The 72,089-nt window shown below is 43.3% G+C and overlaps 1 protein-coding gene across 1 annotated transcript; it reads left to right on the plus strand.

Annotated features, from left to right (window-relative positions):
- The first annotated feature begins 1,454 nt into the window (after positions 1-1,454).
- On the plus strand, positions 1,455-39,272 carry arsa (arylsulfatase A). Its single transcript, XM_059986990.1, has 7 exons — positions 1,455-1,827; positions 2,415-2,874; positions 7,903-8,072; positions 12,599-12,723; positions 13,868-13,995; positions 34,546-34,648; positions 35,892-39,272. The coding sequence occupies exons 1-7, from the start codon at positions 1,580-1,582 to the stop codon at positions 36,188-36,190; spliced, it is 1,533 nt and encodes a 510-aa protein (XP_059842973.1). The 5' UTR covers positions 1,455-1,579; the 3' UTR covers positions 36,191-39,272.
- The last annotated feature ends 32,817 nt before the right edge of the window (positions 39,273-72,089 follow it).

Consider the following 72,089-nt stretch of genomic DNA (forward strand, 5'->3'; position numbering starts at 1 on the left):
AATGGTGAACCAAGCTCAACAGGCCAGATGACAAACGCCTGCACCTATTTCCTATGTTCTTAAACCTGTACATTACAATAAGAATACATATTCATATGAAATTAAACTGGTAGTGCAAAAAGAGAGCAAAAATAGTGAGGTAGTGTACATGGGTTCTTTGTCCATTCAGAAATCTGATGGCAGAGGGGAAGAAACTGTTCCTAAAATATTGGATGTGTATCTTCAGGCTCCTGTAGCTCCCCCTTGATGGTAACAACGAGAAGAGGGCATGTCCGCGGTAATGGGGGTTTCTAATGATTGATTCCATCTTTTTGAGGCTCTCCACAGTATATCTGTCATCATCTGAGATTCTACCAACAGCAGCAAGGTCATCGACAACTTTACAGATGACGTTTGAGCTATGAGTAGCCACGATCATGTGTGTAAAGAACAGAGCAGTGGGCTAAATGCACATCCTTGAGGTATGTAATAAGAAACGTTCAGGATATAGGCCAAAATCCTGGCAAATGGTACTAGTTTAGATTGACTAGAATGACTGAGATAGGCCGAAAGGCCCACTTCTGTGCTGTACAACTCAATGAATCGTCCCTCACACTCTTGCAATTTAAAACTACCCTATTTTCTCATGTTCCCTGTTCTGACAAAGGTTCTGGTCACCATACTTGAGGAAGGATATACTGGCTTTGGAGGCAGTGCAGAGGAAGTTCACCAGGTTGATTCCAGGGATGAAGGGGTTAACCTGTGAGGAGAGATTGAGTCGCCTGGGACTATACTCTCTGGAGTTCAGAAGAATGAGAGGGGATCTTATAGAAACATGCAAAATTTTGAAAGGGATAGATAAGATAGAAGTAGGAAAGTTGTTTACATTGGCAGGTGAGACTAGAACTAGGGGACATTGCCTCAAGAGTCAGGGGAGAAGATTTAGGACAGAGATGAGGAGAAACTTTTTTTTCCCAGAGAGTGGTGAATCTGTAGAATTCTCTGTCCAGGGAAGCAGTTGAGGCTTCTTCACTAAATACATTTAAGAAACAGTTAGATAGGTTTTTACATAGTAAGGAAACTATGGGTTATGGGGAAAAAGGCAGGTAGATAGAGCTGAGTTTTCGAACAGATCAACCATGATCTTATTGAATGGTGGGGTAGGTTCGATGGGCCGGATGGCCTACTCCTGCGTCCTATTTCTTACGTGCTTTTTTCCCATTTATGTTTCCTGGTCAATTGTTGTTTCCAGCATTTTCAGTTTTTATTCTATTTATTCTCCATCAACTCCAGGATTACACTGAGAATCTGGACGCCACTCATTAGGACCACAATCCCTGCCAGCAAAATTTAAAATGCCTTATTTGTAATTTTCCAGTTCGGATGAAAGATCACTGATCTGCAATATTACCTATATTTTTCTCTCCACAAATGAAGTATGATCTGAACTTTTCCAGCATACTCTGTTCAACGGGCAGTAAAACTGCCTCTTTATTGTTTCTGCCTGCTCCCAAGTCTGCGGGTTGCTCTGCCTCGCGTTTATCACGCGCGTTATTGCGGAGACCTGGACTATCCGCCCCCTTGCCCGTGTGACCGAGCCATGGCGCCCGCGGAGCTGCTCCGGCTCCGGCTCCTGCTCCTGCTCCTGCTCCTGCTCCCGCTCCGGCTCAGCCTGGCCGCCGCCTCCCGCCCCGGGCTGGTGTTGATCCTGGCCGATGACCTGGGATACGGAGACCTGGGCTGCTTCGGACATCCGAGCTCCCTCACCCCAAATCTGGACCGACTGGCAGCCTCGGGCCGAAGGTTCAGCGATTTCTACAGCGCGGCCAGCGTCTGCAGCCCGTCTCGGTGAGCGGGGAGCCCGAGGCTCGACCGGCCGATGGGCCGGGCCGGGGGCTCAGTGTCTCTCCTTCAGTGTGATACTTCTACACCACCCGCGATTCAATTCTTCCTCTGCTGTTTCGGAAGAGATGAATCAGCAAAAATCGCCAGTTGTTTTTAATCTGCGCGGCGCCTCTGCAACGCAAGGTGGTGATTCCTCCGGTGAGAGGGCAGAGTTACATGGTACCGACCAAATGCAGGCAGAGTAGACTTAATTTTGCATTGTGTTTGGCACAGCCATCGTGAGTTAAAATCCCTTTCATGTTGTATGTGCAGGTTCTCGGGACATCGCTGTAGAGCGGCTGAGATTGTAAAGTTCCCAGCTGGCCAAAAACTTAGTTCAAGATAAGTGAAAGTAGAATTAGACTCCACAACTTGTTCAGAAATGCAGCTTAGTTTTACTTAAACGAATGATGTTTGACTCACATGCTTTCACCTTAGTGATGACTTCACTAGGGATCTTCACAAAGGTTTCTCAGTAATTTAAAGAAAAATGTAGTGCCGCTTTTTATTTTTACAGTGATTGATAATGATCATGTGCTTCTTTCCCTCAGGGCAGCCTTGCTCACAGGCCGTTACCCTACGCGATCAGGAATTTTCCCAGGCGTCTTCTACCCTGGGTCAAAGGGGGGACTGCCACTAAATGAAACTACAATTGCTGAGTTGTTGAAGCAGCAAGGATATGTCACTGCCATGGTGGGGAAATGGCATTTGGGCTATGGATTAAATGGGACTTACTTACCCATCCACCATGGTTTTGAAGAATTCCTGGGTGTTCCATACTCCCACGATCAGGGTCCCTGCCAGAATTTGACCTGTTTCCCACCGGACACCAAGTGTTTTGGAAAGTGTGATCAAGGAGTGGTCCTCTTGCCCCTAATCAGGAATAACACAGTGATTGAGCAGCCGATCAGCTTTCCTGAGCTCACTCCACAGTATGATCACTTTGCAAGAGACTTCATTCTAAGAGCAGCACAACAACAAAAACCATTCTTCCTTTATTACGCATCACATGTGAGTAACTTAACATTATGCAAATTTTCAGTCTGGGCTGACTTGGTCCAGCAAGTTGTGTTCCGTTCTGGGTTGCCGCATTATAAGAAGGATGGGAAACTTTGGAGAGTCTGCAGATGAGATTTGGCAGCCTGGATTATAAGCATATCTCTGAGGAAAGGTTGTGTGAACTAGGGCTTTTCTCTTTAGTGCAAACGAGGATGAGAGGTTATTTGATAGACATGTATAGGCAGCCAGTGTCTTTCTTTGGCTAACACGAGGGGGCAAAATTTTGAGGCACTTAGAGGAAAGTAGAGGTGGCATGTCAGAGACAGGTGGTTTTTTACTTGCACAGAGTAGTAAGTACATGGAATGCACTGCCAGGGGTGGTAGCACAGGTAGCTACATTGGGGAAATGTAAAAGAGACTTAGATAGGCATATGGATGAAAGAAAAATGAAGGGCTATGTGGGAGGCAGCATCACATTGATCTTAGAATTGGTTATAAGGTTGTCACAACAAAAGGGCTGAAAGACCATAAGACATGGGAGCAGAGTTAGGTTATTTGGTCCATCAAGTCTGTTCCACCATTCAATCATGGTTGATTCTTTTTTATCCTCTTCTCAGCCCCACTCCCCGACCTTCTCCCTGTAACCTTGTCCAATTGAGAACCTTTTAAGCTCTGTCTTAAATACTCCCAATGACCTGGCCTCCACAGCTGCCTGTGGTAACAAATTTCACAAATTCACCACTCTCGGGATAATGAAAGACCTGTACTGTTCTATGTTCTAATACTTAAGCCTTTCCATCCTTGTCCTCTCAACCCTTTGAGATTTCTTGAATGGGCCAGTTCTGACCCCTTGTGCTTACCTGATTTTCTCTGATCCACTAGCTCCTCTGCATTCATCTACTGAGGCCTTAATCTGTTACTATAGTTGGATCTTGGGACACAAGAAATCAGAGTTTGATTCTGGAGAGGGAGCATGAGAAACAGCTACCTCATCCAAAGAAGATAGCAGATGTGGAATTTACCCACTCTGAAGTAGTGATGACAGATAAAAACACAGGACTCTTTTGAGCCCCTGTAATTGGAATGATTGTACTTTAAAGCCTTTAGCGAGGACGCACTGGAGTGCAAGCCCAGTGCCCGCAGCCAGGGTAATTCCAGCTCCAATAGCGTTTATTAAGCTCTGGTATTCTTTCGTACAACTCTGCCGTGGACAGTCCCAAGCCTGGCTGTTGAAAGGAGAAGGGTTGAGCATGGGGCTAGCTGAAATCCAGTGCTACTGCAACACCAACAGAAGTTCCAAAAACCATCCCTGGGAGGGGGAGGATACACCAAGATTGGAAAGCTTGAAAGACTGGTGCAGGACAGAGGACTCTGGCAAGCTGCTGTCCACAGCCTATGCCCCATTGGCGAACCAGCACGTTCTTCTTACTTCCTGTAAGAGACTGTTAGTCCTACTTTGACCACGCGTTTCGTTCCTCTCCCAGTAGCTTCTGATGTAACCTGGTGTCAACTTACATCTGATTATATAGATTTTGGAAGTTTGGATTGAAGAGACAATAATGTTTTGATTTAGATGCCAGTGTGTGCTTATGATACACTACTGTACTAAGTGTGTGCTGGTGCTAAACTACTATACTATGTGTGCTCTTGATACACTACTACATGTGCTTGTGATACTACTGTACTATGCTCGTGATACACTACTGTACTAAGTTTGTGCTCGTGATACACTACTGTACTATGTGTGCTCGTGATACACTACTGTATTATGTGTGCTCATGATACACTACTGTAGTAAGTGTGCTCGTGATACACTACTGTCTAAGTGTGTGCTTGTGATACACTACTGTCTAAGTTTATGATCATGATACACAACTGTACTTCATGTGTACTCTTGATGCACTACTGTACTAATATGGCACAAACATATTCATTATTCTGGGCACTGGAACAACCATATTTGTGTTGTTTTTGTGATCAGTTTTTCATCAATTTTTACAACATTCTGACAAACCTATCTGTCTCCCTGTGACCTACTGCAAACCTGTCTTTGTCTTCCTGATGTTCAAAGTAAAATTTATTATCAGAGCACATGTCACCAGATACATCCCTGAGATTCTTTTTCTGTGGGCAAATCTTAATAGCTGTGAACTGGGCAAGGGACAGCAAACTGTGCAAATGTAAATATAGGTAAAAAGCAATAAATAACCAGCTTGAAATAGCAGGATAAAGGGTCCTTAAAGTGAAACCATCAGTTGTGGGAACACCAGCAGTAGAATGAATGTGGTTATTCCCTTTTGTTCAAGAGCCTGATGGTTGAGGGGTAGTAACTGTTCTTGAACCTGGTGGTGTGAGTCCTGAAGCACTTGTACCTTCTACCTGATGGCAGCAGTGAGAAAAGAGCATAGTCTGGGTGGTGAGGATCTTTGATGGTGGGTGTTGCTTTTCTCCAGCAACATTTCATGTAGATGTGCTCAATGATTTGGGAGGGTTTTACCCGTGATGTACTGGGCTGAATCCACTACCTTTTACAGGACTTTCCACTCAAAGGCATTGGTGTTCCCGTACCAGGCCATAATGCAGCCAGTCAGCACACTTTCCACCACACATCTATAGAAGTTCGACTAGGTTTTTGATCACATGTTGAATCTCCATGGACTCCTGAGGAAGTAGAGGTGCTGTTGTGCTTTCTTTGCAATTATATTTATATTTTGGATATTTGGACTATATAACAGTTTCTTCCCCCAAGCTATCAGACTCCTCAATATCCAAAGCCTAGACTGACACCTTGCCCTACTGTCCTGTTTATTATTTACTGTAATGCCTGCACTGTTTTAATAGACAATACACAATAGGTGCAGAAGTAGACCATTCGGCCCCTCGAGTCTGCACCGCCATTCTGAGATCATGGCTGATCATTCACTATCAATGCCCAGTCCCTGCCTTGTCCCCATATCCCTTGATTCCCCTATCCATCAGATATCTATCCAGCTCCTTCTTGAAAGCATCCAGAGAATTGGCCTCCACCGTCTTCCAAGGCAGTGCATTCCACACCTCCACAACTCTCTGGGAGAAGAAGTTCTTCCTCAACTCTGTTTTAAATAACTGACCTCTTATTCTCAATCCATGCCCTCTGGTACTGGACTCTCCCAACATCTGGAACATATTACCTGCCTCAATCCTATCAAATCCTTTAATTATCTTAAACGTTTCAATCAGATCCCCTCTCAATCTCCTCAATTCCAGCGTGTACAAGCCCAATCTCTCCAATCTCTCTGCGTAAGACAGCCCTGCCATCCCAGGAATCAACCTAGTGAATCTACGCTGCACTTCCTCAATTGCCAGAATGTCCTTCCTTAAACCTGGAGACCAAAACTGTACACAATATTTCCAGGTGTGGTCTCACCAGGGCCCTGTACAAATGCAAAAGAACATCCTTGCTCTTGTATTCAATTCCCCTTGTAACAAAGGCCAACATTCCATTTGCCCTCTTCACTGCCTGTTGCACTTGCTCATTCACCTTCATTGACTGGTGAACTAGGACTCCTAGGTCTCTTTGCATTTCTCCCTTACCTAACTCTACACCGTTCAGACAATACTCTGCCCTCATGTTCCAGCTTCCAAAGTGGATAACTTCACATTTATTCACATTGAATGACGTCTGCCAAGTATCTGCCCACTCACCCAGCCTATCCAAGTCTCCCTGTATTCTCCTAACGTCCTCTTCGCATGTCACACTGCCACCCAGTTTAGTATCGTCAGCAAACTTGCTGATATAGTTTTCAATGCCCTCATCTAAATCATTGACACTTTTGTTTTTGTGCACTTTATGCAGTCCAGTGTAGGCCTATAGTCTAGTATAGCTTTCTCTGTGTTTTTTTTTATTACGTAGTTCAGTCTAGTTTTTTGTAATGTGTCATGTAATACCATGGTCCTGAAAAAATGTCGTCTCATTTTTACTATGTACTGTACCAGCAGTTATGATCGAAATGACAATAAAAGTTGACTTGACTTGACTTGGCGACTTGAGAAAAGGTCCTCTGAGATAGTGGTACCCAGGAATTTAAAGTGACTGACCTTCTCCACCTCTGACCCTCATGGACCTTTAGTTTCCCTCTCCTGAAGTCCACAATCAGTTCCTTGGTCTTACTGACATTGAGTGAGAGATTGTTGTTATTACACTACTCAGCCAAAGTTTCATCCTCCCTCCTGTACCCTGATCCATCACCACCTTTGATACAGCCCACAACAGTGGTGTTATCAGCAAGTTTGCATATGGTGTTGGAGCTGTACTTGGTCATAAGTGTAAGACGAGTAGAGCTACACGAGGAGGATGTTTTCCTAAGAGGTTGTCTATGGTGGGTCCGCTGGTGGCTGTAGAGGCTGATCTGGGATCCACTTATCTTGGTGCAGGATGGGCAAGAGTAAATGGTGGCTGTAGTTAGTGGTTGGGTCTTCCATTTGTTCAGTCTTTCCTTTCACAGCTGCTGTTTGTTCTCTTGTGGCACAATGCCCTCCTGAACAGATTTCCTCCAGGTGTGCAATGCCTTCCCATTTTTTGGGTGTGATGTTGAATTTCTTTGGGCTGATTTTGATGTTACTTTTGAAACATTTTATTTTTGCCCACCAGGGCTTGCTGACCTTCCTTCAACTGGGAGTAACGGATCTGAGTGAGGCATCCCGATGACGTCACCTATCCATCGGAGTTGGTGTCATTTTCTGGAGGTGGAGATACTGTTCATGTTTGCCTCCTCCAGTACACTGGTGTTAGTGCACCTGTCCTCCCAGCTGATCCTCGTAATCTGTCAGAGGGATCTTTGGTGGTGTTGTTCCTGGGCTCTCTGGTGCCTACTGTAGTGTTTTGTGCAGTTCTAATGGAAACCTGGTACATTCTGCCAAGTGCATTGAATAGGTGGAGCGTTCCACCCTGTACTCAGCAACTCTGGTGAACACACGGGTGCTGAGGGAATACATGCAGGTGGAGGCTGGATATCAACTGCAATGGCAATCCTAATCCTAATCTTCTACTCCTGTTTGCAGCATACCCATTATCCACAGTTTGCAAGTGCAGATTTTACAAGAAGGTCGATGAGGGGCCCTCTGGGAGACGCACTGATGGAATTTGATGGTTCAGTGGGGCAGATACTGAAGGCTTTACGTGATGCTGGAGTGGAGAATAACACGTTAATCTTCTTCACCAGTGATAATGGGTATGTTGAATTGGAAGTACACAGGCTTGTTGTCTAAGTCCAAAATGTGTTAGACTATACAGATAATTTCTAACCTTTCTTATTTATTTTTGGGATCTGGTGTTGCTGACAAGACTAGGACTTATTTCCGTTGCTTTTTGCCCAAGGAAATGGTGCACCACTGTTGCAGGATTTTCCTGTATTTTGCTGCATTCTTTTTACCCTCTACCTTCAAAGCCTTCCAGGCCTGCTGCAGTGAGACATTCCCAAAGCAACTGCTATGCTTCATGGTGTGTTTCTGATGATGTACGCTGTTTGGCATACACCAAACACAGCGTTTACATTGATATCCAAAAAGCTCAACTTTGGTTTCATCAGATCATAGAACTTTCTTCCAGCTGACTTCAGAACCTCCCACTTGCCTTCTGGCAAACTTTAGCCGAGATTTCATGTTAGTTTTTTTCAACGGTGGCTTTTTCTTTGCCACTCTCCCAGAAAGCTGAGACTGGTGAAGCACCCGGCAACAGGAGACTTGTTGTATGCACAGTCTCTCCCATCTCAGCCACTGAAGCTTGTAACTCTTCCAGAGTTGTCATAGGTCTCTTGGTGGCCTCCCTCACTAGTCCCCTTCTTGCATGGTCACTCAGTTTTTGAGGACGGCCTAATCTAGGCAGATTTATAGTTGAGCCATATTATTTCCATTTCTTGATGATTTACTTAAACTGTACTCCTAGAGGTAGTCAATGACTAGGAAATTTTCTTGTATCCATCTCCTGACGTGGGCTTTTCAATAACCTTTTCACAGAGTTGCTTGGAGTATTCTTTTGTTTTCAAGGTGTAGTTTTTGCCAGGATACTAACTGACCAAGCAGTTGGACTTTCCAGATACAGGTGTATTTTACTACTATCAATTGAAACACCTTGACTGCAGATGGTGATCTCCATTTAACTAATTATGTGACTTCTAAGACCAGCTGGCTGCAACCAGTGATAACCTGGTGACTATATATACATACACACACATATATAGTCTTCACACCTTGACCTCATAGTAATGTTGTCTTGTTTGGCTGTATTCATGTATGGTTAAATGACAATGAAGTAAATTGAATTGAAATTCTGGTTTTTGCCCACTGCATGATTGATTACCCCATTTGTCAACTCCATGAGCAAGGTAAATCTACCTGTCAAGACCAGTGTTCGTATGGAGTAGACAGAGAGTCAGAAGGTACATTCATTCAAACAGTGTAAATTTTGAGATTCGGGATTGCAGGTTGCTTGATCTGGAATCTCTTTGTGAAAGTTTCTTTGTGATCAAGATACAATGATCAAGAAATCAAAATAAATTGGCATTAAATTAGTATGGGAGTTGGTGGGAGGTAAATTTTATAATTTCATTAAGGAGAATTTAATGTGAAAAGCAGTAAATAGATGAGATGCTGGCTAGATCAATAATCCAGATTCTTTGTGTCTGAGTTAGGACTTGATATTTCAAGCAAATAATGGTATCAAATACTCAAAAAAAACTTCAATCTACTTCAGTGGTTATTGTGGAAGCAGCCATTGTGTGAGTAGAATTAAAATCAGGTTTTATATTACAAGCATATGTCATGAACTTTGTTGTCTTTGCAGCAGTAGTTCAATGCAATACATGATGAATATATTAAAAAATGAATTATAGAAAGTAAATGTATGTGTATTAAATAGTTAAATTAAGATAAATAGTGCAGAAACAGAATTTAAAACAAAAATAGTTGTCATGGGTTTAATGTCCATTTAGGAATTGATTGGGAGAGGGGAACTAGCTGTTCCTGAATTGCTGAATGTGTGCCATCAGGCTTCCGTACTTCCTTCCTGATAATAATAATGAAAAGGGGGCATGTCCTTGGTGGTGGGGACAGTGGTAGAGGGGCCAGGCTTAGGCTGAACGGGCTTTGACGACAACAGGCTTGGGCAGGGACAGGCAGAGGTTTCAAGTAAGTTTCGACTAAGTATGTTTCATTTCTGTTAGTACATGTGCTGAGAATAGGTCCGGAGTTAGTGGCATGTTCCTTGTGTGAGATATGGGAACTTTGGGAGACCTCCAGTCTCCCTGATTACTACATCTGCATAAAATGCATTGAGTTTCAGCTCCTCACAGACTGTGTTAAGGATCTGGAGCTGCTGCTTGATGAGCTTTGGCTCATATGGGAAAATGAGGAGGTGACAGATAGGAACTATAGGGAGGCAGTCACACCCTCTAGGAGGCAGTCTAGGTGACAGTATATATGTCATGTGGAAGACACTAGCAGAGTGCCAGTAATGTGAGAGTGTCGGGGGAGAAATAAGTGTTAATGCTATTACTAAGTAGAAGATCCTTGGCAAGCTGAAACGTCTGAAAGTATAGTAGTTTAGTCACTTGGACCAGATGGTGTACACCCCAGAGTTCTGAAAGAGGTGGCTGAAGAGATTATTACCATTAATAATGGTAATGATCTTCCAAGAATCACTAGATTCTGTTATGGTTCGAGAGGACTGGAAAATTGCAAAGGTCACTCCACTCTTCAAGAAGGGAGGGAGGCAGAAGAAAGGAAACATTAGGCCAGTTAGCCTGACCTCAGTTGGGAAGCAGTTGGAGTCGATAGCAAAGGATGAGGTTTCAAGGTACGTGGAGACACATGATGATTTAGGCCAAAGTCAGCCTGACAAATCTGTTGGAATTCTTTGATGAAATATCGTGCAGGATAGACAAAGCAGTGTCATTGGATATTGTGTACTTAGATTTTCAGAAGGCCTTTGACAAGGTGTCATGCATGAGGCTGCTTAACAACATAAGAGCCCGTGGTGCTACAGGAAAGATTCGAGCATGAATAGAGCATTGACTGATTGGCAGGAGGAAAAGATTTGGGAATAAGGGGAACTGTTCCACAGGGGTTGCTGTTAGGATCGCTTCTGTTTACATTATACGTCAGTGATTTGGATAACAAATCTGATAGCTTTGTGGCCAACTTTGTGGACAGGATGAAGATGGGTGGAGGGGCAGGTAGTATTGAGGAAGCAGGGAGTTTGGAGAAGATTTTAGACTGATTTGGAGAATGGCTAAATAAGTGGCAAATGGAATACAGCATTGGGAAATGTTTGTCGTGCATTTTGGTAGAAGAAATGAAAGACATGGCTGTTTTAAAAAAGGGGGCGAAAATTCAAAAATCTGTGGTGCAAAAGGACTTGGCGGTCCTCATGCAAGACTCTCTAAAGGTTAACTTGCAAATTGAGTTGATGGTGAGGATGGCAAAATGTAATGTTAACATTCATTTCAAGAGGACTAGAATATAAAAGCAAGGTTATTTAAACTGAAGCTTTATAAGGCACTGGTGAGGCTTTATATAGAGTATTGTGAACTGTTTTGGGCCCTCATCTAAGAAAATATGTGCTGACGTCTGACATTACAGAGGGCCCAGAGGAGATTCACAAGGATGATCCCAGGAGTAAAATATGATGTGCATTTGAAGGCTCTGGGCCAGTATTCGCTGGAGTTTAGAAGAATGAGGAGGGATCTTATTGAAACCTACTGAATTTTGAAAGGCCTAGATAGAGTGGATATGGAAAGGCTGTTTTCTATGGTGTGTGAGTCTAGGACGAGAGGGCACAGCCTCAGAATAGAGGGACATCCATTTAGAACAGAGATGAGGAGGAATTTCTTTCCCCAGAGTGTGATGATACTGTAAAAATCATTGCCACAGACAGTTGCGCAAGCCAGGTTATTGAATATATTTAAAGTGGAATTTAATAGTTTCTTGATTAATCAGGGCATCAAAGGTTACGGGGAGAAGGAAGAGGATAAGGTTGAGAGGGGTAGTAAATCAGCGAAGCAGATTTGATGGGCCAAATGCCTAATTCTGCTCTAATGTCTTACGGTCTTATGGCCTTATTGTTTGATATCTGAGCAGAATTTAAGCTATTGGTAAGTTCTACTGTTTCTTCCTTAATGTACATAACTTGAAAAATATCAGTGTGTGGTCTTGCTTGGTTAAACTAAAATGTTTTTTTTATGAGAATGATCTTCAGAAGTGACTTGGTTATTATTCTGCTATGTATTGTCCAGACCTCTCAGTCTAATTGAAATCTTCAGTTGACCACAACTTCACTGCACCACCCCCAGTAGAACATGATGCTTGAATGCTCCTCCCAGCAGCTGTGGGTTTGTTATTTTATTTATTTAGAGGTACAACATGGAGCTGGCTTTTCAGGGCCATATATTTATTTACATCTATTTACAGGACAATTTACAATGACCAATTAACCTTCTAACCGGTATGTCTTTGGAATGCGGGAGGAAACTGGAGCACCTGGAGGAAAACCACAGAGTCACAGGGAGATGAAACAAGCTCCTTACAGACAGTGCGGGAATTGAACTCTGAAGTCTGGTGTGGCCCGAGCTGTGATAGTGTCATGCTAACCAATCACTGTGGAGCCTTATTAGGAGTTGTGGTTACATCAGGTCAGATACCCCATCTGTGTTGTTATTGTGGTAGTAGAGTTCTGCCTGTAGCTGACCTTTTCTATTTCCAGACCAGAACTGAAGCGACGATCGCGTGGTGGAAATGCTGGGCTGCTGAAGTGTGGCAAAGCCACCACATATGAAGGAGGGATGAGGGAACCGGCAATTGCCTACTGGCCTGGCCGCATCGCTCCAGGTATGCATGCGTCACCATCTGGCTGCATAAATATTGATTGTGCTCCAAGCTGGGATGTGCAGCATTGCTGTATAGGATCACCTCAGTCTGGAGTCCATTCCCTTGGGGAAATTAATGGTCCAACCACAGTTATTGGTTGATCTGTACCTGGACTTATTCTCTTTGTCCTATGTATCTAGAAAATATGTTAATATTTATTTCAACTTCAGTTGATTTCTAGCACATTATTGTTTTGGTGGGAACATAGGACAGTACAGCACAGAACAGGCCCTTCAGCTCACAATATTGTGACCCTTTACTCTATTCTAAGATCAAACTAAACCTTCCCTGCTCCATAAATCCACATTTTTCTTTCATCCATGTACCCAACTCTCTCAAATGAGCCCAATGTCCCTGCTTCTACTACCACGTCTGACAGTGTGTTCCACGCACCTACCAATGTCTGTACAAAATCTTGCCTCTGTCATCCCCCTATACTTGCTTCCAACCATCTTAAAATTATGTCCCCTTATACCATTTCCATCCTGGTAAAAAGTCTTTGGCTGTCCACTTTATCTATGCCTATCATTTTGAACACCTCTATCAGGTTACCTCTCGTTCTCCCTCACTCCAAAGAGAAAAGCCCCAGCTCGCTGAACCTATCCTCATAAAACATGCTTTCTAATTCAGGCAGCAACCTGGCCAACCCCCTCTGCACCTCTCTAAAGCTTCCACATCCCTCCTTTAATGAGGTGTTGGAACTGAAAGGGGAGAGTTCCAATTTTCATTAACTCTTATTTTCTTGATTTCACTCCTAAATGACCTGGCTCTGATTTTAAAATTATACTTCCTTGGATTCTCCACCTAAATAGACAATTTCATTTTTCTGAACTGTATTAATTCCATTATTTTTCTTTTTGAAGATCCATTTTTCCAAAAGATTTTCCTTTGTTATTTTATGGAAACATCCATTTTATTGTTGTGTTCCATAATATATACATTCATTCTAAATGCTTCTCTACAGTTATGAAGAGACATGTTCTCATGATTGATTTCTAGGGAGGGTAAGATTGTGTTAAGTATTCTGCAAAATTGACTCTTGGCTTTAATGATGTGTAGCAGGGATGATATCCTTCGGAAAGTAAAGCTTTTCTTTGCTCGGCAGGTGTGACCCACGAACTGGCCAGCACCCTTGATATCCTGCCAACAATTGCCAGCCTCACGGGTGCAAAGCTTCCACGTGTCAAACTTGATGGATATGATATGGGGGATATCCTCTTCAATAATGGGAAGGTAAATGTTGTTATATCCGACTGTAAGCATACCTCAGGTATCAGTATTCAAAGCATGACAACGTCATCTTTGTAACTAATTGGGTTTATTTTTCTATGTTCCCATTTCAGAAATTTACATGGGAATTTAATCAGTTTTTAAATTGAAACTCTATCTGCTCTCTTAAGTCAATGTAAAGGAACCCACTGCATTCTGTTAAAAACAATATCAAGTCATAGGTTCATAGAAGACTACAGTACAGAAACAGGCCCTTGGCACATCTGCTCCACACCAAACTGTTATTCTGCTAGTCCCATAGACCAGCACCTGGACCATTGTCCTCCATACCCCTCCCATCCAAACTTCTCTTAAATGTGCAATTGATCCTATATCTACAACATCTGCTGGCAACTCATTCCACACTCACACCACCCTCTAAGTGAAGAAGTTTCCCTTAAATATTTCATCTTTCACCCTTAACCTATGACCTCTAATTCAATCTCACCCAACTTCAGTGGAAAAAGCCTGCTTGTATTTACCCTATCTGTACCCCTTATAATTTTATATACCTCTATCAAATCACCCCTCATTCTCCTAATCTTCAGGGAATAAAGTCCTATCCTATTCAACCTTTATAGCTCAGGTCCTCATGTCCCAACAACATTCTTGTAAATTTTTTCTGTACTCTTTCAATCTTTCCTGTAGATAGCTGACCAAAACCTCACATGATATTTCAAATTAGAAACAGAAGCTGGAATCTGCAATTGGTTTGTTCATCTTACGTTCAACAAGATCATATCTGACCTTTTACCTCAGACACCATTATATCCTTCTATATTTTGAGGACTGAACGATGCAGAAATCTGTTGGTCTCCATTTTGAATGTAACCACTGATTAAATCTCCTCAGCTCCAAGAGTAGGGAATTACAAAGATTCTTCCTTATCTGGGTGAAGAAATTTCTTACTCCCATCCTACATGGCCATGGCTTTATTTTGAAATTGTAGCCCCTAGTTGTTGATATTTTAGCAGGCAAAGTGTACCACTTTTACTGAGCTATCTGAGAAATATGTATGTTCCAATGAGGTCATTTCTCATTCTTTTGAACTCCAGAGAATAGAGGCTTAGCCAGCTTCATTTTTTCTTATAAGGCAAACCCACCTGGCCAAGTAACTACACAGGTTAATCTTCATGGCGCTCCTTCAAAAGGCAATCAAAACATTACACAATACACTAGGTATAATCTGAGCAAGCACCCATATAAGTTCTAATCATTAGAGGCCAACATACCAACTAATTTTATAATTGACTGTTGTAGTAGTGAAATGATTTGGGTCGAGTATGAGGTTCTCCTAGGGGTTGTCTATTGGTGGATCCACTGGTGGCTGTAGAAGCTGATTTGGGATCCACATATTCTGGTTCAGTGTGGACACGAGTAAGTGGTTGTGGTTAGTGGAACACAAGCATGAGATAACCTGCAGATGCTGGAAATCCATCAACACACATAAAATGCTGGAGGAACTCAGCAGGCTAGGCAGCATCTATGAAAAAGAGTAAACAGTTGACGTTTCGGGCCAATAAGGGTCTCGGCCTAAAACGTCAACTGTTTACTCTTTTCCGTAGATGCTGTCTGGCCTGCTGAGTTCCTCCAGCATTTTATGTGTGTTGTTAGTGTTGGGTCTTTTGGTTGGCTGTTCAGTCTCTCCTTTATTGCTGCCACTTATTTTTCTGTGGCACAGGAGTGTTGCTGCCTCTTGAACAGATTCCCTCCACGGGTATCCATTGAGTGCAACTGCTTCCCAATTTTTAGATGTAATGTTGAATTTGTGTTGGGGTTGATTTTGATATTTGAAATGTTTCCTTTGCCCACCAGAGGCTCACTGACCTTCAACTGGGGGTAAAGGATCTGTTTGGGGAGATGTAAGTTAGGCATCTGGCTGACATTTTTAAATATATATTTTTATTGAAGGCATGATAAATACAGAATACATAGCGGATTACATTTTTCTCCATTTTGCTTTTATATCTTACCCCTAAACAAACCTCCTCTCATCCTCCCTCCCTGAACATACCATGGCAGCTCATGTATTTACAATACAAGTACGGACATTTCACAGCCATAACCCCACACTACCGCAAGACGAAGGCCCACACACATCCACAACGTGTCAGATGATATAAAATACATTCAGATTATAATTCATCAGCTACCCTGTGAGGTAAACCATATGCATGTTAAAAGAGAGGCAACTTCCCAAGTACAATCAGATGCCCTCAACTAGGTAATTCCTTAAGACTCCCAAAATATGACAAGAAAGGTCCCCATTTCGAATAGAACTTTTTCACAGACCCCCTCAAAGTGAATTTAATGTTTTCTAATTTTGGAAAAAAACATTTAATCCTCTAACCAAGCAGCAGCAGATGGGGGAGTGGCAGATTTCCAGACCAGCAAGATTCTCCTACGGGCCAAAAGCGATGTAAATGAAACAATACCCGACTGGTTTGCATTTAAACCCAAAGCATCATCCGCCACAGCTATAAGCGGGCAAGGTCTCAGTGTCACCCCCAAAACCTCACTGATAATTTTAAAAACCAGTGCCCAATAGCCATCGAGCTGAGGGCAAGACCACTAAACCAGCCAGAGAGAAGCAACACCTGTCACAGCCAGTGTCTGCCTTGGGGATATATGTCACCAAGCCTGGCTTTTCTTAAATGTACCCTGTGTAAAACTTTAAATTGTTTGAGGCCCAGTCTAGCAGATGATGACGAGGAATGAACCCTATTCAATGCTTTTGCCCAATATTCCTCAGCCAGATCCATACCAAGGTCATCCTCCCACCTGGACTTAGTTTGGATCTTGAACTCCCAAAGACATCAGCTGAGAGTATAGAACAGACATCAGTCCTTTATTGTTAAAGCTAAGTTTTTCCCACAACATAGCAGGTGGTAGATCAGGAAAAGAGGGAAATTTTTCCTTGACAAAGTGGCGAATCTGCAAATATTTTAAAAAATTATGCAGAAGGCCATATGTACTGCGCAGGTTATCAAAACTATCAAATATACTAGAAACATAGAAAATAGGTGCAGGAGTAGGCCATTCGGCCCTTTGAGCCTGCACCTCCATTCAGTATGATCATGGCTGATCATCCAACTCAGAACCCTGTACCTGCTTTCTCTCCATACCCCCTGATCCCTTTAGCCACAAGGGCCATATCTAACTTCCTTTCAAATATAACCAATGAACCGGCCTCAACTGTTTCTTGTGGCAGAGAATTCCACAGATTCACCGCTCTCTGTGAGAAGAAGTTTTTCCTCATCTCGGTCCTAAAACTACTGAATTTACACACCTATTTCCGATTATTACCGGAGATATGAACTCCCATCACACGATTCAAAGTCCTCGGTGCTAACCGTGATACCTCCTCAACTAACACAATTCAAAATTATCAACGATTCAAGAAAAAAACCTTTTAAGAGAAAAAAACCTTCAAAATTCAAAAACTTATTTAATGCATTGAGACAAATACAAATGAATGACTTCAGCTGCTTTTTATCAAAATGCAGCTTTTAAAAATATTATAATTGAATAATTTACCTATTGTCTGCGGGTTTGTTTTTAACACAAAGTCGTTACTCGATGGTTGATTTGGGATGTATAAAGATTTTGGCATATGAGATGATTTTTAACTCTAAGATATAACCTTTTAGCTAACACTGATGAGAATCCTCAACGCTGACTCGGGTAGCGGGAGACTGGAGTGTGCTTGGGATAAACGTTACTACCACTTCTCAAGGCACACTGGCAGCTGGCTGAGTGATGACTCGTGACTCATCACTCAAGGACACAAGCCACTCTTTGTCGCACCCCCTGAAATTCCATTTTACACCCCAGGTTGGGAACCCCTGCTTTACGGAGTCTATTATGGTCTTCCACTCTTAAATGTGTCTCTTGTAGAAATAGTATATCCGCTTTTAATTGTTACAGATGAATCAAAACTTTAGCTCTTTTAACAGGACCATTGAGCCCCTTTACATTCCAAGAAATAAACCTCACAGGGTGGCCTCCATCAGCACTCATGTTAACCACATCAAAAGACACACCGGGCCCACAATCCAAAACAGTGCGAGGGCACAAGCTGCACACAATAACGTACAATGAACAGAAAGTCTGGCCAATCCGTAACCCACAAAAGAATAAGCTGCCATAGCCATGGTAATCCCCCAAAACACTCCCCCCACCCCTTTACACAAACAAGAAAAAACAATTAACCCCTGAAACCTAGATCTACCTCCCCAACTGAGGACGATTGCAGGCATTACCAAACAAAGAACTTCCAAAGTGTTCCCCACACAACCAAACCTTCAATCTAATCTAGGGTGGCTTCCCTCCTGACAATTTATGCCAACACTTATTTTACCTTTAATATATATATATATATATATAGGCTAAAGATAACACAGGTCAAGCAAAGCATTAAAAACACAAAAAAAAAATAGGAAACTAAACGCCAGAGACACAAATCCCAAATATTTACATTTTGCTGGTTGAAAGTTTTTGTTCATCACATTCCGCAGCATAGCAATTTGACCCAATCACGTTCCACAAATTAAACTGGAAAAAATGAACAAAGAAGTGAAGTGAATTAACAGTTTGCCTCTGCAGGAGGACCCTTCAATGCTGCAGGAGTAACCTAAAAAAGTCATTGCTCTTCTCGTTCTTCTTCTCCCCAGCGTGAATGGTAAAACTCCTTGGCCACCTCTGGTATATCGAAATGTTTTTTACCTTCATGATGTCCCGGAGCCGGGCAGGATACAAGAGGCTGAACCTGACCCCTTTCCTGTAAAGCAGGCATTTCACCTCCTTGAAAGTGGCTCTTTTTTTCCCAGCTCCGCACTAAAATCTTCATGAGAAAACACGCGATGCCCGCGGAAATACTCCTGCTTCCGTCTACTGATGATGCGTTGCTTATCTTGAAAGAAGTGAAAGAGAACCAGGAACGTGCTTGGTCTCGTTTGCTTGGCTTCAGAGACACCGGATGGTTTAGGCCCGACTCAGTGAGCGCACGAAAGTACGAGAGGCCTTGGGAAGAAATTTGTCCCCAGCATTTCACCAAAAAACTCGGTCATAAATTTAACAGGGTCCAAACCTTCCAAATTTTCAGGAATGCCGACCCTCTCGAATTGGATCTCTGCGACTGATTTTCGAGGTAATCTGGTTTCCCTTTAGAAATGCGTTTTCGCTCTGCAGCGCTGCAGTGGCGGCTCCGGCACTCACCAGTCAGTCACTGTAATCATTCAGGCCATCTTCAACATCACGAATGCGTTTGTCGTGTGGCTCGTAATAAGACATAATTTGTTTCATGGTAGCATTCACTGGCGACAAAGCATCTTCAAATTCTCTTTTTAGGGCAGAATGCACTGCTTGCATCATGTCAGTAAGAAGTACTAAGTGAAGCCTCTCCAAGTCATGGGGTAGTGCAGGTGCAGCCATTACCATAACATCAGCTTTCTTGCTTGACACTTCGCTATCTTTTTCCCCAGTTTTACTTGGAAGGTGCATTTTGTTTGCCACGTCAGTGTCCAGCAACGTCCCGGGTTGTTCACAATGTTAAATATTCAGTTATCTCAAGCATACGACAAAGATAAACAGGTAGATTTTCAATAAAAATCGGGAGCCACACTTAAACGCATCTACTTACTCCATGCTCAAGCTGGAAGTCCCATCTGGCTGACATGACCTATCCTTTGGAGTTGATGTTGCTTTATAGTGATGGAGGTTCTGCCCATGTTGGTCTCCTCCAGTACGCTGGTGTTAGTGTGACTCCTTCCAGCTGAGCCTCAAAATCTTTTATAAGGTTCTTTGGTGTTATTGTTCCAGGCCTTTCAGGTACCTTCTGTAGGTGGTCCATGACCCAGCTCCAAACAGTAATCTAGGATGGACAACTACTCGATAGACCAAACATCTTACTTGGACCTGTAGGTCAAAGACTCTTTTCCTTAATCTTGCATAGACTCCACTAGCACTACTCAGATGGTGGTTGATACCTGGACATTTTCATTGACTCCTGTACAAGGATGCAAGAAGGTGAGAATTCACTTGGAGTGCAGGATATTCCTTCAGAACAAACTTTCTCTTTATTACAAGCTGACGTCAACAAGGGAGTCACGTGTCCTAGAACAAATTTGAAGTTTCCATTATTCTTCTACTTCTTATCCACCTTACCTCCTTTATCTGTACCCAGCATGTGCTGTGTATACAGTGAGCGGCCAGCCTCTTGCAATGCAACTTTCGGCGCCCATGTGTGATATGAGTCACCGGGCTTGAGTGCCTTGTCAGCTTCTTGATCTGTCTGCAATTGCGTCATTTCTGTAGTTGGAAAGAATTTGTACAAAGTCTGGGATTTATCTAAAGAACTAACTCTATTACAAGCTAACATCAATGGGAGTCTCTCGTCCCAGAGCTACTCTTAACACCACTATCTAGCCCACATGCACCGTGTACACATAAAGTGGGGTAAGCATTTTGCAGTTTCATCCTTCTGTACCTGTGTGCTATGTGAGCTGTGTGCAGTTCTGCTTTTGCCTTCTTCCCTGGCAAGCTTCCATACAGCAGTTAATTGCCGTGGTTACCACTCCTGTAGAGACCCCTTTATCTTTCAACTAGATGCTCATTCCCCTAACTCTCTCTGTCATACTACAGAGCCAAGCATTCACTCTTCCCTATTATGAGTGTATTACCCATTACTACGTTGCACAATGGTAAACTGTAATCCTGGAGTTATGGGATTGTTGGTGGATTGGTAACCAGTTATGAGTTAACTATACTCAGTGGCCATTTTATTAGCTACACCTGTACACCTGCTTGTTAATGCAAATATCTAATCAGCCAATCATGTGGCAGCAACTCCATGCATAGAGAATGGTGCAAAAGAACAGAAAATGTCAGTGAGTGGCAGTTCTGTGGGCAAAAACACCTTGTTAATGAGAGAGGTCAAACTGGTTCAAGCTGACGGGTAAGTGACGGTAACACAGATGACCATGTATTGCATTCAGAGGTAATCTTCTGCACGCCAGTGTGCAATACGTGCCACCGAGTATGTGTTCTGCTGCTGTAGCCCATCCACTTCAAGCTTCAACATGATGTGCATTCAGAGGAAATCTTCTGCACACCCTCTGTTCAAGAGGGAGCAACACGACTGTGCCACAGAAAAATAAGCGGCAGCTATAAAGGAGAGACTGAACAGCCAACCTCATTCCATTCCTACTCTCACTGTTGCGTGGCACAGGCAGTAATCCCAAGATTACTACCTTTGTGGTCTTACTTCTCAACTCCCTATATTCTCCCTATATGCCATGACCTCTGGCTCCTCACCCTCCCACTTCGGGCTGATAAGGGTCTTGGCCCAAAACGTCAACTGTTTGCTCTTTTCCATAGATGCTGTCTGGCCTGCTGAGTTCCTCCAGCAATTTGGGTGTGCTGTGGTTAGTGTTGGGTCTTTTGGTTGGCTGTTCAGTCTCTCCTTTATAGCTGCCGCTTATTTTTCTATGGCACAGTAGTGTTGCTCCATCTTGAACAGAGGGTGTGCAGAAGATTTCCTCTGAATGCACATCATGTTCAAGCTTGAAGTGGATGGGCTACAGCAGCAGAAGACCAGAACATCTACTCAGTGGCACTGTATTAGGTACAGGAGGTATAGTTCACTTTAGCCCGCAGTTCGTGGTTCAGGTCAGTTTGAATCAGTTCTAGACTTGCTCTGCCTGAGATTATCATCCCAGCAGAGGTCCCTTATGTGTCTCTCTGCTACAGGGATCATCCCCCACTCCCTGCCCCATTCTCCTGTACAGTGTCACGGAGCCATTTCACTCTTCTCTGCTGCAGCAGTACAGTCAGGGTGCTGTCAGGCAGCTCTGGCAATCCAGGTTCAGACCTTACCTCAGATTCTGTCTGTCTGGTGTTTGCTTGTTCTCCCATTATGCAAGTTTGTCTTGTGCTCCAGTTTCCTCCAGATCCCAAAGATGTGATCCCTTGAGACTTGTGAACAGTCTTGGGCTTCTTAATGAAGAAAAGATGTGCTGGCATTGGAAAGGGTTCAGAGGAGGTTCACAAGGATGATTCCAGGAATGAAAGGGTTATCACACAAGGATTTAATGACTCTGAGTCTGTACTCACTAGAATCTAGAAGGATGAGAGAGGATCTCATTGAAACCTTTTGAACATTGAAAGACCTAGACAGAGTAGATTTGGAAAGGATATTTCCCATGGTAGGGGAATCTAGGACAAAGAGGGTACAGCATCAGGGTGTAAGGGCATCTATTTAAAACAGAGATGAGGTGAAAATTCTTTAGCCATAGGGTGATGAATTTGTGGAATTTGTTACCACAGGCAGCTGTGGAGGCCAGGTCGTTGGGTGATTGGCCATGGCATCAAAGGTTACAGGGAGTGGGGCTGGGGAGGGGGGGGAAGGATCAGCCATGATTGGATGGCAGAACAGACTCGATGGGCCAAATGGTCTAATTCTGCACCCATGTCTTATGGTCTTATGTGCTGATAGGCTAATATTGACGAATGTCAGCTGAATGGATGGAGAATCATTCCCAGTTGTAAGTTACTGGGAAAATAAGGTTGGGGGGCGGGGGGGGTGGAAGGAAGGGAATAACAGGTAGCATAGCTTCTTTCTGTTTTCTGAAGAAATATAAGAAATTAAAATATCATCTTGGTCTTATTAAATATCAACATCTCCCAAAAATACGGCATTTTCCTCTGTCTCACATTTTCTTTGTCTCTTGTCTTATCATTGTCAATATCTGTATATCCTTATCTGCCCTCCAATCTGTCTTGTCCCACCTGGAAAATGGGGTCTCATATGCCAGACTGCTGTTTGTAGACTTCAGAGTGGCATTTAACACCATCTGCAACTGCATACCGGACTTAACAGAAAGGCCACAGTCATTTCCTGTGGGCATTGTGTCTCTAGTTCCATTACGCTGAGCAATGGCGCTTCACAAGGCTGTGTGCTCAGCTCACTGCTGATGCACGATACCGTCACAGGATTCAGCTCAAACCGTGTCATCAAGTTTTGTAGATGACATAAGAGTAGCTGGCCTCATCAACAATGGTGATTAGATGGAGTACAGAGAGGAAATGGAGTTGCTGGTGTGAGGAGCAACCTAAGCCTGTGCTTTCTACAATCAGTCAGGAGACAACAATGTTTTAAAACCAGAACGGTCAGGATGGGAAACAGTTTCTTCCCTCAGGTCATTAGCCTTCTGAACTCCCTGCTACATCGCATTCGAAGTGTCACTGGTTAATCAGCTCCATACCTTACACTATTTAATTAATGCACTTAAGTTTGTTATTTCTGCATGATTATCTGGAGATTTTATCCATACCTTCATAAGTTACTGTGTGTCCTGTGCTTTATGTCCTGCTTCGGAGAAACATTGTCTCGTTTCTATATGCATTACATGTCAGAATCAGATTTAATACCACCAGCATATGTCGTGAAATTTGTTAATATTGCGGCAGCAGCGTAATGAAATACAAGATAGATGAATAGAGAGAAAAAAACTGAGCTAAATTAAGAATATATGTATGTTGATTAAATAGTTAAATTAAGTAGTGGGGAAACAAAATGTCCATTCAGAAATCAGATGGCAAAGGGGAAGAAGCTGTGGTGGAGATCCTTAATAGATGCTGCCTTCCTAAGGCATTGCTCCTTGAAGATGTCTTGGATACTACGGATGCTGGTACCCATGATGGAGCTTACTAATTCTAAAAGTTTTTGCAAATTATTTCCATTTTGTACTGTAGTTCTCCCCTCCCCCCCATACCTGATGGTGATGCAGCCAGTCAGAATGCTCTCCACGGTACTTTTGTAGAAGTTTTTGACCGTTGACAAACCAAATTTCTTCAAACCCCTAATGAAATATAGCCACTGTTTTGCCTTCTTTATAGCTGTATCAATATGTTGGGACCATTTTAGATCCTTAGAGATCTTGACACCCAGGAACTTGAAATTGCTTACTCTCTCCACTTCTGATCCCTCTACAAGGGTTGGTTTCTATTCCCTCATCTTCCCCTTTCCGAAGTCCACAATCGGTTCTTTGGTCTTGCTGACAGTGAGTGCGAGGTTGTTGCTGTGACACCACTCAACCAACTGCAATATCTCGCTCCTGTATACACTTTCGTCACCGTCTGAAACTCTGCCAACAATAGTTGTATTATCAACAAATTTATAGGTGGCATCTGAGCTGTGTCTGGCAGCACAGTAATGGGTATAGAGAGAGTAGAACAGTGGGCTAAGCAGAGGTTCACCGTGCCAGTGCTGATTGTAAGTGAGGTGCAGATGTTACTTCCAATCTACACAGGTTACATAGGAAACCCACAGTGGAATACAGGCCCTTCGGCCCACAAAGCTGTGCCAAGCATGAGAAGTTACCTGGGTTACCCATAGCCCTCTGTTTTTCTGAGCTCCACATACCTGTCCAGGAGTCTCTTAAAAAACCCTATCATATCCGCCTTCACTACTGTCGCCGGCAGCCCATTCCACACACTCATCACTCTCTGCATAAAAAAATTTAACCCTGATATCTCCTCTGTACCTACTTCCACCTTAAAACTGTGCCCTCTTATGCTTGACATTTCAGCCCATGGGAAAAAGCCTCTGACTATCCACACGATCAATGCCTCTCATCATCTTATACACCTCTATCAGGTCACCTCTCATCCGCTATCGCTCCAAGGAGAAAAGGCCGAGTTCACTCAACCTGTCTTCATAAGGCATGCTCCCCAATCCAGGCAACATCCTTGTAAATCTCCTCTGCACCCTTTTGATGGTTTCCACGTCCTTCCTGTAGTGAGGTGACCAGAACTGAGCACAATACTCCGTGGGGTTTAACCAGTGTCCTATATAGCTGCAACATTACCTCTCAGCTCCTAAACTCAATCCTATGGTTGATGAAGGCCAATGCACCATATGCCTTCTTAACCACAGAGTCAACCTGCGCAGCAGCTTTGAGTGTCCTATGGACTCAAACCCCAAGGTCCCTCTGATCCTCCACACTGCCCAGAGTCTTACCATTAATACTAATGGTTGTGGTCTTCCGGTTAGGAAGTCGAGGATCCAGTTGCAGAGGAAGCTAAAGAAGCCCAGATTCTGTAGCTTTCTGATTAGGACAGAAGGAATTATGGTGATATACGCAGAGCTGTAGATAATAAACAGGATTCTGACATTGTGTAGGTGATCCAAGGCTGTGTGGAAAGCCTTTGAGATTGTGGTTGCTGTCGACTTTTTGTTGCGATAGGCAAATTGCAGTGGGTTGTGGTTCTTCCTGAGGCAGGTGTTGATTCTAGCCATGGCCAACCTCTCAAAGCATTTCATCACCATCGATGTGAGTGCCACTGGATAATATTTGTTGAGGCAGGCTCTTGCTGCTCTTCTTAGGGACTGGTATAATTGTTGTCCTTTTGAAGCAGGTGGGAACTTCCAACTATAGCAGTGAGAGGCTGAAAATGTCCTTGAATACTGCTGCCAGTTGGTTGGCACAGATTTTCCGAGGCTTACCAGGGACATCATCACCCTGCTGCCTTGCAAGGGTTTACCCTCCTTAAAGACAGCTTAACATCAGCCTCTGAGACAGCGATCACAAGGTCACCAGTTGTTGCATGGTTCCTCAAAACTGGTTTTACTCTCCATTTCAAAGTGAGCATAATAAGCTCGCCTGGTCATGAAGCATGACTACCATTCATGATGTTGGTTTTTGTGTTGTAGCAAACCCTACCAGAGCTGACGTGAACCTGATGTCACCTCTGACCTCTCCCAGAATTGTTTCTTGGCCTGCAGGCTCACAGACATCCACACAGGTTCTAATGAAGTCAGTAACAACTGCAGCATACTCATCCAGGTTCGAAGATGTCTCCCTGAACACAGTCCAGTCCACTGATTCAAAACAGTCCTGTAGGCGCTCCTGTGCTTCTCTTGTCCAGACCTTCTCGGTCCTCATTACTGGTGCTGCAGTCTTCAGTCTCTGCCTGTACTCAGGGAGTAGAAGTACAGACAGGTGATCAGATGTGAGCATGGGATAGCACTCCTGACCTTGGTGTGACAGTGTTTTCTCTGCTGCTACAGGTGATTTGTTGATAGTTATTATTTTGTGACTTTATCAAGCTGGCCTGATTAAGTTCCCCTAAAAGGCATCAGGGTGTTCTGTTTCATGCCTGTTGATCACATCACTCAGTTTGTCTAGAGCCTGCTTGACCTTGAGCTGAGGTGGAATGTACACCGCTACCAAAATAGTCACAGAAATCTCCCATGGCAGGTAACAAGGCTGGCACTTAATTGTGAATGTCTTAAAACTTCGTCACTGACTGTACAGCTCACAGATGCAATTTTAGTTTTTAGCCGTAGCAGGCGAAAATGAGAATATGTGATGATTTCCATTGTTTTCAATGAGGGCTGCTGTTTTCAGGTAATTTGTGTTGGCACCCCGGAATGCTAACATGTATATAGTTAAATGACAATAAACTTGACATTCACTTAAAGTTGTGTTGTCAGCAAACTCAGAAATGTTACTTTTGGTCTGTTGTTGATTCAGATTTTGAATAGTTGGAGCCCAAGAATCACTCCAGTACCTCAGTAGTCAGCTGAGAGGAAGACATTTATTCTTTTTCAGCATTTTCTATCTATTAATCCAACGTTTAACCCACACTAACATATCGCCAGTTCTGTGGATTCTAATCTTGTTTATCAACTTCCTTTGTGAATCTTCGTCAAAACTGTTTTGAAACTCTAAATGTACTACATCCGCTGTTTTTCTCCCCAACTAGTCCAGTTGACACGTCCGCAAAGAACTCCTAAAGATTAGTAGAACGTTATTCCGCTTTTCATCAATACAGTTTGATTCTGCTTTTTGACTGCCTTGATACTCCCATACTTCATTAGAGATGCCAACATCTAATCTCCCTGTTCAGTCTCTCCCTCCTTTTCTAAATGGCAGGGTCATACTTGCTGCCCTCCAAACTGCAGCATCTATTCCAAAATCTAGAATTCTTTGAAGTATTGGTCATCATGTTCTTTGGATTTGTGAGTTTTCAGACTTATTAACTTCTCTAGTAGTTTGTTTTACTTCCGTTTGTTTCATTAATGCTAGTGAACCCTTGGTTCTCCAATATTTCTAGAAGCTTTCTTTTGTGTCTGTGCAGACAGACACAGCGTTTAATTCCTCTGCCATTTCCTTATTCCCCATTACAAATTATGCCAAGTCTGCCGTATGATACACACATTTGTCATTGCGGCTAGCTTTCCTTTTACATACTAATAGTAGCTTTTGCAGACTGATTTTATTTCTTGCTAGTTCACTGTCATTCCATCTCCTCTCCCTTCAACAATTTCTTGGTTGTCCTTGCTGAATTCTAAAATGTTTCCAGTCCATATACTTGCTGCTTCAACTGGCAGGTAAGCCGTCCTATCGATTTAGAATCATTTCCATTGTGTTTCACCTTTCCTGTTGTATTTTTGTGCCTTAAAGGAATGTACATTTCTGTATTTCTTTAAAGGTTTGCCATTTTCTATTCACTATCATACAGTTTAATGCTTTCATGCTGTTTCCCATACTAGCAGAGCCAATGGATTTTTTTCATAAAATGCATCACCTTCTCTCAACTCTTCCATCTCCACCGCATCTGCTCTCAGGATGAGTCTTTTCTACCACCCCATTAGCCTCCACGTCCAGCACATAATTCTCTGGAACTTCCATCATCTCCAACGAGATCCCACTACCAAGCACAGCTTTCCCTCTTTCTACCCTGCACCCCACATTCAATATTTCGTAGGGATTGCTCCCTACATGACTCTATTGGCCCTTCATCGCTTGCCATTGATCTCCCTCCTGGCACTTATGCTTGCAAGAAGAACAAGCGCTACACCTGCCTCCACACCTCCTCCCTCACCACCATTCAGGGCCCCAAACGGTCCTTCCAGGTGAGATGACACTTCACCTGGGAGCCTGTTGAGGTCATACATTGTATGCGGTGCCCCTGGTGTAGCCTCTTGTGTATCGGTGAGACCTGACATAGACTGAGAGACTGCTTCGCTGAGCACCTGCACTCTGTCCACCAGGAAAAGCAGGATCCCCCAGTGGTGCTCATTTTAATTTCTCTTTCCACTCCCATTCTGATATGCCAATCCATGGCCTGTAGTGTCGTCATGAGGCCACACTCAGGTTGGTGGAACAACACCTTATATTCCGAGCAACACACACAAAATGCTGGAGGAACTCTGCGGTTTTTGCCAGGCAGTATCTATGGGAAAATGTTTCGGGTTGAAACCCTTTGGCAGGACTGGGGGAGAGAAAGCTAAGGAGTGGATTTGAAAGGTGGGTGGAGGGGAGAATGGGTTGCTCAGATTTCCAGCATCTGCAGATTTTCTGTTGTTTGTGGCCTTATATTCCAACTGGGTAACGTCCAAACTGATGGCATGAATGTCGACTCAAACTTACAGTAATGCCTCCCCCCTTCACAATTCCCCATCCCCTTTCCCTCTCTCACCTTGTCTGCCCATCACCTCGCTCTGGTGGAGCCTTTTCTTTCTTCCATGGCCTTCTGTTCCCTCCTATCAGACTGTCCCTTCTCCAGCCCTGTATCCCTTTCACCAATCAGCTTCCCAGCTTTTTACTTCACTTCTCCCAGTTTTACCTATCACCTTCTGCTGGCTCTCTCCCTCTCCCACCTTTTATATCTACTCCTCATCTTTTTTTCTTCAGTCCTGCCAAAGGGTCTCAGCTGAAAATGTTGACTGTACTCTGTTCCATAGATGTTGCCTGGCCTGCTGAGTTCCTCTAGCATTTTGTGTGTTGTTGCTTCTTCAAACCTTCTGGTTTCCTTTACTTAAATTGTAAACCTTGGGCTCTTCCAAGCCCAATGTTAAATTCCTGAATATTATGCTCACACTTTCCTGATGGCCCTTGTCATTGTACTTGACCTAATATTGTCTGTTCCTTAGTATCCTCATCCCAAAGTACAACCTGTATCGATTTCAGGGATTCACCCTCTGCCGCTACTGCCTGTACAGTGTGTAGATTGTTAGTCCATATTACAAGCATGTCTTATTTCCTTATTTATGCTGTGCCCTCTAAACAATTCCCAACAGTATTTTCTGCCGCTTGATAGCCCTTTGCTCCACTCAAACCAATTTGAAATCTATATTATTAGTCGGTGAGCCTGTAGGTTTGGTCGGTACCATGTGATAGGAATAATGCTCATAGGATTTTTGGCAAGGTATACATCTCTAGAGTTAGTAAATATGTGATGGCATTGCACCAATGGTAGCTTTATGTGTGCTATCATACATTTTATAACACTACCCTAAAATAAGCATTTCTGAAAAGTGGCCAATATAAAGTACAACATATATAGTCAACCTAGTGGTATTTTGTCATCAGTGATCCCTCAACATTGAAATTTGTCACAATGATAGCTGAGTTCAAGCACTTTTCATCAAACGTTGTTATAAAATTTACATTGAAAACTATGCCATTGCTCGCAGTACAGTGCCCAATTTCAGTAGAGTGAATCATTTCATTTTAGAAAAATATTTGTCTATTGTTCATTTTGGAAAAGTCAATAAAACCCTAGGACACATATAATCATATGGATTGTAGAGAATTTATTCAGGAATTCAAATAAGTAATCACTTTTTGTATATATTCCCTATTAACTTCAGTACAACAGAAAATGTTACCCCACCCCACCCCAAAAGGTAAAAAGCCTCATTTGGAGGGATTTCTGGAGTTTTACCAATGTCATGATATTTTCCATATTGTTGTATCAAATCAAAACAATCTTAAGCTTTTGTCATAGCATGTAGAATTACATTACAATAATTCAAATGTGGGGTTCCACATGGCCATAACCTAGGCCCCATTTGGATGTAAGATGAATATATTTAATCAAAGATTGCTTTCCATACTTTCATAACCTATTAATAATCATAGTTTTCTAAGTCTTCAACATCTTCATCTGAACTTTCCACACTCTCTGAGGTAGTTGCCTGGTTCTCACAGTCTGCCAGTCTCCACATGTCAGTCTCTCATCATTGAAGGTTGCATAGCATTGCTCACCAAAGGCAATGTCCTTGGGGGCTGCATTTGCTGGAAAGATGCTAATGAGGTCCCGCTTCTCTGCAAATGGGTTGACCCATTCATGTATGAGGCTAACCACTGCTGAAACTGCTTCTTCATCTTTCTGGATTCTTGGCCGCTGTAGCTCCACATGACAAAGCTCTGATTTGTTGCCTTGGACCATCTCCCTTAACTGTCCTAGGAATGCACTGCAGTGCTCAGCTGTTATGTAGTAACGCTTGGTCGCTCCAGCATTCAGGCTGAACCATGATGTGCCTCCAGGAGTCTGTGGTTTGTTCACTGTGGCTTCAGTAGCCTGGTCCACAGGGATCTGCCCAAAGGGGTTGTCACTTGACAGCTGCACTGAGAGTTGGCCTGTCTGGAAGGCCTCACACACAGAAGGATTCTTCTCTGGGAGGTTCATCATCTGAGCAAAGTGAGGGGAGAGGGTCCCCTGGCATAATTCATCTTATCATAGGCAAAGCACCATGGGACCATGGTTCTTGTAGCATGGAGGTGCAATTCCCAGTCCCCCTCACGAGAGGCATGCAGAAGCCCAGGAACTACGTTCTCTACCATGTCAATGTATGATATACAGAATGCAGATAGCTCTCCATCGTTGTGACGGAGGTGTTCCAGAAAGTCTATCCGCAGGGTTATCAGCTCAGCTAAGAGTGGACTTCTGTCGGTTCAAGTCACTGGCCATGTCGTTCACACGGTCTAAGAGTGATTTGAGGAAGCTACCACCGCTGCAATGCTATCTCATATTTTGTAGCACCTTGCCAAAAATCACTATAAGAATTATTCCCCCCAAATGGTACCGGTGGCTCAAATCTGGGGTCCTGGTTCACGGACTATATGTTCTGCTGAGCTATGATCCCTTGAAACTAAGGTAATAATGTCATGTTTGTTACCTCAGCTCAGTTTCCTTCCTAAATACTGAACAGCAAGGAATATTTTTTCAGCTTTGATCATCTCGTTCCTGTACCGAAGACGCTGTGCCCCAGTGGCTCCAATGACTACAGACTGGTGGCATTGACCTCCCATATCATGAAGACCCTGGAGAGACTTCTAGAGCAGCTTCGGCCTATGGTTAGGCGCACTTAGACCCCCTCCAGTTCACCTACTAGCCCCGACTAGGAGTTGAGGATGCCATCGTCTACCCGTTGAACCGTGTCTACGCCCACCTGGACAAGCCGGCGAGCGCTGTGAGGGTCATGTTTTTTGACTTCTCCAGTGCGTTCAACACCATCCGCCCTGCTCTGCTGGGTGAGAAGTTGACAGTGATGCAGGTGGATGCTTCCCTTGTGTCATGGATTATTGATTACCTGACTGGTAGACCACAGTACGTGCGCTTGCAACACTGTGTGTCAGACAGAGTGGTCAGCAGCACTGGTGCTCCACAGGGGACTGTCCTGTCTCCCTTTCTCTTCACCATCTACACCTCGGACTTCAACTACTGCACTAAGTCTTGCTTTCTTCAGAAGCTTTCTGATGACTCTGCCATAGTTGGATGCATCAGCAAGGGAGATGAGGCTGAGTACAGGGCTACGGTGGAGGAGCTGGTGGTGGACCTGAGGAAGGTTAAGGCACCAGTGACCCCTGTTTCCATCCAAGGGGTCAGTGCGGACATGGTGGAGGATTACGAATACCTGGGTATAAGAACTGACAATAAACTGGACTGGTCAAAGAACACTGAGGCTGTCTACAAGAAGGGTCAGAACCATCTCTATTTCCTGAGGAGAATGAGGTCCTTTAACATCTGCTGGATGATGCTGAGGATGTTCTACGAGTCTGTGGTGGTCAGTGCTATCGTGTTTGCTGTTGTGTGCTGGGGCAGCAGGCTGAGGGTAGCAGACACCAACAGAATCAACAAACTCATTCATAAGGCAAGTGATGTTGTGGGGGTGGAAATGGACTCTCTGACGGTGGATTTTGAAAAGAGGATGCTGTCCAAGTTGCATGCCATCTTGGACAATGTCTCTCATCCACTCCATAATGTACTGGTTAGGCACAGGAGTACATTCAGCCAGAGACTCATTCCACCGAGATGTAACACTGAGCATCATAGGAAGTCATTCCTACCTGTGGCCATCAAACTTTACAACTCCTCCCTCGGAGTGTCAGACACCCTGAGCCAATAGGCTGGTCCTGGACTTATTTCCACTTGGCATGATTAACTCGTTATTATTTAATTATTTATTGTTTTAATATTGCTATATTTCTTCACTATTCTTGGTTGGTGCGTCTGTAACGAAACCCAATTTCCCTCAGGATCAATAAAGTATGTCTGTCTGTCTGAAACAGCATTGTGATACTTGTTTTGGACTTATTTGTACCCTTAATTCAGCCACCTTGTTGCAGATATAGTGTGCATTTAAAAATAGTATTTTTAAATCAGGGAAGTACTCCTTGATATCCCAGCCAATATTTAATCACACAACCAACAGCAGTTCTCCTCAATTTAAATTGCTTTATTGGCTCCAACTCTTTACATAATTGAGGTGGTTACTCAGGAGATGGACACAGAGTATATAGAAGTGAGGCAAAGCAGCAGTGTGGTCATGGACCCTATAGGAACTACAGACCAGGAGATGTTTTCAGACTTGAGGCAAATTAAGGTGGTTAAGTTCCTGGAGTCCGACTGGATTGTTCCCCTGGATTCTGTAGGAGGCAAGTACAGAAACTGCAGGGACCCTAGTGAGGTATTTAAAACATCTTTAATGATAGGCAAGGTACAGGAGGATTGGAGGGTAGCTAATGTTCTGCTGTTTAAGAAAGGTTCTAAAACTAAACCAGGAAATTATAGGCCGGTGAGCCTGATATCAGTAGTGGGAAAGTTATTGGAAGGTATTGTAAGGAACTGGATATATGAGTATTTGGATAGATGTGGATTTGTTAGGGCTAGTCAGCATGGGTTCATGCATGGCTGGTCGTGTCCAACCAACCTTACAGAGTTTTTCAACAAAGTTACCAGGAAAATTGATGAAGGCAAGGTGTGGATGTTGTCTACATAGACTTTAGGTAGGCAATTGACACGGTCTCTCTTGGGAGGTTGATGAAGAACGTTTATTCACTCGGCATTCAGGGTGAAGTAGTAAATTGGATTAGACATTGGTTTTGTGGGAGAAGCCAGAGAGTGGTAGCAGAGGGTTGCCTCTGACTAATGGGGTGCCACAGAGTTCAGTGCTGCACCTGTTGTTGTTTGTCATCTATATCAATGATCTGGATGATAATGTGGTGAACCCAATTGGCAGATTTGCGTATGACATCAAGATTGTGCTGTACTGATTAGTGAGAAAGACTACCAGAGCTTGCAACAGGATCTGGACCAGCTGGAAAAATGGGAGACAGAATATAACGCAGACAAGTGCAAGATTTTGCCCTTCAATAGGACCAATCAGGGTGCGCCAACCAGTGAACAGTAGGACACTGAGGGGTTTGGCAGAGCACAGGGATCTGGGAATACAGGTCCATAATTCATTGAAAGTGGCACCACCAGTAGTTAAGGTTGAAAAGAAAGCATTTGGCACATTGGCCTTCATAAATCAATGTTTTGAATACAGGAAATGGAATATTATGTTGAAGTTGTGTAAGACATTGCTGAGGCCTAATTTGGAGTACCGTATTGTATACAGTTTTGGTCACCTACCTACAGGAAAAATATAAATAAAGTTGAAAGAGTACAGGGGAAATTTATAATGATGATGCTGGGTCTGGAGGACCAGAGTTAAAGGGAAAGATTGAAAAGGTTGACTTTATTCCTTAGAATGTAGAAGATTGAGAGGAGATTTGATAGAGGTATCCAAAATTATGGGCGGTATAGATAAAGTAAATGCAAGCAGGCTTTTTCCACTGAGGTTGAGTGGATCTACAACTAGAGGTCATGGGTTAAGGATGAAAGGTGAGAAGTTTAAGGGGAACATGAGGGGAAACTACTTAACTCAGGGTCGTGAGAGTGTGGAATGAGCTGCCAGTACAAACAGTGCACGCAAGCTCGATTTCAATGTTTCAGAGAAGTTTGGATGTTTGGTACGTGGATGGTAGGGGTATGGGTCTCTGTACAGGTCAGTGTGAATGTAGTTTGAATGGTTTGGCAAGGACTAGATGGGCTGAAGGGTCTGTTTCTGTGCTGGTCGGTCTATGACTTTGCTCCTTAATATCCCAGCCAATACTTATTCAGACAGACAACAGCACTGTCTTTTCTAAAACATTGTTTTAGGATTCTGCTATGCACTGGATAAATCTAAATTGCCTTATTGGCTCCAACAGCTTAGGTAATTGAGGTGATGCAAGGTTGCTCAGGGCAGTGGCTGTCATTTACCACTGACCAGCTGCCTCTGCCTTTGGTCAATGCTGTACCTCGCTGAACAGAAACCAACAATACACAATCAGTACTGGTGATGGCAGTGGAAAGGACACAACCCTCAATGTTTTTCATTGTTATGTTTTGCAGAGCAAGCGGGGCACCATGTTTTACTATCCAGTTTCTGCCAACAAGAAGCTGGGTGTGTTCGCAGTACGTAAAGGGCGGTACAAAGCCCACTACTACACTCAAGGTAAGGCAGCTCAGAGAGGATGAACACAAGTCTTCCAAATTTACGCAGTTGAATGTTTCAACTTAACAGCTTACCATGTGTCAGCAAGGCAGCGTAGTGGTTAGCACAGCACTTTACAGCTCCAGTGACCATAAGTTACAGGAGCAGAAGTAAGCCATTCAGCCCATCGAGTCTGTTCTGCCATTCAATCATGGCTGATCCAATTCTTCCAGTCGTCCCCACTCTCTTGCCTTCTCCCCATACCCTTTGATTCCCTGGCTAATCCAGAACCTATCTATCTCTGCCTTAAATACACCCAATGACTTGGCCTCCACAGCCACTCATGGCAACAAATTCCACAGATTTACCATCCTCTAACTAAAGTAATTTCTCCACACCTCAGTTCTAAGTGGATGTCCTTCAATCCTGAAGTCGTGCCCTCTTGTCCTCGACTCCCCTACCGTAGGAAATAACTTTGCCATATCTAATCTGTTCAGGCCTTTTAACATTCGGAATGTTTCTATGAGATCCCCCTTCATTCTGAACTCCAGGGAATACAGCTCAAGAGCTGCCACATACAGTAACCCTTTCATTCCCGGAATCATTCTCGTGAATCTTCTCTGAACCCTCTCCAATGTCAGTATGTCCTTTCTAAAATAAGGAGCCCAAAACTGCACACAATACTGCGACTCAGCGTCAATTCCCACCGCTGCCTGTGAGGGGTTTGTATGTTCTCACTATGACTACATGGGTTTCCTCCGAGTACTCTGGTTTCCTCCCACAGTCCAAAGACGTACTGGTTGGTAAGTTAATTGATCATGGTAAACTGTCCCATCATTAGGCTCGGGTTAAGTCAGGAGATTGCTGTGTGGCACTGTATCTCAATAAATAAATGTTGCCTTGTAAGGTGTATATGTGTGGCCTGTGAGAAAGAAAGGAGAATGATGTGTAAAGATGCATTGTATTGAGGAGAGAATAATGCTATGATTGAGAGCCAGTATGAGGGAGAGAAGTGCATTGTGGGAATTGTACTGTGGGAGAGCAACAGTAATGCTAAGGGCATGAGCGAATGTGTAGAAGTAGATTGAGCGAGCTTGAACTACTGGGAGTAACTACAAGTAATAAGGAATGTGATGGTGGCACTTCGTCACACCATGTCTACTGTGCATGTAAAGCTCCAAGTGCCAGGCATTTGGGATGTGACCCATTTGGACTGACTATAACTTAAAGCATTGAAAGCTACTTTAATTGTTCTTTGCACCAGGTTCTACCCTCAGTGACAGTACCCCTGACCATGACTGTCACTGGGACTCGCTTCTCGCCTCCCATGACCCTCCACTGCTCTTTGATCTGGAAGCTGATCCTTCTGAGAACTATCCCCTGAGCAGCTCTGACATTCCCAATTACAGCTGGATAATCAACCAGATACACAAGGAAAAGCTGATGTTTGAACTGGAAATGGAGTTTGGAGAAAGCCAGACTGAGAAGGGAGTTGACCCAAATCTTGAACCTTGCATCAATGTTGGGTGTAGACCCCGGCCTAGCTGCTGTGTTAAGACTTAGAATGGAAGAAGGAAAAGAGGGAAGGCACACCTTAATACCACTAAATGGAAAATTGATGACTAATCTCAACATGGGCCTCTTGGACAGGAGGCGAAAGGGTACCATTGGAATTCTCCTGACAGCTGGATTCAAAGATACAAACTTAAGTATGCTGAAAGAACTTAAAATGAAATGGAATGGTTTAAAGTGAAAGAAAGGTTCTAGAACGGGGAGGCTGGGTACTCAGGACTTCAAAAAACATCAGTCTGTTTCATTAAATTCTGATTAATCACAGTGTCTAATTTTCTGACTAGGTCTTTGATGTGCATTTTCATTCAGCCAGTCAGTATAGTGTAAATTGGTTCTTATGTCAAATGATATAATATTTTCATTTTACTGATCTAGCTCAACTTTTTTTCTTAACTCTAATTTCAGTATTTTTCTTTGAGTTTTACCCCCAACTAAATTCTGTGATCATTCTCATCTGTACAGACTATCACATCTATCTGTCGTTCCTAGTCAGTTTCTCTTCTTATCTGTCTTTTGTTCCTGGTCAGTTTCTATTCTCATCTGATCAGACTATCACATCTGTCTGCCGTTCTCTGGTCAGTGTCTATTCTCATCGGTCTGACTATCCCTGGTCAGTTTCTGTTCTCATCTGATCAGACTATCACATCTGTCTGTCATTCCCTGGTCAGTTTCCATTCTCATCGGTCTGACTATCCCTGGTCAGTTTCTATTCTCATCTGATCAGACTATCACATCTGTCTGCCGTTCTCTGGTCAGTGTCTATTCTCATCGGTCTGACTATCCCTGGTCAGTTTCTGTTCTCATCTGATCAGACTATCACATCTGTCTGTCATTCCCTGGTCAGTTTCCATTCTCATCGGTCTGACTATCCCTGGTCAGTTTCTGTTCTCATCTGATCAGACTATCACATCTGTCTGCCGTTCTCTGGTCAGTGTCTATTCTCATCGGTCTGACTATCACATCTGTCTGTCATTCCCTGGTCAGTTTCCATTTGCCCTCAAACACCATTGTTAATATTGTAGATGTCACTCACAAATGTGACAGAATGATTGAAGTAATCCCTTCTGGGTTAAAATAAGTTCATATTTGTCCATGAATCATTTATTCTGATTATTCCTGAAATATCTGGCAGAAATGTTCTTTTGTTTTTAGGCTTATGAAGACTTGAAATAGATCTTGCTTTGCAGAATTCTCTACTCTTTCACATCTCATGCATAGTAAGGTGGAAATAATCTCATTAAATAGCAGATTGCCTTGGAGCCCATCCATCACTCACTTAGTTCTGCTTAGCTACTGTATATATAAATTGATCAGAGCCTTCTCATTGCAACCTGCCTTTAAAGATTCCCTTTGTCCGTGTGATTCCTCATGACTTGCTGGAGTTGGAAATTTGAATGAATATAGGCATCCGTTAATCTGGAGAGACCATGCACGCCTGAGCAGGTTTGTATGGGAGACCGGCAGTTGCTCATGCTGCAAGTCTCCCCTCTCATTAGACCAACGCCTTAACCACTTGGCCACGCGCCAACACGTATGAATGGAACATATGAAGTGTATTTACAGTACAACTTGGTGTCCATGCTGTTGATTTACTTGAGATTAATGCTGATAAATCTTGGCCATAGTATTGCCAATATTATTATGAACCTGAGTTCCATGTGTCCTGTTTTACCCACATTCCATTTTTATTCAAAGTTCAAAGTAAATTTATTGTGTGTGTGTGTGTTATATGTCACCATACACAACCCTGAGATTCATTTTCTTGTGAGTATACTGAATAAATCCATAATAGAAATAATAACCAATATAGAATCAATGAAAGACTATACCAACCTGGATGTCAAGTGTGGAAAAGACAACAAACTACAAATATAAAAATAAATAATAATAAATAAATAAATAAATATTGAGAACATGAGTCTATAACCATGGCCTATATTTTTGTCTCATATTTGGCAGTCTTCCTCCCCTCCTCTAAATCCAAACGTTTGTGTCGGCTAAACAATACTTTATACCTCATCTTGTCTGTTTTTTTTAAACATCTGCCTGCCCTAATTGTAATTATTTTAGATGAGAGCTGTCCTGGATTTGTCTTGGTGGGGAGGAGAGTTGAAATGGAAACTTACCATTCTGCTGTCATCCTTTAACCTCAACTCCCTTTTCCTCCCATTTCTTTCACACCACCAGATTTGTTTTGAAAGCCCAATTTGACTGTCCTTCTTTAAAAGGGCTCAGGCTTCTACTCTTCTTTGTGTTTAAATGAGATTTCTAATTTCACTCCTTAAAAGAACATGACTTCTCATGCTTGTTTCCTTCACCAAAGGAAACTCTTTTTCTCCGCATCTGCATCGAACTATTCAATCACCTGACCCCACTGTTAATACCTCAGCTGCTTAAACTCAAAGGAATCCTAATTAGGAGGTGTGTTGTATTAGCATCCGGGATTTTAACACGGATTAATGTTGAAGTTTAGGTAAGTGATGTTTTCTTGGAGATCTCTAAAAGGAAGAGTTTGTAAAACTAATAAGCAGTGGTTCCATTGTGGTGATCAGCAAAGCTTTTGTTTTTCTGAGTGGAAAATTAACTTCACTAATCAATCATTGTGTGATCTTCTGAATGCTCGAGATGTATAATTTCAACATTTAAGAGAAGTTTGGATCAGTACATGGATGGGAAGGGTATGGAGATCTGTGGTCCAAGTGTTGATCAATGGGACTAGGCACAATAACAGTTGGGTACGGACTTGGACTAGATGTTGTGGTGTTCTATGATTCTGTGACGGACACTGCTAGGTTGTTGGATGTGGGCATCAAGCGACCTTGTATCTGTCATTCCCACCATCCTTTCGAAACCCTGCTGTTGACAGTTTCCAAAGAAATGTCCTCTTGTATGAAGTACCAGAGTACTCCCAAGGCCTGTGGAACAGTCAGCAGCTGTGAGAGAGGAAAGGGAGGTCTGACACCAAATACTGCCTTCAGAATGGGAGGAAGTGGGCCTTAAAGTGAAATAAAATTAAATATTTCTCTACTTTTATGCCTCAGATGTCAGTCGCTTTTTGTTTTCCACAAAAGTACCACGAGAAAATGACTGGTGATCTCTCAGCTCCATCCAACAAGTTTTGCTTCCATTAAGTCACTGAAGCTGATGTTTCATGAATTCTTAATTTGTTTTGGGCTGGAGATGAGGATTTCTTACACTCTAATTATAATGTGATAGGGGATTTTGGACTGCTGTAATCTATTTGAGATAGTACACCTCCAATGCTGTTAGGTAAGAAACTGCAAAAGACAGAAGCCTTTCCTTCCAGTGGAAATCATTTCTACCTAACCTTAAACACAAGAGTTTCTGTAGATGTTGGAAACTCAGAGTACCGTACACAGTGCTGCAGGAACTCAGCAGATCAGGCAGCAACCATGGGAAAGAATAAACAATGGACATTTTGGGCTGAGACCCTTCATTAGAACCTGATGAAGGGTCTCAGCTCGAAATGTCGACTGTTTCTACTTACCTTTTATTTATTGAAATTTATTCAGCTATGCAGAACGCTAGAGGAACACAGCAGGACAGGTAGTATCTATGGAGAGGAACAAAGAGAATTATCCTTTTTGATTAGCATCCTATTGTCCTTGTCTCATGATTTATCAGATTAAAGCGATGAAACTGTCCACTGTATTTAGTGAGGTCTGATGATTTTTCTTCAAAGTTTTATTGACATAGAAACTATCATCAAGGAAATTAAACAGCAAAAAGAAAACTCTGCGTAAATCTGTAAGCGCAGGTCAGATGTGTATCATTAGACAATGAGGGACACAAGTCCGACTGCTAGAAAAAAGCCACAAGTTTGTGAACAGGTGGCACTGTTTTTGGTGTGTGATGACATCCTGAGATCATGCTCTTCTCCTTCTTGCATTTGGCCCAGTTTTGATGTCTTCCACTGAATCCACCCAATATACTTCCGGACAGATGTGTAGATGCCCGGGTGAGCTTTCTGGCCACAGCCCAAGCCCCAGCTGGTGACACCCAATTGATAGAATTTCCCTCCACCAAGCACCTTGCAGACCAAAGGGCCTCCACTGTCTGTCTGCAATAAAAGAGGAAAGTGATTACACCTCTTCCCCAGCTTGCAAATGCCCAATTTATCTACACCCCCCATATACGAACAAGAACACACAGTTTGCGCTGTCGATCACAGATCAGGCTTTAATTCCCACTGCTGTCTGGAAGCAGTTTGTACATCCTCCCAGTGACAGAGTGACTTTTCATCACTCAGAGATGCAGGAAGCGTGTTGACACTTGTGGGCTGCTCCCACCATAACCCTTGCACTGTGATGGTTTAACAATGCATTTCGCAAAATGTTTAGAAACATGGAACACCTACAGCACAATACAGGCCCTTCACCCACAATGCTGTGCCGAAAATGTACCTATCTTAGAAATTACTAGGGTCACCCATAGACCTCTATTTTTCTAAGTTCCATGTACCTATTAAAAAGTCTCTTAAAAGACCCTATCGTATCTGCATCCACCACCGTAGCTGGCAGCCCATTCCACACACTGACCACTCTCTGCGTAAAAAAAAAACTTACCCCTGACATCTGTGAACCTACTTCCAAGCACCTTAGAACTGTGCCCTCTTGTTTTAGCCATTCCAGCCCTGGGAAAAAAACTCTGACTATCCACACGATCGATGCCTCTCGTCATCTTATACACCTCTATCAGGTCACCTCTCATTCGCCGTCGCTCCAAGGAAAAAAGGCCAAGTTCACTCAACCTATTCTCATAAGGCATGCTCCCCAATCCAGGCAACATCCTTGTAGATCTCCTCTGCACCATTTCTACGGCTTCTACATCCTTCCTGTAGTGAGGTGACTGGAACTGAGCACAGTACTCCAAGTGGGGTCTAACCAACATTACCTCTCAGCTCCTAAGCTCAGTCCCACGGTTGATGAAGGTCAATGCACCATATGTCTTCTTAACCACAGAGTCAACCTGCGTAGCAGCTTTGGGCGTCCTATGGATTCGGACCCCAAGATCCCTCTGATCCTCCACACTGCCAAGAGTCTTACCATTAATACTATATTCTGCCATCATATTTGAACTACCAAAATGACCACCTCACACTTATCTGGGTTGAACTCCATCTGACACTTCTCAGCCCAGTTTTGCATCCTATAGATATCCCACTGTAACCTCTTTCAGCCCTCCACACTATCCACAACCCCCCCAACCTTTGTGTCATCCCTCCACTTCCTCATCCAGGTCATTTATAAAAATCACGAAGAGTAAGGGTCCCAGAACAGATCTCTGAGGCTCACCACTGGTCACCAGCCTCCATGCAGAATATGACCCATCTATAACCACTCTTTGCCTTCTGTGGGCAAGCCAATTCTGGATCCATAAAGCAATGTCCCCTTGGATTCCATGCCTCCTTAGTTTCTCAATAAGCCTTGCATTGGGTACCTCATCAAATGCCTTGCTGAAATCCATATACACTACATCTACTGCTCTACCTTCATCAATGTGTTTAATCACATCCTCAAATTGAATCAGGCTCATAAGGCATGACCTGCCTTTGACAAAGCCATGCTGACTATTTCTAATCATATTATGCCTCTCCAAATGTTCATAAATCCTGCCTGTCAAGATCTTTTCCATCAACTTGCCAACCACTGAAGTAAGACTCACTGGTCTATAATTTCCTGGGCTATCTCTACTCCTTTTCTTGAACAAGGGAACAACATCTGCAATCCTTTGGAACCTCTCCCATCCCCATTGATGTTGCCAAGATCATCGCCAGAAGCTCAGCAATCTCCTCCCTCTCCTCTCTCAGTAGCCTGGGGTAGATTCCGTACGGTCCCGGCGACTTATCCAACCTGATGCTTTCCAAAAGCTCCAGCAGATCCTCTTTTTTAATAACTACATGCTTAAGCTTTTCAGTCCACTGTAAGTCATCCCTACAATCGCGAAGATCCTTTTCTGTAGTGAATACTGATGCAGAGTGTTCATTAAGTACCTGCACTATCTTCTCTAGTTCCATACACACTTTTTCACTGTCACACTTGATTGGCCCTACTCTCTCATGCCTTATCCTCTTGCTCTTCACACACTTGTAGAATGCTTTAGGGTTTTCCTTAATCCTGCCCCCAAGGCCTTCTCATTTCTAGGTACATGTGACAAATAAAATATTTTTAAAAATAAAGGGATTGGGAGAATTTACCAGCCCTTGTGGAGCTGGGAGCACCTTCTGCCACCTGGGAACTCAGTTCACAGTTGTATTTCTTGGGGAGGCCCTGTATAATGTCCGATATCCTAGTTTAACATCAATAATGAAGGAAACATGGTTTTCTTTTGGCCTGATCTGGATTTGAACTCAGCTCCACAGGTGTGATGGTGAGATAGAGGGTTTATCATCTTTACTGGGTTAGATTTGATCTCAATCCCAGTGGCCCAACTCTGTTCATTAATCATATTCCCCACTCAGTTCACCTCAGGATTGACAACTTTCAGTTCTATACAGGAAGACTATACCTGGCATCTGTCTGGACCTGCCCATTTAAATCCAGCACACAGGACTTGATCAGACAGTGAGCCATTGTACCAGTCACCTTGGTTACAAATAGCAGTTGGGATGATATTAATCTCTTGTTCCTGTAAAATTTCTGTACGTTTACCTAAATTGAAGAAAACCATTTTGTGAGATTGATTATATGTATGGCACTGAAATAAGAATCATGCAGAGTTCACACAGCCTCTCAACCCTGTTCCACCATTCAGTAAGATCACTAACATTTCTGATTGTTAATTCCCACTTTGCTTATTGAGTATCTCTCTGCCTTAGACCTCTTCAGAACTGTGCTCACACCACCCCTTGAGGAAAGGAGTTCCAAAGATTTACGACTTTCTCAAAGAAAGATACTTCCCTCCTCTTTGACTTAAGTTTGCATTCCTTAACTTAAGGGCTCACCCATTTGATAAGGTCTTACACTGGAGTCTTACCCACTGTCTTTATTCATCCTGTCGTTGTTTCCTGATGATTTACCTTTTAGTGCAATGATATCTACTCAATTAAAACAAATTGAAATTGAGTCAACTATTAATCTGCTGACATTCTGCCATTCCTTTGGATTCATCAGCTGCATGGAGAGGGGGAGCCTGCTACATGGGCAACAGCTTGCTCTCCATCCCTGACTTGTCTGCTGGCCTGTGTATCATGTAGACATCTATGGTCGACTATAATCAACAGGGGACTACAGCATGTCATAAGAGGATGCTTCTATTTTCAATCTGTTGATTGCAATGAAACTTTGGTGTGGTAACATTAATCCTTAGCCAATCAAGATGCCCTCTTAATTTTATAACATTTTTGAGAAGGTTGAACATTATCTCTCTTTTTGCCTCTTTATAAATTAATTGGGAATCTTGAGGAAAAAGAACATACTGGTAGCAGTAACCAAATACATCAGGTATTCAGACATGTTGAAGTATACAGAGTTCTGTAATCACTACCTGTCCTGGGAGTGTTTGATGGGACAGAGCAGAGAGCTTTACTTCAATGTAATAATTAGTTGTAATTGTTTGAAAATAGATACCTTACTGATCCCAAAGGAAATTACAGTGTTACAGTAATATTACAGGTGCACAGATATACAAATATTAGAAGAGAAGTAAGAAAGAATAATAAAAAATAAGTTACCTCAAACAGTCTAACAGGAGGGGGTCATAACTTCCCTGGCTATAGGTTGACTCATTATCGGGCTGAGAGGAAGAATGACCTCATATTACACTCTTTGGAGCAGCACGGTTGTCTTCGTCTATTACTATAAGTGCTTCTATGTTCAGCCAATGTGAGAAATGTTGTCCAGAATTGCTAGGATTTTCCGCAGGGTCCTTTGTTCTACCACAGCCTCCAGTGTGTCCAGTTTGACTCCTATAACAGAGCCAGCCTTTCTAATCAGTTTATTGAACCTGTTGGCATAATCCGTGTAGATGCCATTGTTCCAGCGCACCGCCACATAGAAGGGTGTACTGGTGACAACAGACTGGTAGGACATGTGAAGGAGACACCCGCATACTTCAAAGGACCTCAGTCTCCTCAGTAAGTAGAGATGATACTGGCCCTTCTTGTACACTGCCTCTGGATTGGTGCTCCCCTCAAATCTGCTATCCAGATGCACCACAGATACTTGAAGGTCCTCACCATCAGTAGTACCAGAGAGCAATGCAGGTTTAATCTTCCTAAAGTCCATCTCCATCTCCTTTGTCTTACTGATGTTGAGCTGCAGGTGATTCAGCTTGCACCATTTGACAAAGTCCTCCACCGGGGCCCTATATTCAGCCTCTCATCCTCCCTTTACTAACTACTAACTACTTACTAACTACTGCTGAGTCATCAGAGAATTTCTGCAGAAGACATGACTCTGTGTTGTACAGTATCTAAAGTCTGAGGTATACAGGAACAACATAGCTCAATAACAATATTTACCGCTGCAATCAACTGTATAATTTTTACTGATGCCCTGTCAGGATGCATAACAACTTGGTATGGCAACTGCTCTGCATGTGACTGCAAGAAACTGCAGAGAGTTGCGGATACAGTATAGCACATCACAGAAAGTTGCCACCAATCCATGGACTCTATTCACACTTTTCATTGCCTCAGTGAAGCAGCCAGCATAATCAAAGAACCTAACCCTTTTGTCCCTTCTTCTATAAAGGCAGAAGATACTGAAAGCAGTACCAACTGGCTTGAGAGCAACTTCGACCCTGTCTATATAAGATTATTAAATAGTTCTGGTATGATAGGTGAGCTCTTGACTTCACAATCTGCCTCAGTATGATCTTCCGCCTTCTTCTTGTCCCACCACCACCACTACTAGGCCATGGACCACTACAAGCAGTTCCCCAGAGTCCTCTGTCCTGGGCCAGTCTTTCAAAATGTCCCCGGTGTAGCCCATCTATGAAGATCATTCCTCTGCCAGGGATGAGGAGCGTCTGCTAGTGTTTGTATAGCACTGGGTGTTTATTTGATAAGGTTGTTAACCCCACACACGATCCTCTTTTACATCAGGGGTTAGGGCCACTCAGAGTGTTTATTATGCACCTGATGGCACTTCCTCTGTGGTATTGTTATTATTTACCTTGTTCCACCTCAGTAAGCTCTGTTATGATCTGATCTATATGAATGGTATTCAATTCAAGCTTTTCACTGTATCTCAGTACATGTAACAATAATAAACCAATTCCAATTCATATTAGGAATTGGTTTCAAATCAAAATGAAATATTACATTGAATGGAGCTTCATCCTGATGCCACAATTACATCCTAATTTCATACAATTAAATCCTAATTTCTCCTCACCAATCTTGGATTTTCAGAGTTGTTTGTACTCTGTATCAGAAATGATTTAATATGTACAAGATCCCTTGCTGCATTTGGTTTAACTGTACTGAAGGAGTCAGTTGCCCATGGATGCATGTTTTATCAAGCCTTATCCTCCAGCTATCTAACAGCAAAAGTTTCTTTTCATTGGCCCCTGATGTTTCATGGGTTCACTAGGACATCTTAGATCCCTACAATTTGTACAGGTGTCCCGTGGAGAGCACTCAAACTGATTGCATCACCATATGATATGGACGGGCCACTGCATAGGATCGGGAAAAAACTGCAGAAGCTTGTAAACTCAGCCAGTTCTATCATGGTCACAGCCTCCCCAGCATCAGGGACGCTTACAAAAGGCAATGCCTCAAAAAGATGGCATCCAACTTTAAGCACGGTATCAACCAGGGCGTGCCCACTTTTCATTGCTACTATCAAGGAGCAGATACAGGAGCCTGAAGAAACACACTCAATGTTTCAGTAACAGCTTCTTCCCCTCTGCCATCAGATTGCTGAATGGACAATGATCCCATGAACACTACTTCACGACTTTTTCTTCCTTTTCAGTTTCAGGAAAGTTGGGTTGGTGCTGGATTATATGAGCGGGGATTTCTAAAGTGCCTACGAGATGGCTTCTTAGAGCAACCCATGGTGGAGCCCACTAGAGGATCAGCTATTCTGGATTGACTGTTGTGCAATAAACCAGAATTGATGAGAGAGCTTAAGGTAAAAGATTGCTTTTACCTGGAGGGAAAGTGATCATAGTATAATCAAATTCACTCTGAATTTTGAGAAGAAGCTGAAGTTGTATGTATCAGTATTACAGTGGAGTAAATGGAATTACAGAGGTATAAGAGAGAAGTTGACCAGAATTGATTGGAAAAGAACACTGGCAGGGATGACAACAGATCAGCAATGACTGGAATTTCTGGAGGCAATTTGGAAGGTACAGGATAAATCTCAAAGAGGAAGGACCTTGGCTAAACCAGAGCTAAGAGAAAAGCCAAAGAGAGGGCATATAATAGTGCAAAAATTAAGTGGTAAGTTAGAGGATTGGGAAGCTTTTAAAGACCGAAGGTTCTTGGGAAACTGAATGGTTTGAAGGTAGATAAGTCACCCGGACCAGATGGTGATCACCCCAGGGTTCTGAAAGAGGGGGCTGAAGAGAGCATAGAGGCTTTAGAAACATGGAAAGAATACAGCGCAATGCAGGCCCTTCGGCCCACAAAGCTGTGCCACACAGGTCCATACCTTAGAATTTGCCTCGAGTTACCCATAACACTCCATTTTTCTAAGCCACATATACCTATCCAGAAGTTTCTTAAACAACCCTATTGTATCCACCTCCACCATTGTCGCCGGCAGTCCATTCCACGCACTCACCACTCTCTCCATAAAAAACTTGCCCCTGACATCTCCTCTGTGCCTACTTCTAAGCACCTTACAACTGTGCCCTCTCATGTTAGACATTTCATTTCTGGGAAAAAGCCTCTGACTATCCACACGATCAATGCCTCTCATCATCTTATACACCTCTATCAGATCACCTCTCATCCTCTGTCACTCCAAGGAGAAAAGGCTGAGTTCACTCAACCTATTCTCATAAGGCATGCTCCCCAATCCAGGCAACATCCTTGGTAAATCTCCTCTACATCCTTTCTATGGCTTTCACATCCCTTCTGTAGTGAGGAGACCAGAAATGAGCATAGTACTCCAAGTGGGGTCTGACCTGGGTCCTATATAGCTGTAACATTATCTCTTGGCTCCTATATTCAATTCCACAATTGATAAAGGCCTATACACCGTATGCCTTCTTAACCACAGAGTCAACCTGCGAAGCAGCTTTGAGTGTCCTATGGACTCGGACCCCAAGATCCCTCTGATCCTCCACACTGCCAAGAGTCTTACCATTAATACTATATTCTGCCATCCTATTTGACCTACCAAAATGAAACACCTCACACTTATCTGGGTTGAACGCCATCTGCCATTTTTCGGCTCAGTTTTGCATCCTATCAATGTCCCGCTGTAACCTCTGACAGCCCTCCACACTATCCACAGCACCCCCAACCTTTGTGTCATCAGCAAACTTACTAACCCATCCCTCCACTTCCTCATCCAGGTCATTTATAAAAATCAGGAAGAGTAAGGGTCCTAGAACAGATCCCTGAGGCACTCCATTGGTGACCAACCTCCATGCAGTATATGATCCGTCTACAACCTCTCTTTGCCCTCTGTGGGAAGGCCAGTTCTGGATCCACAAAGCAATTTCCCCTTGGATCCCATACCTCCTTACTTTCTCAATAAGCCTTGCATGGAGTACCTTATCAAATGCCTTGCTGAAATCCATATACACTACATCTACTGCCCTACTTCATCAACATGTTTAGTCACACCCTCAAATTCAATCAGTTTCATAAGGTACCACCTGCCTTTGTCAAAGCCATGCTGACTATTCCTAATCATATCATATATCTCCAAATGGTCAGAAATCCTGCTTGTCATGATCTTTTCCATCAACTTACCAACTACTGAAGTAAGACTCACTGCTCTATAATTTCCTGGGCTATTTCCACTCCATTTCTTGAATAAGGGAACAACATCTGCAACCCTCCAATCCTCCAGAACCTCTCCCATCCCCACTGATGATGCAAAGATCATCACCAGAGGCTCAGCATCTCCTCCCTCGCTTCCCACAGTAGCCTGGGGTACATCTCATCTGGTCCCGGTGACTTATCCAACTTGATGCTTTCCAAAAGCTCCAGCACATGCTCTTTCTTAATATTTATATGCTCTAGCTTGTCACATGATAGCTGTGGACCTATATTCAGTAGAATGAGGTGTGACATTGAAACCTATTGAATAGTGAAAGGTCTTGATAGAGTGGATGTGGACAGGAGAGTCTATGACTGGAGTACACTGCCTCAGAATAGAGGGGCGCCCTTTTAGAACAGAGATGAGAAGGAATGTCTTTAGCCAGAGAGTGGTGAACCTGTGGAATCTGCCACCAGCAGCTGTGGAGGCCAAGTGTTAATGAATATTTAAGGCAGAGGTTGGTAGATTCTTGATTGGTCAGACCATGAAGGGATTCAGGGTGAAGGCAGGAGACTGGGACTGAGAGGAAAATTGGATCAGCCATGATGAAATGGCAGGACAGACATAATTCTGCTCCTATATCTAATGGTCTTGAGATCTTTGGCACTAATTATTTAACATAATGTTTATATATAGTTCTTATTGTAATTAATATTACAATAAGAATAAAAATATAAATGTAATATGTAATTAATAATTTAATTAATTTAATTTCATTTGTAATAATATTACTGTTATGCTTTGCAAAACAACAAATTTCATGACATATGCTAGTGATATTAAATATGAATCTAAATTCTGATTCTGAAACATGATACATGTAAATCAAGCCAAACCAACAAAGACGGGGATGCTCCCATCCTGAGCCATATGGGAAACCAGTTGCCCTCTGAAGAGATGCTCGCCCGGTTGACGATGTAGGATTGGATGCTCATGGCCTTTAGTTACTGTTTCAAATACATAACCTGTCAACATACATCTTTTAGGATACGGGACCTTTGAGCAGTTAACAAAGAAATTATTGTAACATAAATTTACCTTTGCCTTCCATCATGCCCCACCCAGCAGTGACACATGGCTTGAGTTCAGCAACATCAAGTCTCTGATTCTGAAGACACACAGGTTGCACGTAGTCAGTGAAGACAATAGGGTCTGTAACCTTGATGAGAGCAATGTCGTTAGATTCTGTGTCTGGATTGTAATTTTCGTGCTTGATTACATCTGCCACTGGTCTGGCATACGAATCTTTACTGAACCTCGACATCTGTTCTAATCCAAACACCAGCATAATTTTCTCCACGTTGCTTCAGGAGGATGGAGATAAGGAGATTGATAAAAGTTAGAATGACGTGCTTAGCAGCTAGCCAAACTGCAAATTACTTATGTACACCTTGTCATATAATAATTTTGGAGATTTATAAAACCAATCACTTTCTTTTAACCTAAAACTTAACTAATCCCAATTTGATTGGGGAATTAAAAACAGAAAATTCTGGAAACAGCAGGTCAGACAGCACGGGGGAGAGAGAAACAGAATCAATATTCCAGGTCCAAACCCCTTCCACAGATACCGTCTGGCCTGCTGAGCGCTTCAAGCACTTCCTGTTTTTATCACGGATTTCCAGCATCTGCAGACTGTATTCGATTTTCATTTCTTGAATAGAGAATTCTTGACATTGCAGGAATAGGGAGAATTAACTAAGTTTCCTTCTTGTGACCTTGGGGGAAGTTGGGAAGCAGATTCATAAAGGGAAGGTAGATGGCCAGTGCAACTCCACCATGGACGGTCCCAAGAGGAGGAGAATTGGGCTTGGGGCTAGCAACCCCATGCCATAAAAACCCAGTGCTACAGAAACACCAACAAAAGCTCCCAAGACTTCATCCCTGAGAGAGGAAGGACCTTCACCTAGAAGACATACAGATGGACTACACTAGGACTTGAAATATTGGCCCAAGACAGAGGACTCTGGTGGGCAGCTATTGCTGTACTATGTACCCAAATGGGGGTAACAGGCTTAAGAAGAACGAATGGCCAGTCTGCACGAAAATTTAGCACCTAATGAGCCATGCAGAGCATTAAATGAGAACATTATTTGCACATGTCGTAATTTGTTGTAGTTAACTGATATGGGTGTTTGATATTGAACCTGCCCACTCATTAAATGAAGCCCATTCATGGTTGGTGTTCATCAAGAGCAAGAGGGTAACTGAAGAGAGATGGAACCACTGAATGGTAAAGTGGGGAACATTTGCTTGGATGCAGAGAATGTGAGTGAGGTATTAATTCATACCTTGCTTCAGTACTCACCAAGGAAAAGGATATGGAGAACTGGGAGATCAGTGCTGAGTGTATAAATACATTACGGCATTTAGGAGGAGGAATTGTTGGGTCTCCTTTTGAGGATAAGTCCCTAGGGCCTGACAGGATTTACCCGGTTATTGAAGATAACAAGAGATGAGATCGCTGGGCCCTTGACCTGAATCTTTGTGTCCTCTTCAGTCACAGACAAGGTCTAAGAGGGCTGGAGAGTGGCTAATATTGTACCTCTATTAAAGAAGGGAACAAGGGAAAGTACTGTGAACTATAGACTGGTGAGTCCCATATCAGTTGTAGGGAAATTGCTGAAGAAATTTCTTAGGGATAAGATATATGAGCATTTGGAACCCATGGCCTAATTAGGGAGAGCCAGCATGGCTTTGGGCCTGGCAGTTTGTGCCTTACCAACTTGACTAAGTTTGATGACAAGGTGATTAAAGGGATTGATGAGGGTAGGGCAGTGGATGTTGTCTACATGGATCTTAGTAAGGCATTTGACAAAGTTCCTCAAGGGAGGCTAATACAGAAGATTAAGATGCATGGGGTCTGCACAAAATTAACTGTTTGCATTTAGAAGACAGAGAGTAATGGCTAAAGGGACTTATTTGAGCTGGACGCCTGTAATTTGTGGTGTTGCACTGGGAGCTCTGCTGTTTGTGACCTGGATGAAAATGTAGCTGGGTGGGTTAGTAACTTTGTGGATGATACCAAGATTGGTGGAGTTGTGGACAGTGCAGAAGACTGGCAAAAAATACAGCACAATGTAGACCAGTTGCAGATATGGGCAGAGAAATGGCAGATGGAGTTTAACGCAGATAAATTTAAGATGTTGCCCCTTGGTAAGGCAAATGCAAGGAAACAGTACTCTGACCTCTCTCATTAACAAGCCGCTTTCACCCACAGAACCGATACTCACTGAATTTTTTTGTTTTTCATACCATTTTCTGTAAACATTGCAGACTGTTATGTGTGAAAATCCCAGATCAGCAGTTTCTAAGATACTCAAACCACCCTGTCTGGCACCAGCAATCATTCCATGGTCAAAGTCACTTAAAATCACATTTCTTTCCCATTCTCATATTTGATTGAACAACAACTGAACTTCTGGATCAGGTCTGCGTGCTTTTACACATTGAGTTGCTGCCATATCTGGTTGATCAGATGTTAGCATTAATGAGCAGGTGTACAGGTGTACCTAATAAAGTGGCCACTGAGTGCAGTTTCTGCCTCCTCTCCAACCAAAGAAGCAGAGACTTACCTGGAATCTAGTAGAAAATTCAGCTCCAGCACCCACTTGATTGGCTCAGGCTCATTTAAATGGGATGAATTTATTTCATATTAAATAGTTATATCTTGTCATCACAGTATCTTCAGTGCTATCTATCCCCAGTGTTCTGGCAGGATCTCAGTAAAGTCACAGAAAAAGTGTATTTCCCTTCAGCTCCTTATTTGCTGTGTTTGAGTTTGCCGATTGGCTCTGAAACCTCTCTCTGTGATAACATTTCAGAAGTATACAGGGAGAAGACAGGAGAATGAGTGGGATAATAAATCAGCCATGATGGAATGGCAGAGCAGGCCCGATGGGCCAAATGGCCTAATTCTGCTCCTATGCCTAATGGTTTTATGGTTGTAATGTGTTCTTGAGTGTCCTGGGACGTACTATATTAATGCAAGTTTTTTATAACAATTATTGAATAAAAATAAGTGAGAAAATGATGGATTGTGTTATGTCACTGCATTCAAATTATTGCAAGCTTTCCCATCTGGCTGAGAAGAATCATCACTGGTGATGAAGAACACCACAACCATGAATGCTTACACACACTGCCTCAACTACAGGACCCAGTAATCAGATCCACTACATGTGTACATCAGTCACTAGTCTGTCTCACAGTCATGGTACCGAGAGGATAGCTGGGCCTGTGGAAGCTCCATCTCCAACAAGAGACAGAATAACCAGGGAAGTGGAAAAGTAGCAAAGAAACTGGGGAGATAAATAAGCTCATAAAGAGAACTTCCGGCACATGGTCTTCATAAATGAAACTGCAGAGTACACAGGAGTTGGGATGTTATGTTAACATTGTACAAGACATTCATGAGGCCTAAATTGGAGTTTTGTCTGCCACTGTGCTCACCCACTGTACCTATAGGAAAGATCAATAAGATTGAAAGAGTGCAGAGAAAATTTACAAGGATGTTGCTGGGACTTGAGGGCCTGAATTATAGGGAAATGTTGAATAGTTCAGGACTTTATTCCCTAGAGCTGAGGAGAATGAGGGCAGATTTTGATAGAGGTATATAAAATTATGAGGGGTATAGACAGGGTAAATACAAGCAGGCTTTTTCCACTGAGGTTGGGTGAAACTAGAGATCGTGAGTGAAAGGTGAAAGATGAAATGTGTAATGGGAACTTTTTCCATCAGAGGGCAGTGGGAACATGGAACAAGCTGCTAGCAGAAGTGATGGATGTGGGTTAAATTTCAACATTTAGGAGAAGTTTTGGTGAGTACATGGATGGGAGGCATATGGGGGACAATGGTCGATGCAGAATAAGACAGAACTAGGCAGAATAATGGTTTGGCATGGACTAGATGGGCTGAAAGGCCAATTTCTATGCCGTTATACTCTATGAATTTATGGAAGTAGGCAAGGGAGATTGCTGAGCCTCTGGCGATGATCTTTGCATCATCAATGGGGATGGGAGAGTTCTGGAGGATTGGAGGGTTGTGGATGTTGTTCCCCTATTCAAGAAAGGGAGCAGAGATAGCCCAGGAAATTATAGACCAGTGAGTCATACTTCAATGGTTGGTAAGTTGATGGGTCAGCATGGCTTTGTCAAGGGCAGGTCCTGCCTTATGAGCCTGATTGAATTTTTTGAGGATGTGACTAAACACATTGATGAAGGAAGAGCAGTAGATGTAGTGTATATGAATTTTAGCAAGGCATTTGATAAGGTACCCCATGCAAGGCTTATTGAGAAAGTAAGGAGACATGGGATCCAAGGGGAAATTGCTTTGTGGATCCAGAACTGGCTTGCCCACAGAAGGCAGAGAGTGGTTGTAGACGGGTCATATTCTACATGGAGGTCAGTGACCAGTTGTTGCCTCAGGGATTTGCTCTGGGACCCCTACTCTTCGTGATTTTTATAAATGACCTGGAAGAGGAAGTGGTTGGATGGGTTAGTAAATTTGTTGATGACACAAAGGTTGGAGGTGTTGTGGATAGTGTGGAGGGCTGTCAGAGGTTACAGTGGGACATAGATAGGATGCAAAACTGAGCCGAAAAACGGCAGATGGAGTTCAACCCAGATAAGTGTGAAGTGGTTCATTCTGGTAGGTCAAATATGATGGCAGAATATAGTATTAATGGTAAGACTCTTGGCAGTGTGGAGGATCAGAGGGATCTTGGGGTCCGAGTCCATAGGATGCTCAAAGCAGCTGCACAGGTTGACTCTGTGGTTAAGAAGGCATACGGTGTATTGGCCTTCATCAATCATGGAATTGAGTTTAGGAGCCGAGAGGTAATGTTGCAGCTAGAAAGGACCCTGGTCAGACCCCACTTGGAGTACTGTGCTCAGTTCTGGTCGCCTCACTACAGGAATGATGTGGAAAGCATAGAAAGGGTGCAGAGGAGATTTACAAGGATGTTGCCTGGATTGGGGAGCAGACCTTATGAGAATAGATTGAGTGAACTTGGCCTTTTCTCCTCGGAGCGACGGAGGATGAAAGGTGACCTGATAGAGGTGTATAAGATGATGAGAGGCATTGATCATGTGGATAGTCAGAGGCTTTTTCCCAGGGCTGAAATGGTTGCCACAAGAAGACACAGATTTAGGGTGCTGGGGAGTAGGTACAAAGGAGATGTCAGGGGTAAGTTTTTTACACAGAGAGTGGTGAGTGCATGGAATGGGCTGCCGGCGACGATGGTGGAGGCGGATACGATAGGGTCTTTTAAGAGACTTTTGGATAGGTACATGGAGCTTAGAAAAATGAAGGGCTATAGGTAAGCCTAGTAGTTTCTAAGGTACGGACATATTTGGCACAACTTTGTGGGCCAGAGGGCCTGTATTGTGCTGTAGGTTTTATATGTTTCTGTTTTCTATGAAAAATATTGCTGCAGAGATTGGTCCTGTTTAGTGCATCTTCCGGTGCAGAAGTGCACTTGGTTCAATGCCCCTCCTGAGGTAGGATTTAGTTACTGCTCCTGCTCATGTGCAACACTCCGGAGAGGAACTAGTTACCGCTATCTATTGGTGCAGCTCTCAAGAATGGTTCTGGAAGCCATTGGTTCAGACATTGCACTTCTTGAAAGATACAATTACAATTCCCATTGAGGTGTAGCTCTCAGGTGAGGGACAGTATGCTTGTGGCTTCCAGAGAAGGATACCACCAGTCTAAAAGTTCGACTTTGGGATTGGTCCTGGTACAGCTGGGGATCCCAGGGCTTATGTAAGCTCTGACATGTACCAATACTAATACTGCTTGCAGAATAGGCAACAATTATCATTACTAAAGCAACGTTTGCATTGAACATTCAATTTATACATGGTTGAGAATGTTCTCTCTGGTAACAATTCACTGTGTCTGTAAGCAACAAGTTAACTTGCTGAGGTCCTTACTTGGCCACCTTGGCTTTAAAGCAGTGAGCTGCTGTCAGAACCCAGTAGTTATTGATGACTGACCCACTGCAGGTATGCACGTAAGTCCCATCCTTCGAAGCGATCTGTATACTGACTAACCAAGGCCACGCGCCTGGATCTGCATCATGGTCCCCCAGAATTTCTGAACCCAGGTCTTCTTCTTCCTCGTTCACTGCTGGGCGGTAGCTGCATTCTGCAAAAGGAGAGGACACAAAACCAGTGCCACCATCATTAAGATCAGCAGTACCTTCTCTACACTGCACAATCCTTTTCACCAGGTCAGTTGTTGCTTAACATATAACACTCTAGCCTCAGGGTCTCAAAGGAAAGGGTTCAAGCCCTTTCTTAAGGTTCAAAGTGCAGAGTAAAATTTATTATCAGAGTACATACTTGTTACCACATACAACCCTGAGATTCTTTTTCCTGCAGGCATACTCATCAAATCTATAGAAGAGTAACTGTAAACAGGATCAATGAACAACGAACTGTGCAAATGCAGATATAAATAAATGCAACAATAAATAACGAGAGCATGATATATTGAGGTAAAGAGTCCTTTAAGTGAGACCATCAGTTGTGGGAACACCAGAAATAGAATGAGCGTAGGAGTATTCTGCTTTTGCTCAAGAGCCTGATGGCTGAGGGATAGTAACTGTCACTGAATCTGGTGGTGCAGGTCCTGAGGCTCCTGTACCTTCTACCTGCTGGAAGCAGCCAAAAAAAGAGCATGCATGGCCTGGGTGGTAAGGATCTTTGATGATGGATGCTGCTTTTCTTTGGCAACATTTCATGTTGATGTGTTCAGTGATTGGGAGGGTTTTACCCGTGATGTACTGAGCTGAATCCACTACCTTTTGTAGGATTTTACACTCAAAAGCATTGGTGTTCCCGTACCAGGCTGTAATGCAGTCAGTCAGCACACTTTCCACCACACATCTGTAGAAGTTTGCCATTTGATCCTGGCTCACAGGGGTCTGTGGGAGCAGTCAGCGGGTGGTGGGGGTGGGGTATATGTATATGCAAGACAGGTATATCTGATCCTCCGGTGAGTACTGGCTCACAGGGGTCTGGTTTCCCTTTCCTGAAGCCCCAGCAATAGTTGGGTGTATAAAGGAAGGATGGGAAGATGATTACAGGGCCCTGGCGGAGGACTTACTCAAATGCTGCAAAATGAACCATCTGCAGCTCAACATCAGAAAGTAAAGGGGATAGTGATGGACTTTGGGAAGACTAAACCTGCAGAGCTCCCTGTTACTATAGATGGTGAGGACCTACAGGTACCTGGGGTACACCTGGATGGCAGACTTGAGGAGCACTAACACAGAGGCCTTGTACAAGAAGGGCCAGAGTTGCCTCTACTTCCTGAGGAGACTGAGGTGCTTTGGAGAATGCAGGACTCTGTTTCACATGTTCTACCATTCTGTTGTCGCTAGTACAATCTTCTACGTGGTGGTGTGCTGGGGCAATGGCATCAACATGGATGATGCCAACAGGCTCAATAAACCGATTAGAAGGGCTGGCAATACACACAAAATGCTGGAGGAACTCAGCAGGCCAGGCAGCATCTATGGAAAAAGAGTACAGTTGATGTTTCGGGCCGAGACCCTTCACTATTACAACTGGGCTGTTCCCTACTCACCATTACAGCTGACTCTTCCACATTATTAGAGTTGGGCTGTTCCCCACTCACCATTGCTCCCTGTGCTCCTGACAGTTAATCAGGTCAGATGGCTGATCAGGTATACATTACCCAGCTGATCATTGTGGGCAAGGTCTTATTTTTTGCACAAGCCCAGGTCCAATCAGCAAACCTAGAGATGTTTTTGTGCAGTACATTATCACCCATGTGGTCTTTATGCCCTTGTGAATACCTGCGTAAAAATGGACACCTCTCTCTCAGCATGTGGTACCTAAACTTCTTACAAAACACAAGTGAAATTGCTCAGTCCATTATTAATTGTAAATATCTTTAAGATTAGCTTAACGGTAGTTACATGTACATGAAAACATATAGTGAAGTGTGTCATTTGCAGCAAATTAAATCAGCAAGGGTTGTGGTGTGGACAGCCCGCAAGTGTTGCCACATTTCCAGAGCCAGCTTTGCATGCTCACGACCTTAACCTTACATCTTTGGAATGTGCACCCAGAGAAACCCACACAGTCACAGGGAGAATGTCAATACTCCTTACAGACGGCGACAGGAATTGAACCCCAATCGCTGAGCACTGGCACTATAAAGTTATTGTGCCACCAATCATTCCTGTAGAAACCAAATATGCCTTTGAAACTATCTCCCTGGTACTCACTGAGCCCATCTGTCTAGTGTCCTATGATGGATTCATGGAAAACTAATAGCATGACACAGAAGCTGGTGTTAGGACCATTCCAGTTTTCAGAGAACATTCAGATAAAAGTGCACCTCTGTGGACAGACGAAAAAAAAAGACTCAGGTTTTCAGTAAAATCCAATTCAGTGTAAAGAAATCTCTCAGCAATGTTTAGAGTGAATTATGATCCTTCTCCTATATAGCAATTACAATTTCCAAAAACAGTTTATTAAAATTTATTATTTTCAAAAATCTTCAGTTAATGTTGATTCTAAAGTATAAAAAATGCCCAATGTCAAGGTTAAAACTATCTGTTATCAATAGCTGCAGCTGCAGGGAAATAAAGTGTGATCCTGCCAAAATTGGACATTGTTTGGTAACACAGACTTCGATTAATGCTTTCTGAATAAAACATGAACAGAGTTTGGACCTCACAAAACCTCAAACATAGTTTTCAGTGAATAAACAATTTTGCCTCTTTCATTCCAATCAGGTGTAGTTCTCAGTTTTTAATTTAGACATTAATCATCTGAAGGTAGGTAGCATTGACAGGTGGTGTAGTGGTAGGTGTGTTGCCTTACTGTGTCAAGCAATCACCTTTTGGGGTTCAGTTCCCACCACTGTTCTCCCCATGACCACATGGGCTTCCTCCAGTTGCTCCATTTTCCACCCACAGTCCAAAAAAGGTTAGGGTTACGTAGTTGTGGGCAGGCAATGTTGGCACCAGAAGCATGGCAACACTTGAAGGCTGCCCAGTGGAATGCTCGCTGATTTGATTTGATGCAAAAGTTTCACTATAAGACATAGAAGCAGAATTAGGCCATTTGGCCCATTGAGCCTACTCCGCCATTTCATCATGGCTGATCCAATTTTCCTCTCAGCCCCAGTCTCCTGCCTTCTCTCTCCGTATCCTTTCATGCCATGACCAATCAAGAATCCATCAACCTTTGCCTTAACTATACACGAACACTTGGCATCCACAGCTGCCTGTGGCAATGAATTCCACAGATTCACCGCTCTCTGGCTAAAGTAATTTGTCCTCATCTCCGTTTAATGAGGTCACCCCATTTCATCTGAATTCTAGTGAATACGGGCCCAGAGCCATCAAATGCTCTTCATATGACCAGCCATTCAATTCGGAATAATTTTTGTGAACCTCCTTTGAACTCTCTCCAGTTTCATCACATCCGTTTTAAAATAAGGGGCTCAGAACTGCTCACAGTACTCCACATGAGCCCTCACCAGTGCTTTATAAAGTCTCAACATTACATCCTTGCTTTTATATTTTGATGTACATGTGACAAATGAATCTAATCTTATCTGAAGTACTTAACAAGAAAGGAAATAAAAGCAGGTGTAGGTCATTCAAGTCTATGTGTCTATTCAGGTTCCAAGTGTAATTATTATCAAAGTAGGTATGCAGTATACAACCCCAAGGTTCATCAGCCACAAAACAAAGAAACAGCATGAATACCAACATGCAAAAAAAAAGAACCAATTATGCAAACAGCAAAAAAACGAGTGCATAACACACAGAATATTGAACATCATACTGTAAAGCCCTTGAAACAGTCTAGGAATATTCAGTTTAGTTCAATAAACACATTCAATTTTCTGGTCTTACTTATCCTTTGCTAATTTCCTTCTATTTTAGATACTAATACAGAGATTATAAGATATGTACTTCAGCCTTTCCTAGATGATTATACTTCTTCAGCAAATTGTCCAAATACCATTTTCCTTCCCAGATACATGACAGTGCCTGAATCTTTGACAGCTCCTCATCAGGTCTGAGCAGCTTCCTTGAGCCTCAGATATTTTGTGCAGATGTGCTCACCATAAGTCTTGATCAGTAGCAAAGCATTCACAGAATGCAGCGGCAGCATCACCTCTACACTACCATGTGTCTACCACCAGCTTGGATACCTACTCAACGTGGACCAGTTCAGAAAGCAATGCGGAAAGAAAATTCCTGCTGCAATGTCACTGGCTATTCCCATTCACTCTCCTGGCTGGATCCCAATACTTCACTTTGTTCATTATCTCCTTACCAGAGTTTCCATGTTCAGCTGCACAAGTGCCACAACACAAAGTCAGAAGGAAAAGATGAATGAAGGCAGGTTTCAATAATTGCATGCTTACTGGAACTGAAAGCCCACCCAGCTGGGCTTATCATGCGACTCATGGGCATATGTTATTCACCGGGGGATGGCTTTCTCCCCATGCTTATTGTTACACTAGATGATGTCAGAGCCACCATTGTTACACAAAATGACATCAAGATTGTCAGTACTCCATGAATGACGTCATAGACCCAGAATGACCAAAGATTTAGAAATAATTCCATTGCTTTAAACTCTTGAAACAATTGGCAACATGGCTTCAACACAAGCCTGATTGATGAACTGAAGTTGTCTTAACTGTGACTCAAGTACTAAGTGTTTATTGCAACACCACTATCACCTCCTACATCAGTAAACTCACTGAAATGAAAGTATCATCACCTCCAAGGTGATATACCACAAGGACTTGAATTCTCACCATTTTCCTTCATTGTCTGTGTTAGGTACGTAGTATAATCATTGCAGTTAAGTATGATGTTCTCCTAAGGGTTTATCTATTGGTGGGTCCTCAGTTGGCTGTCTTGGTATCAAATATTAGAACTCCCTACCTGAAAGGGTCAGAAGACTTTTACCAAATAGACCAACTATTCAAGAATATCAACTATCATCTGCTCAGGCAAATAGGGATAGATAAGTAAATTCCAGCCCCTTGAGGTGATGGCCACATTCACAAATGGATTTTTGTTTCGAAGGCCAGGTGGAATATGCAATACGACCATGAAAGTGCCCCTTTTCAAAGCAAGAATGTTGCTCTCCTTAGTAAACAGAACTAGAGATCAAATTAGAAGAGTGGTGTGAGAAAAAATAGTGAAATGGTTGTCATTTCCACTGTTACAGTGCGTTGGAACTGAACTCAAAAGTTTAAATTTCTCATCAGGAAGTTTGAGCCTGAAATTGCAGTAAAAAAAATCTAAGGAATAGATGCATAATTAATGTGCCAGTTTTCAAGGATGCTAAACAGAAGCCAGATTCGTGTCTCAGAATGATGTAAAAGATTCAAGTACACTCTTCCTAAAGAAGCAGCTTATCATCTTCTTGAGGTGGAAACTGATAATTGTCCTTCAAAGGATGTGGCCAAAACTGATCATTCAAATATTCAACTATCTACTGTTTTTAGAAACATGTGATGTGCAAACTAGCTGTTACGTGTGAATGCAAGAGCTCTGAGTGTCCTGAGATTGCCTAAAGCACTTACTGCATGAAAACCTAGCTTTTCACATCAGTGCACCAGTTCTGAAGCCAGAGCATTGTTCACATCACTCAGATGGATGTGTAGCTATAGAGATATTTTATTTCTTGGCTGTCTTCAAATGAGTCCTCGCTTCTCTGCTGCCACAGTCTCGCTGACGATGCCGCAGTGGTGCTGCCGATGTCATCGCGCTTCGCTGGTGACGGGCACTGTGGGCTGTGCTGGGGTGACCAGTGGTGGTCGTTGCCGCGTCCACATGGGCCACTTCCAGGAGCTGCCCTGCCGGAGAGCCAGGGCTTCAGCGTCAAAGTAGAGTTTTGCCCCCAGCACATCCACACGGGCCCCCAGCAGGACAGCAGACCCAGGCCGATGGTGTAAGACTCCCAGACGTCAGCTAGCCACACCTCGTGCTCTACTATGTCTCCCCACTGCGATGTGTAGCCACCTCATCCCTCTCATCGCCGCACAGTCACCAGTGACCATAGCCAGCTGGAACACTGTCGTGCACCCAGGCAGGGACGGCTGGTCTGTGTTGGGGATAACACCCATATGGATGATGGTGCTGGTTGACCCAGCACCACCTGCTGCCCAATTCTTCCCTCATTGTTCCTCCGATGGCCTCTGTTCCAGTGCTCTTACAAGGGCTCTGTAGTCACTCTATTCAGCCGGTATTAGGGTGAGGAGGGCCCGCAGGGTATCCACTTCCAGCGCCAGGCCAAGGTGTCAGTGGGGCTCCAGCCATCATGCCATGCGGCAAGTTGGACGCACCAGGTGAGGCTCCAGGCAGATGGTACTGTTGTATCTGAGGAGCTACAGGGTGGATCTTGTGATGTTAATTGCTGGGGCCTATTGGTCCTCCACATTCTCCAGAGACATTGGTAGTGCCTGCCCTATTGCCCATCCTCCCATGTAGTGGCATCTTGGGTTCTCCAGCACAGGAGGCCAGTGATGTGCTGGGGTACACTCGCCCTGTCGGGGTTCCCCAGGAAGGCACGATGCTCAGTTCCCAGGTTCTCCCTCTGGGTCAACATCTCATCCTAGCCCAGAGGAGGATGAGACATACTGCTCGGACCACCAATGGGTCATAAGGTGCTCCATCTGTAATCAGTTTCACCGTCAACTTCCAATCCCACTCCTGACATGAATGTGGTGAGCACTCTGTGCATGATGACAGACGAGAAAAGCTCATTTATCTCAACTGACATCAAGCAGAAAAACAGACCAGGCATTATGACCCAGGGTGAGAACAACTGAGTGTCATATACAAGGGGAGGTGAATTTTACACACCACAGTTATGGCCAGGGTGACTCATAAACACACAAGTGACTAACTGTATAACCCAAGCTAAAATGTAACAATAAATGAACTCGAACATCCCACCATAATCCCACAAAAGCATTTTAATGAATGCTGGGGCAGGCTATTGACCATGTCCCCACCCCAGGATTGCCATGATATACAGCAAAAACTTACCAGGTCAGACAACATTGTGTAAAAAAATGTATTAAAATTTCTGGTAGAGGATTTTAAAAAATTCTGATGAAGCGTCGTTGGCTTCAAACATTATTTCTGATTTTCACTATCTGCTGTAATTTTTTTTATTTTTCACCACTAAAATTGACAATGTAGGCAAAATCTCATTGCTCTTCAAAAGACTTTAAAGTGCAAACATGGCTGTTAATGTACAAAAACAGTGACAGTATGTCATCTACCAAAGTATCTTGACTGTATTCTAGGCAGATATAGAATTAAATATTCCAGATTTAACCCATTTAATAAATCAATTAGATTAGTTCGTGTCACACCATGCAAACTATTGAAATCAACTCCAGACTTTAAACTCCCCTTGTTATTTGTTATTTTCAGTTTAAAACTTCAAAATGGGTTTGCTGTAGAAAACCACTCACCCTTAATACGTATTCTGAGCATATTATCACTCATTATTTATTGTATTAGTTATTCATTATTTATTGATAACTTAAATTCATTCTGACTACAAAATCTCCCAAATTGGCATTCAATACCATCACACCTCAAAACTAATCAATAAGCTTCAAGACTTTGGCCTCAATACCTCCTTGTGCAATTAGGTCCCCGATTTCCTCACTTGCAGACACCAGTCACTTTGAAATGGCAACATCTCCTCCACAGTCTCCCTCAGCACAAGTGAACCTCTAGGCTGTGTGCTTTAGCTCCCTGTTCTACTCACTTTACACTGATGTCTGTGGCGAGGCGAGGCTCCAATGCCATACTCAAGTTTGTCATAGGCTGAATCAAAGGTGGTGACAAGTCATCATATAGAAGGCAGATTGAAAATCTGGCAGAGTGGTGCCATAACAACAGCCTTTCACTTAATGTCAGCAAGATCAAGGAGATGATTATTGGCTTGATGCCAGGAGGAGGAAGTCAGAGGTCCATGAGGCAGCCCTCACGAGAGGTGGAGAGGGTCAACAACTTTAAATTCCTCAGTGTTATTATTGGTGCAGGTGGGACCTGTACAAAAAAGACAGGTTGCACTTGAATGCCAAGGGGACAATGGGCAGGATTGGATGATGCAGGTCCCGGGGTTCAGGTGTTTTAAAAGGAATAGGATGGGGGGTAGAAAAGGACGGGGAGCAGCATTGCTGGTCAGGGATAGTATCACGGCTATAGAAAGGGAGGACGCTGCAGAAGGAGTGTCCATTGAGTTGGTCTGGGTGGAAGTCAGAAATAGGAAGGGACCTCTGGCTAGGATCTTTATGTCCTTGTTGTCCACAGGAATGGTACCGGAGGATTGGAGGGAGGCGAATGTTGTCCCCTTGTTCAAAAAAGGTAGTAGGGATAGTCCAGGTAATTATAGTCCAGTGAGCCTTATGTCTGTGGTGGGAAAGCTGTTGGAAAAGATTCTTAGAGATAGGATCTATGGGCATTTAGAGAATCATGGTTTGATCAGGGACAGTTACCATGGCTTTGTGAAGGACAGATTGTGGCTAACAAGCCTGATACAGTTCTTTGAGGAGGTGACCAGGCTTATAGATGAGGGTAGTACAGTGGATGTGATCTACATGGATTTTAGAAAGGCATTTGACAAGGTTCCACACGGTAGGCTTATTCAGAAAGTCAGAAGGCATGGGATCCAGGGAAGTTTGGCCAGGTGGATTCAGAATTGGCTTCCCTGCAGAAGGCAGAGGGTCATGGTGGAGGGAGTACATTCAGATTGGAGGGTTGTGACTAGTGGTGTCCCACAAAGATCTGTTCTGGGACCTTTACTTGTGATTTTTATTAACGACCTGGATGTGGGGGTAGAAGGGTGGGTTGGCAAGTTTGCAGACGACACAAAGGTCGGTGGTGTTGTAGATAGTTTAGAGGATTGTCAAAGATTGCAGAGAGACATTGATAGGATGCAGAAGGACAGTTTGGAAGGACAAACTCCAAGGCAGAGTATAAAGTAAATGGCAGGATACTTGGTAGTGTGGAGGAGCAGAGGGATCTGGGGATACATGTCCACAGATCCTTGAAAGTTGCCTCACAGGTAGATAGGGTAATTAAGAAAACTCATGGGGTGTTAGCTTTCATAAGTCGAGGGACAGAGTTTAAGAGACGCGATGTAATGATGCAGCTCTATAAAACTCCAGTTAGGCCACACTTGGAGTACTGTGTCCAGTTCTGGTCGCCTCAGTATAGGAAGGATGTGGAAGCATTGGAAAGGGTACAGAGGAGATTTACCGGGATGCTGCCTGGTTTAGAGAGTATGGATTATGGTCAGAGATTAAGGGAGCTAGGGCTTTACTCTTTGGAGAGAAGGAGGATGAGAGGAGACATGATAGAGGTGTACAAGATATTAAGAGGAATAGACAGAGTGGACAGCCAGTGCCTCTTCCCCAGGGCACCACTGCTCAGTACAAGAGGACATGGCTTTAAGGTAAGGGGAGGGAAGTTCAAGGGGGATATTAGAGGGGGATAGATAGGGCTGAATTTGTCAGGTGTGTTCAAGAAGGATTCCTGACACAGTATGTGGACCAGCCTACGAGAGGAGAGGCTATACTAGATCTAGTTCTGGGTAATGAACCTGGTCAGGTGACAGACCTCTTGGTGGGGGAGCATTTTGATGAGAGTGACCACAACTCCCTTAGCTTCAGCATAGCTATGGAAAGGGATAAAATCAGATGAAATGGTAAAGTGCTTAACTGAGGAAGGGCTAACTTTGAAGGGATGAGGCAGGAACTAGTGAGAGTAAATTGGAAACAGATGCTCAAAGGGGAAAGCACAGAAGTAATGTGGGAGAAGTTTAGGGACCACTTGAGCTGGGTTCAGGATAGGTTTGTCCCACTGAGGCAAGGAAAAAATGGTAGGAAAATGGAACCATGGCTGATGAAACATGTGAGGCAACTCATCAAGAGGAAAAAGGAAGCATATGTTAGATATAAGAAGCAGGAAGTAGGAGGGGCCTATAAGAAATATAGGGTAGCCAGGAAGGAGCTAAATAAAGGACTTAGGAGAGCTCGAAGGGGACATGAGAAGGCCTTGGCATATAGAATTAAGGAGAACCCCAAGGTGTTCTATGCGTATGTGAAGAATAGGAGGATGATGAGAACGAAGGTGGGACCGCTAAAGGATAAAGAGGGCAACATGTGCTTGGAGGTGGAGGAGGCTGGGGGGGTCCTAAATGAATACTTTGCTTCAGTATTCACAAGTGAAAAGGATCTTGATCAGGATGAGGTCGAAGTAGAGCGGGCCTGTGTGCTGGACAATGTGGAGATTAAGGAAGAAGTGCTGGATCTTCTTAAAAACATTAAGATTGATAAATCCCCGGGGCCGGATATGATACACCCCAGGTTGTTGTGGGAATTGAGAGAAGAGATCGCTGGAGCATTAGCTGTGATCTTTGAATCCTCTTTAGCTGCAGGGGAAATGCTGGAGGACTGGAGAATGGCAGATGTAGTTCCCTTGTTTAAAAAAGGTTATAGGGAGAAACCTGGGAACTATAGACTGGTGAGTCTTACATCAGTAGTCTGCAAACTACTGGAAAAGATACTTAAGGATAGGATCTACGAGCATTTGGAGAAGTACAGTCTACTCATGGATAGTCAACATGGCTTTGTGAAGGGAAGATAGTGCCTCACGAGCCTGATTGAGTTTTTTGAAGAGGTAACAAAAGAAATGTGGATGTGGTCTACATGGACTTATACATTTGACAAGGTCCCTCGTGAGAGACTCATCCAGAAAATCATGAGGCATGGGATAAGTGGAACCTTGGCTGTTTGGATAAAAAATTGGCTTAAAGGAAGAAAACAGAGGGTACTGTGGAAGGAAAGTATTCTGCCTGGAGGTCAGTGAATAGTGGAGTGCCGCAGGGATCTGTCCTGGGACCCCTGCCACTTGTGATTTTTATAAATGACCTGGATGTAGAGGCGGAAGGATGGGTGAGTAAGTTTGCAGATGACATGCAGATTGGAGGAGTTGTGGATGGAGCTGTAGGTGGTTGAAGGTTACAAGAAGATATAGATAGGCTGCAGAGTTGGGCAGAAAAATGGCAGATGGAGTTCAATCCGGACAAGTGTGAGGTGATGTATTTTGAAAGGACAAACCAGAAGACTCACAGGATTAATGGTCAGTTACTTAAGAGTGTGGATGAACAAAGGGACCTTGAGGTTCAAATCTATACATCCCTCAAGGTCGCTGCACAGGTTGATAGGGTAGTTAAGAAGGCCTATGGGATGCTAGGCTTCATTAACAGGGGGATTGAGTTCAAGAGTAGAGAGGTCATGTTGCAACACTACAAATTTCTGGTGAGACCGCACTTATTGTGTTCAATTCTGGTCACCTCATTATAGGAAGGATGTGGAAGCTATGGAGAGGGTGCAGAGGAGATTTACCAGGATGTTGCCTGGATTGGAGAACAAGTCATATGAAGCAAGGTTAGCAGAGCTGGGACTTCTCTTTTTGGAGCATAGAAGAATGAGAAGGGACTTGATAGAGGTCTACAAGATTATGAGAGGCATAGATAGGGTGGATAGTCAGTACCTGTTTCTCAGGGCACCAATAGCAAACACCAGAGGGTGTAGGTATAAAATTAAGGGAGGGAAGTTTAGCGGGGACATCAGGGGTAAGTTTTTTTTACACAGAGGGTTGTGAGTGCCTGGAATGATTTGCCAGGGATGGTGGTGGAGGCTAAAACATTAGGGGTATTTAAGAGCCTCTTGGACAGGCACATGGATGAAAGAAAAATGGAGGGTTATGGGATAGTGTGGGTTTAGTACTTTTTTTAAAGGATTATATGGGTCGGCACAACATGGAGGGCTGAAGGGCCTGTACTGTGCCATAGTGCTCTATGGTTCTATGGGACCAGCATCCTGGTGGGGAGGTTTGCAAAGGCTATTGGGAGAGTCTAAACTAGAATTACTGGGGGTGGGAACCGAACTGAAGTGATGGAGGAGGGGGCAGTTGGCTCACAAATAGAGAAAGCTTGGAAACAGTGTGAGAGGGAGGTGATAGAAAAGGGATGCGCTCAAACCAATGGTTTAAGATGTGTCTATTTTCATGCAAGGAGTAATATGAACAAAGCGGATGAGCTTAGAGTGTGGATCAGCGCTTGGTGAAATGTGAGGCTTTCAGGCAGGAACTTGGAAGCATAAATTGGAAACAGATGTTCTCAGGGAAATGTGGCAAATGTTCAGGGGATATTTGTGTAGAGTTCTCATAGTTACATTCTAATGAGACAGGGAAAAGATGGTTGGTACAGGAACTGTGGTGTACAAAGGCTGTTGTAAATCTACTTAAGAAGAAAAGAAAAGCTTATGAAAGGTTCAAAAAGTTAGGTAATGATAGAGATCTAGAAGATTATAAGTAGCAGCAAGGAGCTTAAGAATGAAATTGGGAGCCAGAAGGGGCCATGAGAAGGCCTTGGCAGACAGGATTAAGGAAAACCCCAAGGCATTCTACAAGTATGTGAAGAACAAGAGGATAAGATGTGAGAGAATAGGACTAATCAAGTGTGATGGTGGAAGAGTGTGAATGGAACCAGAGGAGATAGCAGAGATACTTAATGAATACTTTGCTGCAGTATTCACTACGAAAAAGAATTTAGGTGATTGTAGGGATAACTTACAGTGGACTGAAAAGCTTGAGCATGTAGATATTAAGGAAGAGGATGTGCTGGAACTTTTGGCAAGCATTAAGTTGGATAAGTCACCAGGACCAGATGGGATGTACCCCAGGCTACTGTGAGAAGCAAGGGAGGAGATTGCTGAGCTTCTGGCAATGATCTTTGCATCATCAATGAGGATGGGAGAGGTTCCAGAGGATTGTAGGGTTGCGGATGTTGTTCCTTTATTCAAGAAAGGGAGTAGAGATAGCCCTCAGAAATTATAGTCTTAGTGAATCTTACTTCAGTTGATGGAGAAACTACTGAGAGACAGGACTTATGAACATTTAGAGAGACATAATATGATTAGGAATAGTCAGTATGGCTTTGTCAAAGGCAGGTCGTGCCTTTGAGGATGTTACTAAACACATTGATGAAGGTAGAGCAGTAGACGTTGTGTATATGGATTTCAGCAAGGCATTTGACAGGGTACCCCATGCAAGGTTTATTGAGAAAGTAAGGAGGCATGGGATCCAAGGAAACATTGCTTTGTTGATCCAGAACTGCTCACCCACAGAAGGCAAAGAGTGGTTGTCGAGGGGTCATATTCTGCATGGAGGTCGGTGACCAGTGGAGTGCCTCAGGGGTCTGTTTTGGGACGCCTACTCTTCGTGATTTTTATAAATGACCTGGATGAGGAAGTAGAAGGATGGGTCAGTAAATTTGCTGATGACACAAAGGTTGGAGGTGTTATGGTTAATGTGGAGGGCTTTCAGAGGTTACAGCTGGATATTGATAGGATGCAAGACTGGGCTGAGAAGTGGCAGATGTAGTTCAACACAGATAAGTGTGAAGTGGTTCATTTTGGTAGATCAAATATGATGGCAGAATATAGTATTAATGGTAAGACTCTTGGTATTGTGGAGGATCAGAGGGATCTTGGGGTCCGAGTCCGTAGGACGCTCAAAGCAGCTGTGCAGGTTGGCTCTGTGTTTAAGAAGGCATACAGTGCATTGACTTTCATCAATCATGGGATTGAGTTTAAAAGCCAAGAGGTAATGTTGCAGCTATAAAGGACCCTGGTCAGACCCCACTTGGAGTACTGTGCTCAATTCTGGTCACCTCACTACAGGAATGATGTGGAAAGGGTGCAGAGGAGATTTACAAGGATGATGCCTGAATTGGGGAGCATGCCTCTTCTTTTTGCCTTCCTGAAGTCTTTCTTTAGTATTTTCTTATATTTTCTATACTCTTCAAGTACTATTATATATATTGATTTAGAAAACTTTCCTGAACACATCTGACAAATTCCAAGCCATCTAGCCCTTTCACAGTGTGGGATTCCCAGTCAATATGTGGAAAGTTAAAATCCCCTACAACTTTCTGTTTCTTAAATCGGTCTGCTGTCTCTCTACAGATTTGCTCCTCCAATTCTCTCTGACTATTGGGTTGTCTATAATACAACCCTATTAGTGTGGTCACACTTTTCCCGTTCCTCAGCTCCACCCATATGTCCTCTGTAGACAAGCCCTCCGGGCTGTACTGTCTACACACAGCTGTGATATTTTCCCTGACTAGCAATGCCACTCCTCCCCCTTTCATCCCTCCCACTCTATCACGTCTGAAACAATGGAATCCTGGAACATTGAGCTGCAAGTCCTGCCCCTCCTGCAACCAAGTCTCACTAACAGCAATAAAGTTGTAATCCCACGTGCCAATCCACACCCTAAACTCATCTGCCTTACCTACAATGCTCGTTGCATTGAAATAGATGCACCTGAGAACATTTCTATCACGTACAAACCTTTGACTTTTGTCTATACAAGCAGTCCTTGCATGACCTTTATCCTCCTCCACCTCACTATCTGCTCTAACACTCTGGTTCCCCTCCCCCTGCAAATCTAGTTTAAACCTCCCAGAGAAGCACTAGAAAACCTACCCACAAGGATGTTAGTCCCCCTCCAGTTCAGGTACAAACCCTCCCATCGGAACAGGTCCTACCTTTCCTGGACCAATAGATTGAGTGAACTCGACTTTTTCTCCTTGGAGCGACAGAGGATGAGAGGTGACCTGATAGAGGGGTACAAGATGATGAGAGGCATTGATCCTGTGGATAGTCACGGCTTTTTCCCAGGGCTGAAATGGTTGTCACAAGAGGGCACAGGTTTAAGGTGCTGGGGAGCAGGTACAGAGGAGATGTCAGGGGTAAGTTTTTTACACAGAGAGTGGTGAGTGCGTGGAATGGGCTGCTGGTGATTGTGGTGGAGGCGGAGATGGTATGGTCTTTTAAGAGATTCCTGGATAGGTACATGGAGCTTAGAAAAATAGAGCTATGGGTAACCCAAGGTAATTTCTAAGGTGGGGACATGTTTGGCACAGCTTTGTGGGCTGAAGGGCCTGTATTGTGCTGTAGGTTTTCTATATTTCTATGGTCTCTCTTTGAGGGCTTTGCTGTTGCTTTCATGGTGGGTGGGGTGAATGCTGATGCTTTATGCTTGAGTATGTGGGAGGAGGAGGGAGTGTTGATGGTGTTTGCTACTGCTTGTGTGTGGGAGGGTTGCAGGGGGTTCTTACATTTTTTCTGTCATTCATTCTTTCGGGTTTTTCTGTTTCAGGGATGTCTGTGGAAAGTAATAAATTCAGGCTGTACGTATATTATATACATTATCTGATATCATATGGAACCACTGAACCCCTACATTTGCCAGCTTGGCTCCATCCACACCCTCCAGCTCACACCCTACTGCCACTAACGTCAGGACTGTTTAAAACTCAATTGCCTTCCAGCTAAAAGGTCATATCTAACCACATCCCTTCCATCCCTCCGTCAAAACTTCCCCATTGATTGACATTGACAAATATTGAAAACTCACAAATATTCAACCTAAAGTAACAACCAGAAAGGATTAAGTTTGTATTGTAGTGTTTATTGTATGAGTTTGGTTTATTCATAATGTAATTCTTCATGGATCAACAACTTATCTTTCAGAAAGCTGCTGACTGGCCAGAAACAGGATAGTCCAGCACAGAGTAGCGTGCTGATCAGATTTATCACCCACATGTTCTCTAGCAGATGAAAGGTTGCCTTGAGTGCTTTCTTGATAGAATTCACAATCAGTGCATGTTCTGTACCTTTGGGAGACTCCTCGGCATCTTCAGTCACTCCTGTACATCCTGTGCCACCATCCATATGGTCCTCTCTCAGTGCCCTATTTCCAGCGTTGATTCTGTATTTCTGCCCACTTCCCCTCAAGTCTTCCAGAAACGTACCGCTTGCTGTTGTCTTCCCCTTTTGGTTAATTCCAGCTGTCTCTGTCAGTCAGCAGTCGTCATAATGGACATCAAGCCCTAGCTCTGGATCTGTCTTCAAATGCCAACTACAAGGATGATAATTGTTTTCAAGTTGATGCCTCAGAATTTCTCTGGGCCCCACCTGAAACAGTAATGTCACTCTTAGAAACAGGGAAGAAAAGAACTTACAAAAAATTCAGTACTGGAGGACAGTAAATTAGCTCTTAAAGGGTTTTGCAATTTCATGAAATTTTGAGAAAGCAGCTTAGCTATTTTTCAATTTGCTCTTTGATCTTGCTATTTCTTAAATTTCACAGAATGGGCAGATCAATGTAAATGGAAGATTACTCTGTATCTATCGTGTAGGCTTTACTCTGCCTCCATCTCACGCTGTATTAGCCCTGGGAGTGTTCGTTGGCACAGTGTGGTCAGAGCTTAAATCTGCAGCATGTTCCTATGCTGTATTTACCCTCAGTGTGCTTGATCGGACAGTGTTGAGGAAGTTTCTTTTGGCATCCAACCCATTCTGAATTAAACCACACTCCATTGTTCCCAAACACACATCCTTTCAGTGTGGAGGAATCATCTAACTCATGGTAAACATGAACACCAAATGAGAATGACAATCTATCATCCTTCCGCAAACCTCATTTCGAAAGTGAACGGATGGTGAACAGTTGCCTTAAACGTCCCTTTCATACAATGACTTTTTACCTGTAGCTGACAGTGACCATTTATAAGAAATGAGATTGACACTAATCCTAGCACTCAGGGGAGATTCATTCTTGGCTCCTGGGTGGAATATAGAAATAGGGCAATTAACACCAGCAGCCTTTGTGAGATCATCTAACCACAAGCCATCACAATGAGACTGTAACTCAAACAGAACGTTGGGGAACTCAGCAGGCCAGGCAGCATCTATGGAAAAGAATAAACAGTTGACATTTCGAGCCAAGGTCCTTCTTCATG

Source organism: Hypanus sabinus, chromosome 13 (genome assembly GCF_030144855.1).
Source record: "Hypanus sabinus isolate sHypSab1 chromosome 13, sHypSab1.hap1, whole genome shotgun sequence".
In the NCBI taxonomy this organism is placed as follows: Eukaryota; Metazoa; Chordata; class Chondrichthyes; order Myliobatiformes; family Dasyatidae; genus Hypanus; species Hypanus sabinus.

Excerpts from the sequence above, each read along its gene's own strand:
- arsa (XM_059986990.1), top strand. The coding sequence starts at position 1,580 with ATGGCGCCCGCGGAGCTGCTCCGGCTCCGGCTCCTGCTCCTGCTCCTG. Across the intron at positions 8,073-12,598 it reads TTCTTCACCAGTGATAATGG|ACCAGAACTGAAGCGACGAT; the intron begins GTATGTTGAATT and ends TTCTATTTCCAG. Across the intron at positions 34,649-35,891 it reads AGCCCACTACTACACTCAAG|GTTCTACCCTCAGTGACAGT; the intron begins GTAAGGCAGCTC and ends TCTTTGCACCAG.